Source organism: Nannobrachium achirus (assembly GCF_963921795.1).
Source record: "Nannobrachium achirus genome assembly, chromosome: 14".
Taxonomy (NCBI): domain Eukaryota; kingdom Metazoa; phylum Chordata; class Actinopteri; order Myctophiformes; family Myctophidae; genus Nannobrachium; species Nannobrachium achirus.
The window spans coordinates 49,519,897-49,591,985 of record NC_137821.1 but is presented as its reverse complement, the minus strand read 5'-3'; the positions used below and the strand labels follow the sequence as shown (position 1 = coordinate 49,591,985).

Below are 72,089 nucleotides of genomic sequence, written 5' to 3'. Positions count from 1 at the left end.
CGGCATCATCAAAAACCCCTAGTTTGACCCCTCAAATGCTACTCAAAGCAGATTATTATTTTTTTGTATTTTCCTGTATAGAAAGTCAATGGGACCCCCCCAACCTATTGCATTTTTTGAGTGGCTATACTGGCTAACATGCTTTTTGGGAAAAGTGGGTCCTGAGGAAACCGTGTGCAAAGTCTGGTGCTTGTATCACAAAGTGAACGATTGTCACTAATTTACCAGGCTACCCAGTTTTCAGATACTTTACTTTTACTTTACAGGAGTATTTTCAAATAGCCGATCTACAAGCTCACAAAGCAAATGTACTTTTAATCAAGTCCATTTTTAATTCCAGACTTCTGTATGTCAACATTACAATATTGATACTGTACTTTTGACACCACTGGTGTCAAAAAGCACAATTTGCCCCCACTCCTTCAGCTTCTGGCTAGGGGAAACACTGTAGCAGGTTGCATTTAGCATCAAGGCTGATTGCTGCTGTGTTCATTGTGAAGTCACTATGTAATGGTATACTTTGAAGGTCATAGTGTTACGGACAAGAACAATGATTTATGATTAAAGCCATAGTGCCATTTGGGTTGGGATCTGCTATATGTTGTTTTGTGTGCGCGTGCCCTGTATGTCCTTGTCTTCAGATCTCTGCTGCCGCTATGCATGGAAGATGCCTGTCACCTCCAGCCAATCAGCGTTCGGTCCGTCTGGCCTGCCGGCCCCGCCCCTTGCTATAAATAGCTCCATCAAGACGTCTCTCATGGCCGCTGTCTCTCTGACTCAAACTGAACTACGAGGGTAGTATAGAGACAGCGTGCCCAACGGAGCAGCCTAGCATTTAGCCGCATTCTTTGTTTGTACAGGTTGCTTGGTAGCTGAGTTCTGTAAATAGCCTACTCTTTCTTGTACGGTGAGCAGGGTAAGTTAGAAGGTACACTTATTGGTATAGATCTGTGCATTCAGCCACTCTTAGGGGCAGGTAACCTCACTCCTTGTTTTGTGCTTTGGTTAGGAGAAGCTTTGGGGGTTACGTTTAGGTTAGGGTTCAGTTCTTTGTATCCTTTCTTTTATGTTTCTTTCAATAGGTGCCTGCCCGGCCCTGTCTCACCTTGAACCACAGACAATGTAAAAGCAACCTAATTTGCATACCTTGTAAAGTCCAATACTTATTTGTAATAAAACTACTTTTGGCAGTCACCACCTTGCCTTTGTTGCGTCTACAAACATCCCTAGGCCCTGTGGGCGTAACACATAGATTCAATTATATTTTTTTAATTGCAGATGTACAGTGTGCTACTGAGTGTTGTGGGATTTTTATTGTAGATGCTTGCTTGTTATTTGGGAGGCGTGCTTTAGCCATGTAAGGAAATGTAAGGAAAAAATGCCTTGTTTTGACTTACGTGATTTTGTGATAACACTAAGTAAAACTATTTCATTTTGCCCGCTTATAGCATCGCCCATCTTGTCCATTGTGAAGCCAGCTCCACACATCCTCCTCTTTGCTAGTTTGCTTCTGCTGTCCACGGGCTCCATTGGCAGACATCACACAGAGCAGGTACCAGGACACAACATTTGACTGTGGTTTACTGTCTTTTAATCAATGTTAACCTAAATTGTTCTCATCTCTCAATGTGCACTTCTCCAAAGCCACATGTTCCTCATCAGTGTGCTGGCGGGCTGCAGTGAAAACGGCAGCTTGCGCTCAACCTAACCTCCCAGGTGGTAGAGCCTCAGCCCTAATCCCTACCACATCCCACCTCAGGTAAATCCTAACAATCTTACTGTATTAAACAATGTTAAACACACCAACATTTTAGTAAAACTATTTCATTTTGCCCGCTTATAGCACCGCCCATCTTGTCCATTGTGAAGCCAGCTCCACACATCCTCCTCTTTGCCAGCTCCACACATCCTCCTCTTTGCTTCTGCTGTCCGTAGGCTACATTGGCCATTGGCCGACATCACAAACTCAAGAGTTCACACAGAGCAGGTACCAGGCCACATAACCTACTACTAGGGATGTTAATCAACCCATTATTTACGAATCGACGCGTCGCGGCCGAAAATCGACGCGTCGATCGACTTTTTTCACTTTTTTGTTTTTTTTTGTTTTCGCTAAGCAGCAGCTGAGAGGAGACTCAGGAGAGCACAACACAACGGGGCATTACTTTAAGAAACACAACTTATGCAGCTGCACCCATCAGAACTTGCATCAAAGCCCTAATAATACTTATAATTGCTCTTCCTTGCGTTAGCACAGAGTCTGTTCTCTAGAGACTAGAAGCGGAGTGACAATTTAAAGTCCATGGAACGTAGTGGTAGCGCTCTGGCTGGCTGGCACCCCAGGCTAGTCTATCAATGTGGAGGAGCTTTGGTCTGCCTCGATCTCTCCCTCCCCAACCGCATCCACGGGTGTCGCATTAACGACGATGTATTTTGTGTTGTTTTATTGTCAATCTTGACAAAATCACTGCACACGAGGCGACGCTGCCATTAACAAGCGAGCTTTCGTGTCAAGCATGCATGCACACACACACACACAGGCACGTACACAAAACACATCCAGTCAGCGTGGTGAGGGCGCACTGCTATGACGTGTGCACACGAACAGACCAGCAGTGTTTCTCAACATGTAGTCCGCGGACCTGACTAGCGCCGTATGCATGCGAATCTGCGATGCATGCATGCACAACACAGACGTTCATTCGTCCCCGACACAGAGACACACACACCGGTCCGCTCACATTTGGAAAACATTAACGCTTATAACGTTTTTGAAGCGATTAAAACATTTTTGGGGGAAAAGCTTGAGAAAAAAATCAAAAAATCAAAAAAAAATCGACTCATACGTTTTTGAGTCGCGGTGAGCATGAGTCGATTTTCGAGTCGATTTTCGATTTTTTTTCACATCCCTAACCTCTACACAACATCTGACTGTGGAAAACCAAACCATGTTGTCTGTAGCATAGCTGTGTACATAAAACAATCAATTCCAACAAAGATTGAACTATCCCAACAGATCATCTTAACTTAAACCATGTGATCCTGGGCCCATGTTGGCTGGTATGTACACATTTAGTTGTCAATGTACCACTTGATCATAGGTTTAGATTTGTCTTGCAGTGACGTGATCACAAAATCTGTCAGGATATTATATTGATTGAATTCAGGGGTCTGCGATCGTTATAGGACAATTCCCTTTTTAAGCAAACTGATTTATCAACTTTTCTTTTTTTAATCCCACGATTGTGTAACCCATTTTTTCACCTGGTGCCAATCCTATGTAATCCTGTGCTCTGCTCTCCCTCTGCCACGGCTGTAAAGACAACAAACTGACCTCATGCTTCCTTCTATGCATGAGGAGTCCAAGTTGCTTCTTTTCACTTTTAAGACCCTGCGGATACCCTGAAGTCGTTTCAGAAAGTAAAATTAGGATTTTCTTTTGCCATAACCTCGCTGTTATTTTGTGTGTTCTTTAAGGAGCTGTGCGCCGAAATGCAAGCGATGCAAATGCATCTGATGGCGAAATAGAGCAATACATCAAAAGGTGGTTGCAGCTTGCACCCGACAGAGATGGAGGAAGGTCTGAGAGACACGCTGTTGCAGCGGCTCGGCGCTTGAGAGGAGCTAACCCGAGACAAGCCGTCCCGATCGAGACGGAGGAAGGAGAAGAAATGGAGGGAGAAGATGGGCCTTGAGATAAGCTGAGACGCTAATTAAGTAAGTCGTATTCCAAAAGTATTTGTCTGAAGAGCCCGGTTTGTCAATCTGCGCAAAGGTGGGGGCTGATGGGCTTATGAGAAACAACTATAATAAGACCTTAAACAGTTACGTGCATTAGCGGAAGATGACGATAAAGGAAATCATTAAACGAACTTTTGAAAAGGCTTCTAAGCCAACACCATAGCTTACTAAAAACTAGTGGAACCGTGATCTTGCCACAGTTGAATAATTGTGGTTGTAAACAATAACACAGACAATAAACTGGCTGGCTTTATTGAAAGCAAAATACGCTTTACACCAGATGTAGGATGAACAGAATCAAGATCCCCTTGAAAAAATAAAACATATTTGGGGCTGCATGCTTTGCTGTTTGCTGTACTTATTTTTCTTAAACATCAAGTCAAGCCCTAGTGTGTCGGTCTGTCTTACCATGTCTCTCTGTCTACCTGTGTATCTGTCTCTATTTAACGTGTATCTGTATCTGTCCCCCTCCCCACCTATCCATCTTTTAGGTCTCCATTCCATGGGTTAAAGCTCCTTTATGAGAAGAATACTTGTACTGAACAGAGACGATGTTTCGAGGAATTAACCGACACCATGGGAAGTGTGGAAGGGGTCTTTAACCTCCTCTGTGTAACCCAGTGATTAGCTGTGTACATGATGAAACCTGGAAATGTGTCCTAAAGAAAATATGTGCCAACATATTGATTATATTACAGAAATATATTTAACACCATCTAAAAGGATACAAGGGGTTAAATATGTATGATTAAGCACAATGTGAAAACTACTAGACATCAACCAAGTTATTTTATTCTGAAGCTCAGTACTTTTATTTTGTAACCTGACACTTCCTGTTGAGGGAGCATAGTGCTATGTGCAGCGCGAGGAGCTCATTCGGCTTGAGTTTCTTGCAGGTGGGATTTATGGCTCTTTGAAGTGAGCCGAGCCGGATCTCTGCGATCCGTTCCTTTTCAAAGAGCCGTTCAAAATACTACATGTAAAAAGTACAAACATTCTTTACTACAATGTACAAAATACACAAGTAGAAGTGTAATTAAAATGTACTTGAGTAAAAGCACTAAAGTAATGGTATCGAAATGCACGGAGTATAGTTCACCCCCCAAAATGACTTTTTTTCTATTGATTTACTCGTGCCATGGAGACTTGAGTTCAATAATGTGTTGTAGACTATTTGTAGCATTCCTAAGACAAAAATATGATTATAGTACATTTAGCCCCATATTCAATAGAAAGTACTCAATATGCAGAACGTCACATTTCACAGGTTTTCCAATTAATAACATTTGGAAAAATCATTTGAAAATAGCAGATCTACAAGCTCACAATGTGTCGCAACGTGACAAAATGCAGGCCTATATAGGGTTGAAGTGATTTGTAATTATAATCAAAATCTAGAAAGTAACAAAATAACTAAAAGTAACTAAAATGAGACAGTATTTTGAACGGCTCTTTGAAAAGGAACGGATCACAGAGATCCGGCTCGGCTCACTTCAAAGAGCCATAAATCCCACCTGCAAGAAAATCAAGCCGAATGAGCTCCTCGCATGTGCAGCACCATGACGCTTCCTTTTGAAGCCACACATGAGAGAGAGAGAGCAGCCACAGAGCAGCCACAACCATTACCTGGTTTTAAAGTTGTTAAAAGTGATAAAAGTCCAGCTAAAAGCAGTTCAGCTACTGTTTTAGCCAGAGATAGTTCCTATGGTTCCAGCCAGAGGGTCCAACCATCGAGTTTGATGTGAAAAGAGAGAAACCAGCATGGTGAGGATTGTTCATTGGGCTGATGCTACAAACAATTAGCATGCTAGCTGAGGGTAGAGATGCAATTTATGGCTCTTTGAAGTGAGCCAGAGCCATGGCTCTGGCTCACTTGAAAGAGCCGTTCAAAAGAATGGCTCATTTGGCTCTTTTGGCTCATTGCATATTTATATATTTTTGTTGAAACATGAATCCACAAGGTGGCACGGTCTGGCACCACATTCCTCTGCTGACAGTTGAGATCACAATTTTGTATTTACCCTTTTTATAAAACATGTGTGTGTAAATTAAGCTACCTTGACTAATGTTATTCATGCAATACCTTAAAAAAAAAACAAGCAGGCAACAATTAACTGGCTCCTCCCTAGCCAGGATTTACCAACTGGCTAGGCCTGGCACAATGTGAGCTTGTACATCGGCTATTTTAAAATAGCAAACATTTAAATATTTACAGGGACATAATAATACAGTTATTTGTCATGGAAGTGGACTTCCCAAGCAATATGGAGACGTTTTAATTATAGAAATCGCTTAATAATTGTCTAAACTATGATCAAATCAAATTGTAGTGTCTTAATTTGCCTCCTAGATAGCCGCACATTGCCGCGCCGTACCGCGCATCGCGGCGCCGGCGGCGCCGCACCGCGTCGCTAGCCAATTCAGCCAAATGAACGGCTCCCTACACCGCGAACCGGATCCCATCGTTCACTTCAAAGAGCCGTTCAAAAGATTCGATTCGTTCGCGAACGTCGCATCTCTAGCTGAGGGGGACATGATGAATGAACTGGGTTGATGTTAGATGTACTGTAGGCCTATCTGTGCACAGCAGATACAAGTTGGATGTTTATTGGGAGTAGTGTCTAGTGTACACACTCTTCCTGTGTTGATGAATACTGAAATAAACTTTTGTGTAGAGTAAATTTTTACAGCATGTGACTTTACAGGCAGCCTGCCCTGCACACACTAATGGAGGCTGCCATTGCATTGTACAGGCCACATTGCAACATGTTTGATCCTGGTGTAGCAGTGTTATGCCATTTCTGTAAAGAGATTTATTTTATTTTGGTACAAAGAATTGTTCTGTATTGATCCAGATTATTTGAATGTATTTATTTTATTTGTTTTGATCAATGGAATTGTACAGTAAGCTGATGTTTATTAGTTTAAATAGTAATTCCCTAATTGATGTGAGATGATGATGAGAGATGATTACAAGAAGAAGATATGTTTTATTTAGCTTTGGTTTATAATTCCCTATATGCCATAAAATGACAGTGCATATCTGACTTACTACTGTAGGTCAGGTTTTTTGGAGCCTGTTGAACCTGCTTGGAAGATCCTGAACATTAGATGGCGAGCTAAACCCACAGAGACGAACCAGCAGAACCGGAGAAGAGAACCAATAATTGCATGCAGAAGACTGAAGATAAATTCCACCGACTGTCTCAATTTCCAAACCCATCCAGCTCACTCAACAAAGTGTGGTAGGACAAAACCATCTCCACTGCACATCCACAGTGCAGTGGGACTGAGTCAAGCACACATCACTCTCCTAGTGGTGTGATTGAATTGAACTATTGGGAATTATACTGATTTCACATCAGCATACAAGGAGATTAAAGGGAATTACAGTGATCACTTGAACTTTTAACTTGAATTTAGATATTGGCCAATTAGGATTTTATTTTGTTTTTGAAATACGCGGGTTGTATTTTGTATTTGAAAGTTAAAAAGTATTTGTATGTTTTTTGTAATTTTTCTATTTCATATTTACATTCATTGTTTTAAAAGGAAGTGGTGCATTTCATTATCTTCCAAATAGTAAAACCTTTGCAGTGGTGTTCTTTCTGGTGTAAACAATTGCTGGCTCCCTAGTCGAACCTAGGACTTCTGATGATTAGCCCAAAACAACACTCCCAGCATAACTATAATAGTACGGAGGATTGAGGGTTAAATCGTTCACTTTTTCATAAAAGCGTGAAATTTGGTGCACTTGTACAGTTTGGGGCCCTGAACATTTTCAGATATGGAGCCATCGCAAAAACGCCCCCTGGTGGCCATGGCGGCCATTTTAATTTCCACCATTACCATTGAATGTATTTTGCATCATACCTCCTGAACCGAACAAGATAATACAGAATATGTGATGTCTATACCTATGTTTTGATGGTCAAGGATTCCATTGATATCATGTACAACATCATAACATGTTCAGGTGAATAGTTAATAGTCAATTCAGTGATGTTGTGAGGTAGTCCCGTGGTTTTGTCCAAACATTTTTCACTTTTTCATAGAAGCGTGACATTTGCTACACTTGTACAGTTTGGGGCCCTGAACATTTTCAGATATGGAGCCATCGCAATAATGCCCCCTGGTGGCCATGGCGGCCATTTTAATTTCTGCCATTGCCAATTAATGTATTTTGCAACATAACTCCTGAACTAAGCATGATAATACAAAATATGTGATGTCTACACCTATGTTTTGATGGCCAAGGATTCCGTTGATATCATGTACAACATCATAAACTGTCCAGGTGAATAGTTAATTGCCAATTCAGTGATGTTGTGAGGTAGTCCGATGGTTTTGTCCAATTTATTTTCACTTTTTCATAAAGGTATGACATTTGGTACACTTGTACAGTTTGGTACACTGAACATTGTCAGATATGGAGCCATCGCAAAATCGCCAATTGGTGGCCAGAGGGAGAGCAGAGCCCAGGATTACAGCTTAGGCAATTGGCACTAGGTGAAAAGATGGGTTACAAAAAATTGAAAATATAACTAAATAATGTATTTTGCGTCTAATTTCCTAAAACATACATGATAATACAGAATGTGTGTCTACACCTGTTTTGATGGTCAAGTATTCCATTGATAGTGCGTACAACATCATAAACTGTTCAGGTGAATGGTTATTTATTAGTCAATTCAGTGATATAGTGAGTATTGCAATGAAATAGATGAGATTATGCAGAATAACATTTCAAGCATATTTAATGTCATCCCACATCCTGATTTACTGTTATGATGGTGTCCACAATAAGTATTTATTTTTGGTTGACTCATCTCAGTGTGTTTTTTTGTGAAGATCTGTCATCTGCTGAACCCCTTCATGAAGCAAGTACCTTCTGCCAAACGACACAAAAAATACATGTTACCAATCATATGGTATGTATAGCATAGAATTTGCTGAGCTGGTTTACTATATTGAGAATGTCTGTGCAAATGAAGAAATTAAGTCTGTCTTCAGTTTTAAATAAACTGTACTCCTGCCACCTAGATCAACTGAGCCAGGAACAGCAGGGATGTGCAAAGAATGTTAGAGAGACAGGGGCTGAAATGTCTGAAAGGCCCTTTTGGTGGAAATATCGAAAATAGCCAACATACCGCTCAGCTATTTTCGGTGCTTGATACCACACTGAACTAATCAAGTCAATACTGGAGATGTGGTGTAACAGCATAGATTTCTACACAGAGAGGGAAATTCTTTCAACATAAGATGCTGCATTCAAGTTCAGGAGAATTTGGACAAGATTGAATTCTCTTGAATGCTGCCTTCAGGTATGGCATGGGAAGAGGGCATTTGCATTTCTCCATAACAAGGAACTGTACAGGCAACTGCCGAGGCTCAGCAAGAAGGTAGCAGCTAGGAGGATGAAGCTGGCCGGCCACTGCCACAGACATCGGGAGCTCCCGGCCAGCAGGCTGGTCCTGTGGGAACCAACGCACAGGCATCGATCGCGAGGATGTTCCACGTTAACGTATACGTCCTGAAGAAGGATGCGGGAGCTGAAAGCTCTTCGGAGCTGGCCGGGTGTATGGAGAACCGGAACGATTGGAGACTCCGATGGAAGCTCATCTGAGGACGACCGAGAGAGAGAAAAAACACATTCATGGTGTGGAGAGAGCACTTTTTACAGACAAACAAAAGGGCAGGGGCTCAAGACCCCTTTGATGTCTATGTGTGCCTGAGGAACAGACATCAAGGGTTAACTCCACACATTTAAAGAATAGGGTTAGGGTCAGTACCTGTGTCCTGAAAAATCAACCAGCAGAACATCTCTCCTTGGCAGCCTTTCATGCCAATAAACTGCAACCAAAGTCACCCCTGCCATCTCAGCCCTCCTTCCCCTATTCCCTGATGACTCAAAATCAGTGGCCATGATTCATCATGCAATGAATGTTATCAATCAAGCAGTACCCTCTGTACTGCTTGATTGCAGGACAAGTACAGTACCTGTTGTGACTTTGGACCTATTTAGCCAAACAAATACAGTGGAATTGGCCCCTTTCACATGGAGAAGGAGAAGATCATTTTGTGATTGTCTTAGGAGGACTGCATATTGAGATGGCGGCTCTCAAGATACTGGGGGACTGGCTAGAAGGTAGTGGTTGGATGGAAGCCATTGTCCAAGCGATCATGACGAGTTGCAGAGTCCTTTCTGAAAGCTTCAACCAAAAGAAAGACTTATTGTGGACACTAATAAGTAACATAACAGTAAATTAGGACCCAGCTAGCGGGATGGCATGAAATATGCTTGAAATGTAATTCTGCATAATCTCATCTATTTCATGCAATCCTCACTGAATTGACTATTAACTATTCCAATGAACAGTTTATGATGTTGTACACATTATCAATGGAATCCTTGGCCATCAAAACATAGGTGTAGATAATACCTATTCTGTATTATCATGTTAGGTTCAGGAGTTATGACGCAAAATACATTAATTGGTAATGGTGGAAATTAAAATGGCCACCATGGCCAGTGGGGGGCGTTTTTGCGATGGCTCTATATCTGAAAATGTTCAGGGCCCCAAACTGTACAAGTGTACCAAATTTCACGCTTTTATGAAAAAGTGAATAATGTTTGGACAAAACCATGGGACTACCTCACAACATCACTGAATTGACCATTAACTATTCACCTGAACAGTTTATGATGTTTCACATGATATCAATGAAATCCTTGACCATCAAAACATAGGTGTAGACATCACCTATTCTGTATTATCATGTTTGGTTCAGGAGTTATGTTGCAAAATACATTAATTGGTAATGGTGGAAATTAAAATGGCCGCCATGGCCACCAGGGGGCGTTTTTGCGATGACTCTATATCTGAAAATGTTCAGGGCCCCAAACTGTACAAGTGTACCACATTATACGCTTTTATGAAAAAGTGAATAATGTTTGGACAAAACCACGGGACAACCTCACAACATCACTGAATTGACCATTAACTATTCACCCGAACAGTTTATGACATTTTACATGATATCAATGAAATCCTTGACCATCAAAACATAGGTGTAGACATCACCTATTCAGTATTATCATGTTTGGTTCAGGAGTTATGTTGCAAAATACATTAATTGGTAATGGTGGAAATTAAAATTGCTGCCATGGCCACCAGGGGGCGTTTTTGCGATGGCTCCATATCTGAAAATGTTCAGGGCCCCAAACTGTACAAGTGTACCAAATTTCACGCTCTTTAGAAAAAGTGAACGATTCACCTACAATCTGACCTCAATCCTCCGTACTATAATAGGAGTATATGGTTATGCCAATTGATAATATCATTCCTTATGTTGTAGTAAAGTCATACAGGCTACATCTGCATGCATCATCAGTTTGACTCCTCCTCCTCAAGGGTGAAGTGGGTCTGTTGAATGGAGCAGGTCACTGGCCCAGGCCCTGCCCACCGCTGTTGAATGTACAGTCTCTCAGAAGAAGGATCTCTGCACAGTGGACAGGTGGACTTGTTGCTGGAGGTGAACCATTTATACAGACATGCCAAGTGGAACTACTTCTACACAGGTTGAGTCCAACATTTTTGAGTAAAGACTTGCACTTTTTTTTTTCTTTATAAACGATATGTTTTTGTTATGGACTGCAATTTAGTGGGTTAAAGGGTTAAATACGTTAAAAGCACACTTTTCTTTTTGCACTTTTGTTTTTCTTATAGGCTACAGTATTTGTTACCCAAAAAGTAGTCCAGATATTTTTGTTTTTCATAACCGGAAATCTTGTTCTTGCACAGCGTTTTGTCCTACCCGACCAGGCTCCAAACCGGAGCGAGTGGTTGTGTCGGTAATCTGTTCATTTCTAAAATTGCCTTTGAGGCCTGAATTCTCCTCCAACATCTTACTTGATTATACCACAGCATCAGAAGTAGCAGAAACACAAGCCCGAAATGTGTGGCAAAGTGACAGTTTTGAGGTTTCCGCTCTACACTACAGAACTGATGTCCTCTGTCGTACGGTGGTGTATTATCGCCCATCCAACAGCTTATAGATTGTCTGTTTTGGCATGCAACACTGTGCCGTACGATGGGGCATGAATCCAGCTTCAGGAGTTTGACATTACATGGGTTTACAAATACCTCATACTGTACATTACTTCTTTGAGTCAATAATAATAGTCATTCATATATATTCATACCTGATATAATTGTGTTGCCAGTCTTAACGTCACGTTCATGGAAGGTTGTCTAGTTGAGCCTAGCATTCGTGGGTTTCATAGGATTCTCGTGGGCTTCAGTGGAGCCTCTCATCATGTTGTGTGCATTCTAGGGATCTGCTGGGGATCTGTCTGTGTGATGGGGTCATGTGATTCTAGTGATCTTGTGTCTGTGATCAGTAGAGGTTACTCTGGTGCTGCATCTCAGCAGATCATTGTTAGATGTCATTGCCAGCGGTGTATCGATGGCCCCCGTCTTAAAGGGATATTTCACTTTCAAAAAAACTTTTGGTAATTTTATTGTTTAATCAGGCTTTTATGAACACCATGAACAGTTTTTAATTTGCTTCATCTAATATTTAAATATTTGATGTAAATGTTACCAGGCCCCCCTCCTGCAGGATAGGAGGCCTTCACATACACACCCATTGTAACTTCAAACTACATTTTAACCATGATAGATTAATTAAAAACACCCTTATTTTTGTTTGGTGACTCATCCTACCCTCCTAATACATTAATATTTTATTGTATTACATGCTTTCCATTTTCCAAAAGAATTGTTAAAAATAAATGAAAAACGTTATTGAAAAAACACGGGCTGCTCACTTTTAATGAATCAATCATGGTTAAAATGGAGTTTGAAGTTACAATGGGTGTGTATGTGGAGGCCTCCTGCAGGAGGAGAGGACCATCAGGGTGTTCATAAAAGATGAAACTAGATGAAAAAAATTACTAAAAGTTTTTTTGTAAGTTGGAATATCCCTTTAAAGGACAATTCCTCCCAAAAACACTTCTAGGCTCATTTTCCTACTTATATTGATCCAAAAAAGACTGTCCATGGGGTCTATTAGGCACAAATGCCCCTGTTGTCCAGTTTCCCCAGCAGAACCCAGCAGTTATCATAGCATAGAGTGGAGCCTATAAGCCTATCGCTTTTACACTGTTTGTTGTGTTCAAAAGTGAGTTTCTTTTTCATGAATGTGTTACTAGTTGTCATTACAAACGCATCCATGCCTTGGTTGTCCAACACAAGCCACCACGGTCTCATAAATAATGTTTTGGGGTGAGCATTCGGCACAGGTGCCAATCAAAGTGACTGTACTGGCCAATCACAGGACATCCTTTCCGGGACTTGGCAAAACACATAAGAGAATAAGATCTGTTTAGCAAAGTGTGAGGGCTTGTGTTGGACAACGATGACATGGATGTGTTTATAATGACAACTAGTACCACATTCATGAAAAATAAAAACACTTTTGACCACAACAAATAGTGTAAAAGCAATAGGCTTATAAGCTCCACTCTATGCTATGATAACTGCTGGCTTCTCCTGGAGAAACTAGACAACAGGTGCATTTCTGCCTAAAAGACCCCATGGACCTTAATTGATTTTTGTTTATGACCCTATATAGTACGGAGGATTGGGGGTTAAATCGTTCACTTTTTCATAAAAGCGTGAAATTTGGTACACTTGTACAGTTTGGGGCCCTGAACATTTTCAGATATGGAGCCATCGCAAAAACGCCGCCTGGTGGCCATGGCGGCCATTTTAATTTCCACCATTACCATTGAATGTATTTTGCATCATAACTCCTGAACCGAACAAGATAATACAGAATGATGTCTATACCTATGTTTTGATGGTCAAGGATTCCATTGATATCATGTACAACATCATAACGTGTTCAGGTGAATAGTTAATAGTCAATTCAGTGATGTTGTGAGGTAGTCCCGTGGTTTTGTCCAAACATTTTTCACTTTTTCATAGAAGCGTGAAATTTGCTACACTTGTACAGTTTGGGGCCCTGAACATTTTCAGATATGGAGCCATCGCAATAACGCCCCCTGGTGGCCACGGCGGCCATTTTAATTTCCGCCATTGCCAATTAATGTATTTTGCAACATAACTCCTGAACCAAGCATGATAATACAAAATATGTGATGTCTACACCTATGTTTTAGGTGTAGCCAATTCAGTGATGTTGTGAGGTAATCTGATGGTTTTGTCCAATTTATTTTCACTTTTTCATAAAGGTATGACATTTGGTACACTTGTACAGTTTGGTACACTGAACATTGTCAGATATGGACGGAGCCATCGCAAAATCGCCAATTGGTGGCCAGAGGGAGAGCAGAGCCCAGGATTACAGCTTAGGCAATTGGCACTGGGTGAAAAGATGGGTTACAAAAAATTGAAAATATAAATAAATAATGTATTTTGCGTCTAATTTCCTAAACCATACATGATAATACAGAATCTGTGTCTACACCTATGTTTTGATGGTCAAGTATTCCATTGATAGCGCGTACAACATCATAAACTGTTCAGGTGAATGGTAATTTATTAGTCAATTCAGTGATACAGTGAGTATTGCAATGAAATAGATGAGATTATGCAGAATACAATTTCAAGCATATTTCATGTCATCCCACATCCTGATTTACTGTTATGATGGTGTCCACAATAAGTATTTATTTTTGGTTGACTCATCTCAGTGTTTTTTTGTGAAGATCTGTCATCTGCTGAACCCCTTCATGAAGCAAGTACCTTCCTGCCAAACGGCACAAAAAATACATGTTACCAATCATATGGTATGTATAGCATAGAATTTGCTGAGCATGTCTGTACTATATTGAGAATGTCTGTGCAAATGAAGAAATTAAGTCTGTCTTTAGTTTTAAATAAACTGTACTCTGTCTAGATCATGCCACCTAGATCAACTGAGCCAGGAACAGCAGGGATGTGCAAAGAATGTTAGAGAGGCAGGGGCTGAAATGTCTGAAAAGCCCTTTTGGTGGAAATATCGAAAATAGCCGACACACCGCTCAGCTATTTTCGGTGCTTGATACCACACTGAACTAATCAAGTCAATACTGGAGATGTGGTGTAACGGCATAGATTTCTACACAGAGAGGGAAATTCTTTCAACATAAGATGCTGCATTCAAGTTCAGGAGAGTTTGGACAAGATTGAATTCTCTTGAATGCTGCCTTCAGGTATGGCATGGAAAGAGGGCATTTGCATTTCTCCATAACAAGGACCTGTACAGGCAACTGCCGAGGCTCAGCAAGAAGGTAGCAGCTAGGAGGATGAAGCTGGCCGGCCACTGCCACAGACATCGGGAGCTCCCGGCCAGCAGGCTGGTCCTGTGGGAACCAGCGCGCGGGCATCGATCGCGAGGATGTTCCGCGTTAACGTATGTGGACGTCCTGAAGAAGGATGCGGGAGCTGAAAGCTCTTCGGAGCTGGCCGGGTGTATGGAGAACCGGAACGATTGGAGACTCAGATGGAAGCTCATCTGAGGACGACCGAGGGAGAGAAAAACCGCATTCATGGTGTGTAGAGCGCACTTTTTACAGACAAACAAAAGGGCAGGGCTCAAGACCCCTTTGATGTCTATGTGTGCCTGAGGAACAGACATCAAGGGTTAACTCCACACATTTAAAGAATAGGGTTAGGGTCATTACCTACCTGTGTCCTGAAAAATCAACCAGCAGAACATATCTCCTTGGCAGCCTTTCATGCCAATAAGCTGCAACCAAAGTCCCATCTCAGCTCTCCTTCCCCTATTCCCTGATGACTCAAAATCAGTGGCCATGATTCATCATGCAATGAATGTTATCAATCAAGCAGTAGAGAGGGTACATCCAGGACAAGTACAGTACCTGTTGTGACTTTGGACCTACCGGTATTTAGCCAAACAAATACAGTGGAATTGGCCCCTTTCACATGGAGAAGGAGAAGATCATTTTGTGATTGTCTTAGGAGGACTGCATATTGAGATGGCGGCTCTCAAGATACTGGGGGACTGGCTAGAAGGTAGTGGTTGGATGGAAGCCATTGTCCAAGCAAACATGACGAGTTGCAGAGTCCTTTCTGAAAGCTTCAACCAAAAGAAAGACTTATTGTGGACACTAATAAGTAACATAACAGTAAATTAGGCCCCAGCTAGCGGGATGGCATGAAATATGCTTGAAATTTAATTCTGCATAATCTCATCTATTTCTCGCAATCCTCACTGAATTGACTATTAACTATTCCAATGAACAGTTTATGATGTTGTACACATTATCAATAGAATCCTTGGCCATCAAAACATAGGTGTAGACAATACCTATTCTGTATTATCATGTTAGGTTCAGGAGTTATGACGCAAAATACATTAATTTGGTAATGGTGGAAATTAAAAGGACCACCATGGCCACCAGGGGGTGTTTTTGCGATGGCTCCATATCCTAAAATGTTCAGGGCCCCAAACTCTACAAGTGTACCAAATTTCACGCTTTTATGAAAAAGTGGATAATGTTTGGACAAAACCATGGGACTACCTCACAACATCACTGAATTGACCATTAACTATTCACCCGAACAGTTTATGACATTTTACATGATATCAATGAAATCCTTGACCATCAAAACATAGGTATAGACATCACCTATTCAGTATTATCATGTTTGGTTCAGGAGTTATGTTGCAAAATACATTAATTGGTAATGGTGGAAATTAAAATGGCTGCCATGGCCACCAGGGGGCGTTTTTGCGATGGCTCCATATCTGAAAATGTTCAGGGCCCCAAACTGTACAAGTGTACCAAATTTCACGCTTTTATGAAAAAGTGAACGATTCACCTAAAATCTGACCTCAATCCTCCGTACTAATACTAATTATTTCGGCAAAACCGAAGTATTTGAATTTCATACCACGATTATATTGACCAAAGAATCATCCGTCATCCTGGGGCGGAACATTTGGTCTAGTTAACTCATGTTACCCTCATTAGTGACAGCATAATTTTTTTCCAAAAGCTGTTTATTTGTATTTTACATTTTTTGGAACCACAGACCTTGCAGCAACAGCTGTACAACCAAGTACAACAGCTGTCAGCCAAGTACAACAGCTGTCAGCTATGTTCAAGACCACTGACTTGACTGAATCTTTCAAGAAGAGCTGGGCCCGAAGAGCCCGAAGAACTGGGCAATCAGTGGATACCCAGTGGATATTGTGTTTATTTGTATTTTAAACTTGTATTAGTTGGCTATCATTTATAACCTGTAAGATTTTCCACAGTCTGTCTAAAAGTGTGGTTATTTTATCGCTTATAAGTGAATATTCATCTAATACAATTTTGAAATTCAAGGTTAGCACCGCTCAATAATTTTTTATGACGTATTAAGCGGCCTAAACGCGCTATGACGTATTTTACGCGGCCTAAACGCGTTCTAAATCAGAGTTAACCAATCGGGTGCCTATGTGACTATGACATCATGGACAGATCAACAGAATCGAAGTGTTTCATTGGTCTAGCGGACTCATGTCATCATCATTTGTGACATCATAGTTTTGGTAAAAAAGCGGTCTATAGGAGCGGTTATCTAGCACCGCTCAAAAATGTATGAAATATATATAAACCATAAAACTGTCTCCGCGACTCACAAATGGGTTCCGACCCAGTGTTTGGGAAACAGAGGGAAGCATCCATTTCATAGTAAAGGGGGGGGGATCCGTGTGACGTCACACGGATCAACTCTCAGAACAGCACTGTTTTGAGAACCCGTGGAAAGCTTTTCAACTCTGCCTTCCCAAAAACAGAGAAAGACACAATGGTCAGAAATAGGACTTTGTGAGGATAGAAGGTGCCAGTGGGACCCCAAAAAAAGGTTTTAAAATAGAAAAAGTGAAAATTCATGGTGTAGGTCCTTTAACTTGATGTTCTATGCATGGTATTGGTACAGCAAGACGAACAAGACGTCGCTGTCTGGCATGCGGACAACTGCCGATGTGAACCCTAGTTCTACAGCGTGGTTACAGTAGAGGACAATTTTCTCTTCCTGGTTAGATCTTAGCCTGTGGATCTCCTCAGATGTGACCTAAGACATAAAATAGCATATGAAACTTTGTATAAAATAATGATATGTGAATATTTTATGTATTTACATTGTTGATTTTCCTCGCCACGTGGTGCTGAGAGGGAGTAGGCCATGCCTTCTACACATACTGCTGTCCCACAACATGCCAGCTGCTCTGCTGACTCAGCTGACACAACTTCTATTATTCTCTTCATTTGCCAGAAACAGCTTGAAATCTGGTGCACATACTGTCTGGGCCCCCTTGATGATGCATCTCTCTCCAAAGCCACGTCTGATTATCTCTTGAGCTTTGATCGAGCCAGGCTCGTAATTGTCTGTGGAGAATATGAAGTTGCCTTTTGTCACCATTTCTTTTCCAGCACTTGCATACAGATCTGTCCATAGGTGTGTGGCAGGTTTTTCAGGGTATGGAAGAGGGCATTGGGAGGATAGTCTGGCACATGTGTATCACTCAGCAGGTAATGTACCATGGATGCTTTATTCGTCTTGATGAAGAAACCATCTGGTGTGCCAAGTGAATGAGGGACAGGAGAAAGAAGGTAGCACATCGCTCTTCAAGGTCAGTTGGGATCTCTGTTAGCTGTGATTTTATGAACAGTGTGAAGGCAAGTTGGCTCTGTTCTTGATATTGGGTCATCTGCAAAGTAATGCCAAAATGTTTATTTCTAAAATTACAAGTCGATATACAGTACATTTCTCAAGCTCTATAGATATAAATCATACAAGCTCAATGTCTGATGGATATTACCAGGGTTAAATTCAAGGTAATACTGTGAGTGCTGCAGCATGTTTTTACCTTGATCTCCTCAATTTCATCAGGTGTAGGCTTTCCTAATCAGAGCATGCAGAGTCTAAGCGGTGTCTCTGATTTGATCTCTAGTACCAAGCTTGTATGCTTGCCAATGTATCCTCTAAACACAGGTCAGTTAAGTCAAATAGCCCAGAACATTGATAAAGGCTATTTAAATGCGTTGAAACACAAATAAATCATGGACAAGCCATTCTCGGCTGTCACATGAGCATTAGAATAAATGCATACAATTTTGTATGACTTTGTCTTTTTCCAAACGTTTCCTTAATTTGTCTCCTCTGAAATCACTTTGAACATCATGTACCATTTCTTCAGCATCTTGCTCTTAGCCAGGCTGACTGATGTCTCACATGCTTGTTTGTACATCACGCTAGCCCTGTCGGCCCTTAACATGAGGACCAGTGGGGAATCGAGCCCTCAACGGTTTGCGCTAGGAACGTCAGATTTCAAAAATAAAGTGCTTACCCAAGCCAACTTTGATAACGATTTGACGCCGTGCAACGTTCATTACACGCCGCTGCCGGATTGTTGAATAAAAAGCATTTGTGTCCGAAATTATTTTGCTTAACATAGGACTTCCGCCTCTAGTGGACAGTCGCGTCATCTCCAGTTGATCATTGTAGTGAACAGAGATGATGCGATGACGCGACTGTCATCGCATCTCTTTTCCAGCACTTGCATTTCTTTTCCAGCACTTGCATATAGATCTGTCCATAGGTGTGTGGCAGGTTTTTCAGGGTATGGAAGAGGGCATTTCCATCTAGGATGAACAGGGCATTGGGAGGATAGTCTGGCACATGTGTATCACTCAGCAGGTAATGTACCATGGATGCTTTATTCGTCTTGATGAAGAAACCATCTGGTGTGCCAAGTGAATGAGGGACAGGAGAAAGAAGGTAGCACATCGCTCTTCAAGGTCAGTTGGGATCTCTGTTAGCTGTGATTTTATGAACAGTGTGAAGGCAAGTTGGCTCTGTTCTTGATATTGGGTCATCTGCAAAGTAATGCCAAAATGTTTATTTCTAAAATTACAAGTCGATATACCGTACATTTCTCAAGCTCTATAGACATAAATCATACAAGCTCAATGTCTGATGGATATTACCAGGGTTAAATTCAAGGTAATACTGTGAGTGCTGCAGCATGTTTTTACCTTGATCTCCTCAATTTCATCAGGTGTAGGCTTTCCTAATCAGAGCATGCAGAGTCTAAGCGGTGTCTCTGATTTGATCTCTAGTACCAAGCTTGTATGCTTGCCAATGTATCCTCTAAACACAGGTCAGTTAAGTCAAATAGCCCGGAACATTGATAAAGGCTATTTAAATGCGTTGAAACACAAATAAATCATGGACAAGCCATTCTCGGCTGTCACATGAGCATTAGAACCAGTAAGACTCCCTAATCGGGAGATAAGCGACCGTTGGTCGCTTATCTCTACAAATAGGCCAAAAGTTTGTTTTACCAATTATTACACTCTATGTGAACATTTACATCAACAAATCCCAAGTACAGGGCATCATCTGGGATACAATCCCTTTTATGCCCATATATGGAGATCCCTAACATAATCCCTTTCATGCCCATATATGGAGATCCCTAACATAATCCCTTTCATGCCCATATATGGAGATCCCTAACAGAATCCCTTTTATGCCCATATATGGAGATCCCTAACAGCATCCCTTTTATGCCCATATATGGAGATCACTAACAGCTAACAGAATCCCTTTTATGCCCATATATGGAGATCCCTAACAGAATCCCTTTTATGCCCATATATGGAGATCCCTAACAGAATCCCTTTTATGCCCATATATGGAGATCCCTAACAGAATCCCTTTTATGCCCAGTTGGTTGCTAGGGTAAAAAAAACATGGTTGCTATGGTAAACAGTTGGTTGCTAGGGTAAACAGTTGGTTGCTAGGGTAAAACCATGGTTGCTAAGGTGGTTGCTAACGTACACTAACAGACCAGCAACAACAGACTGTTGCCACAGCAACGTACACAAAGGTTTGTGTACACATGTGGTGTGATGTCATACTGAAGATATATGACATCACACCGTACACAAACAAAGGTGTGACGTGTGACGTGTGACGGACGGACGGACGGACGGACGGACGGACGGACGGCCGGTGGAGGTTTTCATAGTAAACTGCTCCCTGACGGTCGCAATAAATGCATACAATTTTGTATGACTTTGTCTTTTTCCAAACGTTTCCTTAATTTCTCTGAAATCACTTTGAACATCATGTACCATTTTCTTCAGCATCTTGCTCTTAGCCAGGCTGACTGATGTCTCACATGCTTGTTTGTACATCACGCTAGCCCTGAATACATGACTATCATATCTATCATATACATGATAGTCATGCTCGGCCCTTAACATGAGGACCAGTGGGGAATCGAGCCCTCAACGGTTTGCGCTAGGAACGTCAGATTTCAAAATTAAAGTGCTTACCCAAGCCAACTTTGATAACGATTTGACGCCGTGCAACGTTCATTACACGCCGCTGCCGGATTGTTGAATAAAAAGCATTTTTGTCCGAAATTATTTTGCTTAACATAGGACTTCCGCCTCTAGTGGACAGTCGCGCACTTTATTTTTGAAATCTGACGTTCCTAGTGCAAACCGCTGAGGGCTCGATTCCCCACTGGTCCTCATGTTAAGGGCCGAGCATGACTATCATTGCGACCGTCAGGGAGCAGTTTACTATGAAAACCTCCACCGGCCGTCCGTCCGTCCGTCCGTCCGTCCGTCCGTCCGTCCGTCCGTCCGTCACACCTTTGTGACCATCAACAAACGTCACACCTTTGTTGATGTTTAAATCGAAGAGTCTTGGTCAAATACTTCTGTTGGTTTCTGCACTGATCATTTATACAATTCAGCTGTGTTTGCTCGTGTCATCATGATGAGGTCATAAATCAGCCATGCCCAAATATAGATTTTACGGGTTTACATGCTTACTCAGTTATTCGTTATGTGAAAGTCCTATGACGTCTATGATATCTGACATCATAATACATACATTCCCTTTTATGCCCATAAATGGAGATCCCCTCTGTAGAACCAGCCACTGACATCACTGTAATGTCAGGGGAACCAAATCCCTTTTATGCCCATATATGGAGATCCCTGTGATGCCAGGGGAACCAAATCCCTTTTATGCCCATATATGGAGATATGGAGATCCCCGTGTTGCCAGGGTAACCAAATCCATTTTATGCCCATATATGGAGATCCCTGTGATGCCAGGGGAACCAAATCCCTTTTACGCCCATATATGGAGATCCCTTATGTCATCAATATTAAGCCCATATCTGTGAATATCTTTGGGTACCAGATGTCTCCATATATGGTTAAATGGTCCGATATACATCACTGGCCAGAAGACCAAGAAATGGTGCAACCTCGCCCTTTGCTTTTCTCCCTATAGGCATCTTACTGGTAGGTAGTTTAATGAGGAATGCAGTATGGTGGTAGGTAGGTAGTTATGGCCTTTGATGTAAGATTTTCACTTTCTAGGATAACTATATTTGCTATTCCCAGATGATGCCCTTTTTGCGACCGTAAGGTCGCAGTTTAGTTGCGACCGTAAGGTCGCAGTTTAGTATGAAAACCTCCACCGGCCGTCCGTCGGTCACACGTGCGGTCGACCGCACGTCACACGTGCGGTCGACGTGTGATGAGGTCACGATGAGTCATCTATGCCCAAATATAGATTTCTAGGTCAGATGGCCCATAGAGTTTGTGATGTAAAACCTAGCAACCCAATATAAACAAACCTGATGTCAGACCTGAAGTATCCTTTTATACCCATATATGGAGATACAGAGATCTCCATATATGGGCATATTAGAAAGCCCATATATGGGCATATACGGATGACATCAGGGATATCCATATATGGGCATAAAAGGGACAAGGGCTTACAGTTAAGAGATCTCCATATATGGGCATAAAGGGACAAGGACTGTTACAGTAGATATAGAGATGTCCATATATGGGCATAAATGAACAAGGACTGACAAACACTGAGATCTCCATATAACCTATGGGAATATAAGGGACGAGGACTGTCAGCTTGTATTATTATGCGGGATATGGCTGCTGCAGAAAATGCATGACACGCTGCTGCGCCACACTCAGCACCCCTAAAAACCAGTACTTGGGATTTGCATGAGCAACTTATGTCTCCATATATGGAGATATGATGACATCACACAGTCCTCAGCCGATGATGTGGCGTGATGTCATACAATACACAAACGAGCCCTACAGTATAAAGGGGCAATTCTTGCCAGGAAAGAAGCATTTCTTCGACTCAGACCTTATCGCCAGGGTTGGCTTATAGCAGCTGTCGGTAGGACCATATATGGATTCTGTTAGTGTGGATCTCCTAACGGCATCATCTGGGATACAATCCCTTTTATGCCCATATATGGAGATCCCTAACAGAATCCCTTTCATGCCCATATATGGAGATCCCTAACAGAATCCCTTTTATGCCCATATATGGAGATCCCTAACAGCATCCCTTTTATGCCCATATATGGAGATCACTAACAGCTAACAGAATCCCTTTTATGCCCATATATGGAGATCCCTAACAGAATCCCTTTTATGCCATATATGGAGATCCCTAACAGAATCCCTTTTATGCCCATATATGGAGATCCCTAACAGAATCCCTTTTATGCCCATATATGGAGATCCCTAACAGAATCCCTTTTATGCCCATATATGGAGATCCCTAACAGAATCCCTTTTATGCCCATATATTATGGAGAAATCCCTGCTCTGAGTATCTGACATCAGTGTGATGTCACCTGTTTATGCCCATATATGGAGATCCCTGCTCTGCGTATCTGGTTGCTATGGTAAACAGTTGGTTGCTAGGGTAAAAAAACATGGTTGCTATGGTAAACAGTTGGTTGCTAGGGTAAACAGTTGGTTGCTAGGGTAAAACCATGGTTGCTAAGGTGGTTGCTAACGTACACTAACAGACCAGCAACAACAGACTGTTGCCACAGCAACGTACACAAAGGTTTGTGTACACATGTGGTGTGATGTCATACTGATGCGGAGATATGAGCAGGGCAAAGGTGTGACGTGTGACGTGTGACGGACGGACGGACGGACGGCCGGTGGAGGTTTTCATAGTAAACTGCTCCCTGACGGTCGCAATTATTCGCCCCCTCTATTGATGCACCTTATCTTTATTGGTACTGTACTGCTCTTGTCTTTGTTTTTTGTTTTTTTTCCCTCTTATCTATCTTTTCTTACGTCTCTGTAACTTTGTAAATAACTGTATACTGCTGTGCTTCTACTGGACAACTGAATTTCCCCCTTGGGATAATAAAGGTATCTATCTATCTATCTATCTATCTATCTATTCAGGGCTAACATCACGCATGTGAAGGCTTCCAGCTGCACCTGCACTTCAGGCTTCAACTTCCGCTCATCGCCCAGCTGGCTGTAGAATGACTGTTTAGAGAAGTTTGGTCTTTAAAAATCCTGCATTCTATTCATTATACATAAATACCAATATACATATATACACAAACCTGAAAGCCTTTTAAAATTTGGGGTATTTCTGGAGCTTTTTGAGTGGTGCCACCTTGGCCCTTGCCCCTGAAGGAACTACTGTAGTGCAGTCCTCACCACTGAATACATAGTACCCAAGTAGGGTGCTACAGTATGGCTGCCCAAGAGAGGTTGCCAGCTCCACCGCCATTTACCAGGTGGCGGTGCCTGCCTGTGCCAGTGTCAAAGTTGATTACAAGGTTGATGTTGTAAGTAAGTAAGTAAGTAAGTCAATTTTATTTGTATAGCACTTATCACAGAGATACCTCACAAAGTGCTTTACATAGAGCAGGAACAAGCACAATAAAAACATGCAAATAATAGGAAGCAGAAAAAACAAAACAGAAATATACAATGCATCTCAGAGAAACAGAAAACAGTACAGTACATTTCACAGTGGAGAAGTTCAATAACTTTCCCCAAAAGCATGTTGAAACAGTAGTGTTTTTAGCTGGTTCTTAAAAATATCCACAGACTCTGCAGCTCTCAGGCCACGCGGAAGGGCGTTCCAAAGTCTGGGCGCTACAGACTGAAAGGCTCTATCACCTTTGGTGATTAACTTAGTTCGAGGAATGACCAGTAGGCCCTGGTCAGCTGACCTTAGGGCCCTGCTGGGTACATAGGGTTCTAGTAGGTCTGTCACATATTCAAGTGCTTGGCCATGCAGGGTCCTGAAAGTGAGAACCAGGACCTTGAACTGAATCCTAAAATTAACTGGGAGCCAGTGCAACGAAGCCAGAATTGGAGTGATATGACACCTTCTGCTGGACCTAGTTAACAGTCTTGCTGCAGTGTTTTGAATGAATTGAAGGTGATCTATGGATGTTTTATTGAGGCAGGTGAGAACTGAATTACAATAGTCCAGGCGGGAGGACACGAAGGCATGAATAATTATTTCTAGGTCTGAATGGGAGACAATGGACCTAAGTTTCGCTATATTTCTAAGGTGGAAAAAACAGGTGCGTGTTACTGATTTTATGTGTGAGTCGAGGTTCATGGCCTGATCGAAATTTACCCCAAGGTTCCTGATGTTGGTGCTTAAATTATTTTTGAGGGACCCAACAGAGCCAGCCACCCTGGCTGCTACACCTTCAGAGGCCACAATTAGTACCTCAGTTTTTGCCTCGTTTAGCTGGAGGAAATTGCTTGATAGCCATGCCTTAATGGCAGTTAGGCACTCGTTCAAAAGAGTAAAATTAGAGTTAAAATAATCAGGGCATTCAGGATTAAAAGAGCAATATAACTGAATATCATCTGCGTAAAAGTGGTAGGAGATGCCTTTAAAAGAATTTATAATGCGTCCTAATGGGAGCAAATATAGCGCAAATAAAATCGGACCAAGTACCGAGCCCTGCGGGACCCCACATGTAAGGGGGACTGATTTTGACACATGGGGGCCTACTGCTACAGAAAAACATCTACCTGTGAGATATGACTTGAACCAATCAAGGGCACTACCTGTGATACCTACCCATTCCCTTAGCCTGTTTATCAAAATGGAGTAATCCACAGTGTCAAATGCAACACTGAGATCCAGTAGCAGCAAGATGGAGCATTTACCAGAGTCGGCTGACATTAGTAGGTCATTTGAGACTCTTAGAAGAGCTGTCTCAGTGGAGTGCTTTTTGCGGAACCCAGACTGGAATTTATCATATATGTTGTATTCAGTTAAAACAGATTCAAGCTGGTTTGCAACAATCTTTTCTAAAATTTTTGACAAAAAAGTTAGCTTGGAGATGGGCCGGTAACTACTTGGTAGTGACGCATCCAAGCTTGTTTTTTTTAAAAGTGGCTGAACGATTGCCTGTTTAAAATAGGCAGGAACCTGGCCAGAAACTAAAGAAAGATTAATAATAGAGAGCAAGGAAGGACCAATAGTTAAAAGTGGGGTGGAGGAGGAAGTATAATACCTGCCCTAACACTAGCAACCTTATTGACAAAAAATAAAAGTAAATCATGACAATCCTCAGCAGAGAAGGTGTGAGAGACAGGAATTTGTGGACTGACAATGGTATTTATGGTATCAAAAAGAACTTTGGGGTTTTGTTTGCTGGAGGAAATGAGGTTTGTAAAATAGGCTGCTCTCGCCTCTTTAACCACTGTTAAAATCAATTAAAAGTTGTTTAAGATTAAGCCGGTGCACGTCCTCCTTGGTGGTCCTCCATTTGCGCTCAGCGCGCCGCCAATTTCGTCTTAAACAACGAATATCTTCATTTATCCAAGGGGAGGAGTTTAAAGTGCGAACAGTGCGGGATTTAAAAGGAGCAACAGAGTCTAAAATGGTAGTACAGTGCAGGTTAAAATCATTAACTAAAATCTCAATGTCGCCATTTGATGGCACCACACTGCTATCAAAGGCAGCGGAAAAATTTACCGCTGAGAGCTCATTAAGCATGCGCGACCTCTTCACTTGCTTAATGGCCATAGTATTAGACTTAAAAACAATGTTAAAAAATATGCATTTGTGATCACTAAAAGTCATGTCCTCATACACAAAATTATCTAGATCTAGGCCAAGAGTAAAAATCAAACCTCGGTTCGAAGTGAAGCGGTGAATCTTAGTATAGAATTGTCTGGAGAGCCGGTATGACAGCCGGTATAATAGGTTTTAAAAAAATATATAAAAAGTCCTGCTTGCTGGTCTCTTAGTTGTTTGTCAACTGCATCCCTCTATAATTATTTCAGTTTCTGTTATCTTTGTGGCCTACTAAATTTTTCAACTTCTACTAGATTTTCAATGTATTTACTCTTGTCTGCCTTAATGCTCCTTTTTACCATTCTGTTAGCATCTGTATATTCTTATTGTGCCTTTCCTTTTGCTCTTATGCGGCTATTTGTCATTGCTGCAATACAAGACAGATAAAACCTGAAGGCCAAATTATCATGTGAAGCTTGACCAATCCTCAAAGTATCCATTCATCTGACCTGGAGGGACACCACACACATATTCTGGACGTACAGGACAGATAAAGCCTATTCATTCTGAACTGAAATGACCATATATGGACATGGGACACACATTTTGCTTTTTGAAAAAGCCTATTCATTCTGGACTGATATTTTGCACGTACGGGACAGGAAAAACCTGTTCATTCTGGCCTGGAGTGACCATATATGGACATGAGGTGACATACATTGTGTTTTTGAAAAACCCTGTTCATTCTGGACTGAGATCACCATATATGGTAATTAAACGGACATTCTGTTTTTGAAAAAGCCTGTTCATTCTGGACTAAAATGACCATATATGGGCGTGATACACACAAAGCCACTCATTGGAAGCGGTTTTCACCGCTTCAAAAACACTGTAGTCTCTGTGGCGCAATAGGATAGTGCGCTCGGCTGTTAACCGAGAGGATGGTGGTTTGAGCCCGCCCAGGGACGCGACATTGGAGGGTTTTCATTATTACCATACATAGTGGCAGGCCAGAACCATGCACAGACAAACCTGCACTTGTGGAATGTTTGGGAATTATGTCAGTGTAATTAATCTCTCAGTCTCCACTTTCGCCCTACCGAAACCTTCTGCCGCAGAGCTCAATTGTTGCTCATAGAATTTTTGCACACAATACTGGTTTGTTTTTTATTATATCAGGTGCATAGCATCGAGCTACAAAGCTCAAAGGGGCGAGGCATTAATCATTAAACATGTATTGTTTTGCTCTCGAGATGCAAGCAAAATCTCTAGGTCACTAGCGCTGTGGCTTAGTTGGTAAAGCGCCTGTCTAGTAAACAGGAGATCCTGGGTTCAAATCCCAGCAGTGCCTTGTAGCCTCTGCTTTCGGGCTTACATGGAATATCGGGCTTTCAAGCAATATCAGGAATGTAGGCTATTTGGAACCCAAAACGGAGGTGTCTCTTCTAGGCATGTCGAAAGAGATATTCGAAGGTTGTGGGTTCGAGTCCCACCACAGTCGCTAGGCTATGTACCTAGGTTTCTGACTTTTAAAAATATTCTTTAATAAAAACCTAAACATTTTTTTCAGATTGGGCTGGACCTGACTAGAAAGGAAAAAAACTCTGTATAGCATGCAGTCTCTTTGGCGCAATAGGATAACGCGCTTGGCTGTTAACCGAGAGGATGGTGGTTCGAGCCCACCCAGGGACGGGACATCGGAGGGTTTTCATTATTACCATACATAGTGGCAGGCCAGAACCATGCACAGACAAACCTGCACTTGTGGAATGTTTGGGAATTATGTCAGTGTAATTAATCTCTCAGTCTCCACTTTCGCCCTACCGAAACCTTCTGCCGCAGAGCTCAATTGTTGCTCGTAGAATTTTTGCACACAATACTGGATTGTTTTTTATTATATCAGGTGCATAGCATCGAGCTACAAAGCTCAAAGGGGTGAGGCATTAATCATTACACATGTATTGTTTTGCTCTCGAGATGCAAGCAAAATGTCTAGTTCACTGTCGCTGTGGCTTAGTTGGTAAAGCGCCTGTCTCGTAAAGAAGAGATCCTGGGTTCAAATCCCAGCAGTGCCTTGTAGCCTCTGCTTTCGGGCTTACATGGAATATCGGGCTTTCAAGAAATATCAGGAATGTAGGCTATTTGGAACCCAAAACGGAGGTGTCTCTTCTAGGCATGTCGAAAGAGATATTCGAAGGTTGTGGGTTCGAGACCCACCACAGTCGCTAGGCTATGTACCTAGGTTTTTGACTTCTTTAATAAAAACCTAAACATTTTTTTCAGATTGGGCTGGACCTGACTAGACAGGAAAAATCACTGTAGTCTCTGTGGCGCAATAGGATAGTGCGCTCGGCTGTTAACCGAGAGGATGGTGGTTCGAGCCCACCCAGGGACGGGACATCGGAGGGTTTTCATTATTACCATACATAGTGGCAGGCCAGAACCATGCACAGACAAACCTGCACTTGTGGAATGTTTGGGAATTATGTCAGTGTAATTAATCTCTCAGTCTCCACTTTCGCCCTACCGAAACCTTCTGCCGCAGAGCTCAATTGTTGCTCGTAGAATTTTTGCACACAATACTGGATTGTTTTTTATTATATCAGGTGCATAGCATCGAGCTACAAAGCTCAAAGGGGTGAGGCATTAATCATTACACATGTATTGTTTTGCTCTCGAGATGCAAGCAAAATGTCTAGTTCACTGTCGCTGTGGCTTAGTTGGTAAAGCGCCTGTCTCGTAAAGAAGAGATCCTGGGTTCAAATCCCAGCAGTGCCTTGTAGCCTCTGCTTTCGGGCTTACATGGAATATCGGGCTTTCAAGAAATATCAGGAATGTAGGCTATTTGGAACCCAAAACGGAGGTGTCTCTTCTAGGCATGTCGAAATAAATATTCGAAGGTTGTGGGTTCGAGTCCCACCACAGTTGCTAGGCTATGTACCTAGGTTTTTGACTTCTTTAATAAAACCTAAACATTTTTTTCAGATTGGGCTGGACCTGACTAGACAGGAAAAAATCAAACCTCGGTTCGAAGTGAAGCAGTGAATCTTAGTATAGAATTGTCTGGAGAGCCGGTATGACAGCCGGTATAATAGGTTTTTAAAAAATATATAAAAAGTCCTGCTTGCTGGTCTCTTAGTTGTTTGTCAACTGCATCCCTCTATAATTATTTCAGTTTCTGTTATCTTTGTGGCCTACTAAATTTTTCAACTTCTGCTAGATTTTCAATGTATTTACTCTTGTCTGCCTTAATGCTCCTTTTTACCATTCTGTTAGCATCTGTATATTCTTATTGTGCCTTTCCTTTTGCTCTTATGCGGCTATTTGTCATTGCTGCAATACAAGACAGATAAAACCTGAAGGCCAAATTATCATGTGAAGCTTGACCAATCCTCAAAGTATCCATTCATCTGACCGGGAGGGACACCGCACACATATTCTGGACGTACAGGACAGATAAAGCCTATTCATTCTGAACTGAAATGACCATATATGGACATTGGACACACATTTTGCTTTTTGAAAAAGCCTATTCATTCTGGACTGATATTTTGCACGTACGGGACAGGAAAAACCTGTTCATTCTGGCCTGGAGTGACCATATATGGACATGAGGTGACATACATTGTGTTTTTGAAAAACCCTGTTCATTCTGGACTGAGATCACCATATATGGTAATTAAACGGACATTCTGTTTTTGAAAAAGCCTGTTCATTCTGGACTAAAATGACCATATATGGGCGTGATACACACAAAGCCACTCATTGGAAGCGGTTTTCACCGCTTCAAAAACAAGGTCAAGTGTATTTCCCTTGTCATGTGTGGGGCCTGACACATGTTGGACTAAATTAAAAGATTCAGTGATGCTCATGAAATTGGTGGCAAAATTATCATGAATGTTATTTATGTGTAAATTAAAATCACCCAATAAAATCAAACGTTCTAGTTTTATGATGGAGGTTAAAAGGTCGCTAAAATCTGTCAAAAAAGAACTATTAAAACCAGGGGGTCGATAAATTAAAATACAATAAAATGGGTCAGTATGCCCAACTTTGGTAATTAAAAGTTCAAAAGAGCTGTAGGTACTGCTGGGACACACAATCCTGGATGAAAAACTGTTTTTGTGCACCAATGCTATGCCACCTCCAGCTCGACTCATGGTGGCATTAGACTGGGAGGGTCTGGGGGCACAAGTAAAAGAATAATTTGGTGGACACAGTTCATTCAGAGACACATATTCCTCAGTCCTCTGCCATGTTTCTGAAAGACAGAAAATATCCAAGTCTTTGGCTGTGATAAGATCATTTAAAATGAATGACTTGTTGGCTATAGAGCGGGCATTTAATAATGCAATTTTGATGGGCTTAAGTTCTAATGTACAGCCTGGTTGTGACTGCTTAAGGGGTATAATGTTTAGGTGGTCAGCACCTCTGCTATCTGACTGTAAATTTGGTAATGATGGTCTATGCGTGATGAGAACTGGGATGGTGGTGTGAAAAGAGCTAGTGGTATGTGTACTAAATTGTTGTAACTGGCGTCAGTTTCGGGGGAGGTAACTGGAGATATGGTTGGCCAACAATTTAATGCCATCATTGTTGGGGTGCAAATTATCACGGTATAGTGAAGGGTTTTTCCAGAACAGATCGAAATTGCTTGAGTAACCATAGCCACAGGCTAAACAGAAATTCCCAGCAGTCTCTTCTATGGCTAGTCTCCTCTAGCCATGGTTTTTATCCACTTTGGAGTTGGTCTGTCTTCGGCAAAAATAGCCAATCTACAAGCTTCTGCGACGCGCTGTGAGCGGAATCGTCTCTTTTCGGCCAATGTTACTTCCCCCCCAGAACGCAGTTAGGGATGGAAGCAAAGCGGACAACAGAATCTCCAAGTAACACATATTCGGGACCTGGTGACGGGGTGGTTGAATTGTCCATGGAAATAGACGCTGCCGACCTTGTGTGGAGCGACACGTTCATATTATCGTTAACGACCGAGGCCGCGGGAGGGGGCAGAGACGCCCGGCCGGGAGCCGTGGCCACCTCACCTTGCGCCGGACAGCTCACCACGGGAGATACATCTGGGTTTTGTATGCTATGCGAAAGTCTGCGTCGTTTCCCCCCCTGAGCGTCAGCCTTTGGGGTCGACGTGAGGGAATGGATGGATGAGCCAGAGGAGTCCGGGCCAGACCGTTTCCCCGGGCGGAACAGGGGCTCACGCTGGGGATCCTTGGAAGAGCCAGGCGCGGAAACTGCTTTATCCTGGAGCGGTGCGAAAAAGTTTGAGCACGGGAAAGCCTCGGCCAGGTCACCACCACTCGGCCCGGCGATCGCCGCTCCGGGCATCGGAGTGATTACCCCGGCGCCCAAAGAGATCTCGCCGGCTCCCATGGTGGCTATGCGGCATTGGAGGAGAGACTGTAGCTTGCGGAGATCAGCTAGCAGGCTGTTGATGGACCGAAGTTCAGCCTGGATGGAGTATATTTCACCCGTAGAAGGAGCACAGGACATCGGTTTCTTGGTGGAAACAGCCATGATGACGGGGTGAGTACTTTAAGTGCAGTCCACTGCACCGTGTGGATATAAAAGCCAAGATAAAAAACAAAACAAGAAACGTAGCTTCTAGGCTGAGGGGGAGCCACAGCTAAGTTGTTACCCCCTGGGCTGGCTTGTTGACAGTCGGCTAGCAGGCAGCAAACAGTCCGACAATTTTAGTCAAAATAAAGTAATCCATAGTGCCGATCGCTGGGATATCATGAGTGATAGAAAGGTACAGGTCACCAGACTAGACTCGAGCAGTGTCTGATAAAACTTTTCAGTAAAAAGTAGTGGAAAAAGTCCTTTGGTGACAGAGCGTTACTCACAGCGCCTCACTCTTTTGAATACCCTTTTCAGCCAAAGGATAGATCAGCAAACAGTTTTCAGTTGATACATATACAGTAGTGACACACATTGACACAAAAGTAGGCTACTAGCCTGGGACAACTAGTCTTCAACATCTTGATCAAAGGAGTGTTCCGTAATAAGGGGGTTTAAAAGGTGCCTTGTCAAGCTCAGTAACAGCAACTGCTGGATAAATAAGACCTCTCACAGAGTCATCAACCGTCCAGAGAAATAACTTGTTCGGACCTTGGTAGCAAGTTACAAGATATTCCAACAGGTTAATGAAGAAAGAGACCAACTTAAAATTTGCAGACGCACAATTTCTTCTCCATTGCAAAATCGTCTGAACAACTGACACTCATTCTTTGGATCAGTGAATCTTCACTGACATTCCCAGCAGTCTCTTCTCCTCTAGCCATGGTTTTTATCCACTTTGGAGTTGGTCTGTCTTCGGCAAAAATAGCCAATCTACAAGCTTCTGCGACGCGCTGTGAGCGGAATCGTCTCTTTTCGGCCAATGTTACTTCCCCCCCAGAACGTGGATGCTGGGGTTCAAATGGTTTTAAAACAGTAAGTAGCGATCCCCCCCCCCCCCTCATAATAACTTCACGTAGACCTTCATGTGGTTCCTGATGCTCTTGACGATCTGCTCCTTGTCCTTCATCCTGTTGTAATAGTCCACGAACAGGCCGTCGGGGTTGACCAGGTAGATGAGGATGGTGTGGTCCACGATGTAGTCTCCGTCCTCGTCCTTGGGCCCCGGGCTGGCGTACACGCGGTAGTCCTGTCCCGCGCTCTTCACCTCCTCGCTGGTGCCCGTCAGCCCTATCAGGCGCGGGTGGAAGTCCTTGACGTACCTGTCAAGAGCTGCCATGTCATCCCGCTCCGGGTCCACGGTTATAAAAAGCGGCTGCACCGGAGGCAGGGACGTGTCCTTGTCCAGCGTGGACACCACGGCGCTCATCTTGTCCAGCTCGTCCGGGCAGATGTCGGGTGGGTGAAGCCGAAGTACAGCAGCACCCAGCCGCCCAGGAAGTCCGCCTTGGTCCGCCGCTGCCCCCTGTGGTCCAGGAGGCTGAAGTTGCCCTGTCCCACCGCGACCTGTTTGAGCTGCTCGACGCGCTGCCTCTCCCGCTGGCTCTGCTTCTCGGCGTGGACGTACCACCACGTGCCCAGGATGCCCCCGGAGAACAGCAGCGTCACCACCAGACGCGTGCCCAGCTTGACCTTTGCTGCCCTGTTGGAGGGATTGGGACCCTGAGAGAGAAAGGCCCTCTGCATCAGGGGAGAATGACGATGTCCTGTGCTAGAGCCGGTCCATGCGGTCCTGAACTCCTGCTGAGGCCGTGGCAGCGTCCTCTCACCTGGGACTGTGAGGACAGACATGTCCTCTGGGTGTGGAGACCAACACAGTGGTGGTGGAGGAATCTCAGCTGCGAGAAACACCTCAGAAGCCTAGCTCGCTCCACTTTGGACATCAGCGACCACAAAGCTTCCTAGTCTGGACATCCTTTTCTTTATTTCTTATTCTGCTTTTCCTCAGTGTTGACGCCTGGTCGACCTTTACCGGCAAACTTTCATAACGTGTGTGTGTTGTCAGCATGATGCAAGAGAATTAAGAATATAGTCGATGCAATATTGATTGCAATGGATTCCTAAAACTAAATGGAGATGTGCATCATATGCGCATACAATAATAAATAATTATACCGTGAGTTCGGAAATCTCACAGTGTCAATACCGTGGCTACACTGTGGTAATACTGCAATACGGTATACCGCTGCATGCCTACCCCTATTAGGGCATGTCTGACCTGGAAGTCCATGTATGGGCTTCTCATCATGACATCATTGGGATGACGGGCCAATGATGTCACAATTGGCATTTATAAGCCAGTGCGCTCCCAGTGAGAGAGTAGATTTCCCCTGCAATCATCACCAGTATTGCTCTAATTTGAAGACTCTTCGATACTGACCTCAAAATGTTGAAGGATGAATAAATGATTCACTGAAAACCCGATCATGGTTGTCCATTGTTGTGATCCAAATCCTGCCGCCTACACTGGGTTTAGTTAACATGTTTTTGCACTTAATTGTGTGTCGTATGCACCCCAGCACCAATCTCAGCATCATACACCTGTGATATGTGAGGATACAACTTCAGTGCCCTTTGCAAAATTGGCTCTGCCCAGTGCGATGCAAAGCCTATGAAAAAGACGGCCATCGCCACCCACCAAGTGATACTGTGAGCGGGAATCTCTCATAACATTGTGGAACGCCAGTTGCACATAGGTGTCGAGTCGTCTATGGAGTATTTGTGAGACGAGGATTATTGAAGGGTTGACATTGAAGCACGCGGTGGCGGCCAAGACAGCTCGTACTGAAACCAATTGTGAATTCAAAAGGTCCATCCAGCTGAGGCAGCTCTGTGTTTGCCTGGAGCAATAAGGATTTTTCGGCGGTCATGTTCCACTGGATCATCATGCTCATCAAGAACCCAAGAGTCACTGCCCATTATTACCTACCCAGTCGTGCGGATATATCCAACAATAATGATTCCTGTGCGGGTTTACTGAGTCTAGGACGCACACTGGCACTGCATGACCTTTGCGAACTTTGTCTTCGTATGCCAAATAACGTGTAATGATACTGAGGGTAGAGTCATCCTGACATGGTCCAGACATAAGTGGGAAGTGTCTGCTCCTGACTGCTTGTGGCACTAGGCTTTGTCTCCTGCACCATGACGCCGCCAGCACTGTTAACTATATTTGAGCCATGGACATTTATCGTGAATAGGGATAGCCAACAGTTAACCGTTACCGTTTAATCATTAAGAACTTGGTTAACACTAACGGTTAATGGTAAAAAAAGAAAGAAAGAAAAAAATATATATTTTGAGTCAACCCACGTGTCACATCAAAAGTCACAAATTTCTGTGTAACATCATCCGTGAAAGTGCAACTATACGCGACACGTTGACAGAGAGACAAGTTTGTTTGTCAGGAAACAAACAGCGAAAAATGCTCCGATTGGATTTCCCAAAACGAACCTTTTCTATTTACTAAAAATATTAATATTTTGGACACAGCTGTTTTCTTCCATAGGAGATGTTTCCTTCTATTGGACAAGCACTTAAAATTCATCCATTAATGTGAAAGCCTGACATAACATTTTCCAATGTGTTCACCACCACTAAAGTACTAGGAGAAAGAAAAAATAAACTACAGTACTCCTGTTGAATATTTATTACAAAAACAGGATTATTTTCCAGATAATTACAAGTCCATCAACCCGAAACAAAAAGGAAGTTGAGACTGAACAGGAGAGACAGGAGGAATAAGTAGTTGAGAGACAAGTGTGTGTCAGTGGTGTGTCTGTCAGTCTGTCTGCATAAGTTCATAAAAAAAAACATAAAAAAAAGGAAAAACAGTATGAAAGAAATAAGAAGCGTCCCCCCTTCGGGCGGCCGAGCGTCTAGTCGGGGACCGGCAAAATCTGTTTGCCTGTGTCCATTTATGCCCATATATGAAGATATCTGTATCTGTCTGTCTGCGTCCATTTTATGCCCATATATGGAGATCTCTATATGTGTCTGTCGGGCTGCCGAGTGTCTAGTCAGGGACCGGCCTACTCGGGAGCGATGTAAATAGGGAATGAATACCCCACCCTTTAATGCAAACCCCATTATACCTGTTGTCATACAGGACCCGTTTTGACCATCTCAGATCTGTTTGCCTGTGTCCATTTATGCCCATATATGAAGATCTCTACAGATCCGGAAAACTCTGATGTCAGACATCAGCTCTGCATACGGGCATCCATTTTATGCCCATATATGGAGATCTCTGTGAATACCCTACCCTTTAATGCAAACCCCATTATACCTGCTGTCATAAGACACGTTTTGACCATATGTTTCCCTGTGTCCATTTATGCCCATATATGGAGATATTTGTATCTGTCTGTCCGTGTCCATTTCATGCCCATATATGGAGATCTCTGTATCTGTCTGTCTGTTTCCATTTCATGCCCATATATGGAGATCTCTGTATCTGTCTGTATGTGTCCTTTTATGCCCATATATGAATATTTCTGTCGCTTTCGATAAGCAGAATATGCAGATGTCAGCAGCTAGATCTGTGACATCAGAACACGTCATACTGATGACATTCAATACGTAACCATGGAATTTTTTGTTGATTCATGTGGCGTACGTGATGTCAGAGTCTTTTAAGAAGTGATGTCACAATGAGTCAGCGCTTGCGCTGGTTTCCTCAGGAAAAAACAGAAAATTACACTTACAGGTCCCAAAACTCAATTTATTGAGGTTGTCCCACTCGTTGTGGAAGGTCAACACTTCATCAATGGCCTTCGCCATGGCAGTCTCCAGCTCCAACCCAAAATCATGACTCGCAGTGGCCCAGTATCTGCAAAATGAGGGTCAACTGCCTGCTGTGGTACGGACGGTGGCACATAAAAGTATGGAGAGAGGGAGAGGGCTGCACGGCATCCTTCAAAGTGATATAAGAACTGTAAACTATGGAGAATGCTTTGTATTTCGTCGAAACCTTGTAAAAGGCCAAGAATTTGCAGAGCTCCTTGTCATTATTTAGCCGACTCACGAGTTTCTCTGATAGGTAGTCAGTGTTGGGTGCACTTCTCAAGCCCAAGGACATATAGGCGAAGCAGGAAGCTGAGCTGTATCACCTGATTACTCTCAACAATTTGCTCCTTGACACATTCTCTTACCACATTGTAAGCTGCACGGTGTGCTGCAGTACCGTCATGTGCCTTCCTTCTCCATCTCGTGGGTGTGGTTGAAGTATTCAAGGTTGAAATTGTTTCAACATGTCTCATGGTATTGAGCCTTTTTGTCAAAAAGAACTTCCCCCCTGATTTTTTCGAAGGTCTCTACACTTCCATGCTGGCTCTTTGTTTTTCCATGTTTGGAATTTAGCAGTACTCTGGGTTTTTCTATGCACTTTTATTTCATACAAAAATGCATTCTTTTGGAATGAGAGGGGAAGCTTCTGCTTTTGTAGTTGACTTCCGAGGAGAATGTTTCCTAGATGTAGAGGGCTGGTCTGAAGTACAACTTGAGCTTTTCATTGATTCAATTTCGAAGTGAAGTTCAGGTAGCAGGTCCTGTGGTACCCACATTGTCTCTAGGTTGACACCATCTAATGTGTCTAGTAGTAGATCACAAACAGCCTTCATGCGTAACGGCGAATCAACTGGCTCAGCTGGTCTTCTGTCATGTATATTACTAGAGGTTCGCGGGCCTTCGGCCCGCTCACATCTAGTAAAAAAAAAAAAAAAAGTTAATAAAAAAAAAAAAAAAAGGTAAAAAAAAAAGAAAAAAAAATGGGGGGGAACTATTGTGGCGGAACTATTGTGGCGGAACTATTGTGCCGCAGCGCACGTTTCCGGTCGGACATATTTGACCGCCGGACGCACTTCCGGTTAGGAACTCTGTGTGCCACGTGATCAGTCCTAGCCAATTGGAGTGCTGCATTTGGTCTGTTGGTGACAAACAAATACCGCTGGCTGCAGTTCTAAAATGTAATATAAGATGTAATACAGAGTCATTATCACCATAAGGTACATTTGGGACATCCCCATTTCCTAAAAAAATCTGAGATTTTCCATTTAACTTTATACTCATTGTATTTTATTAAGTAGATGTTATGGCTTTTAGAAATGAATGTTGGTCAAGCTCCGACACCTTTTATAAATTAACTGCAAGCAGACAATATACGTGCATACAGTAAAATATGTCAACCCTGTCATGGACAAACTCAAAGTAGACTAAATACTTTGTAATTGCATACTAAGTGATTGTAAAATGTACATTTTCAGAAAGCTATTGTGTCCCTTTCTCTAAAATATATAACATTATTTATATAATAATGAAATTATGGTAGATTATTTGTAAGATCGGCACTTTATTTTCTAAATATAATCTAGTAACAAAGAACAATCTGTTAACATTTGCAATCAATACTATTTGGCCTTCATTTGTTTATAAAGAATCACACAAAAGGCTTAGCTAACCTGTGAAAACTATTTATTTTCATAAAATAGGAACATGACAGGGCTGACAGTGACATGGTGGAACGTGGGCATGACAGGGTGGACATCTTTTGAAATGTCAATGAATTATTCCACACACTGAAAGACAAACAAACATTCAACGGTAGAAAAAGAACAGCAAATGTTTTAAGAGCACACAGAAAAATAATGGTTCTTAAATGGTTCTTTAAAAGGCTATATGGTTCTTTGAAGAACCATCACCTACTAAAGAACCATTTTATTTAACAAATGGTTCTTCAGATTCCTCATATGGTTCTTTGGCATTTAAAAGGTTCTAGGCCTATGGGAGGATGGTTCTTTGGGATTTAAAAGGTTCTAGGCCTATGTGGAGGTTACAGTATGTGTTTTGCAACTGTAAATTATAACCTACATAAAACAATTTCAATTTTCAATGTGTGGAAAGATTTATAAAAAAACAATAGGACCTTTTAGCCAGCCGGCAGGCTTATCTCTGATGTCACTGACTCAGCCATAACCAAGCAACTACACCCAAATATGAAGTGTATCTAACCATGTGTTGTCATGGCATCAGGTGCAAACAAATCCGTCTGCTCCATATATGGGTACAAAAGGTGGCATGCCCATGGAGATATACTGATGGCATCAGGGATATAAAAGGGATAAGGACTGACAGATACATAGATCTCCATATATGGGCATATCAGTTGGCTTGGTGGCGCAACAATAGTGTGAGTGGAGGCCTGTGGCCATTTTGCTGTCATAAAGACTTCTGAAAATATGCATATACATTATTATAAACCTGGAACCAAGACATCCAGTCCTGGTGAATCATTACCATAAAACATCTTATTCTGTCAAAACATATTTGAAAAACACCAAAAATGGGAATTTATTAAATACCCTAACCCTAACCCTATTAAATATTTTATATAATATAATTTCTGGTGAATCATGACCAAGCTAGGTGACTGCTTTAAACCTGTTGTCCCTTTGAGCATGGCATTACAATTACATGTAGACCTATAGCTAGAATTGTTATTGCTCTCTCTCTCTCTCTCTCTCTCTCTCTCTCTCTCTCTCTCTGGCACGCACACACACACACACACACACACACACACACGCACACACGCCCGGCATTATGTCGGCCCCGCCCACTTTTTCCTGACTGCTGCGTCACATCTCCTCCTCTCCTGAAAATGGAAGTTAGCGAAGTTTGTCATCTCCATTCTTCAACATTTCCTTCATTCTGGAAGTAAGGTAAGGTTTTTTCGACTTTCAACATGTTTTAGTTGACGTTAGAATGTTCCACTGCCATGCAGAACGAGCAGTAGTTACATTTGTTTGTTGTGACAGCCAGGGCAGAGGGAGACTGGAGACACACACCATTACTGTTGATTAGCTGTTAGCTGCAGCTGCTAATTCAATTGACTGTTAGCTGAAAGCTAAGAAGGCATGTAGTTGAACTTTTGATGTAAACTAGCATAAAAGTCAAGTTTAGTTGTTGAAGGCATTTTTAGTGGTGTGTGTCCTGTGTTATTTAAATGACAGGTCAATGTGTTTAAAAAGAGGGGGAAATTGACTCTGTATTTCCTTACAGAACGTGTGAAGGGATTTGCTGGCAGCGAATGAAGACAAGATGGGCAAAGTAAGTAATCATGTGGAAACTGTGTGTGTGTGTGTGTGTGTGTGTGTGTGTGTGTGTGTGTGTGTGTGTGTGTGTGTGTGTGTGTGTGTGTGTCACATCCACAACACAAGATAATGGCACAAAATAATTAAATGTCAGTAGGCCTACTATGTAAAATTCTGTTTTTAGATTATATGTCAATGGTGAAATCGATGTTTGACAAGTATTGGACTAATGTTAAATATAAACATTTTGCTGTCCCTACTGTACATTAAAGGAGAACTTCACCACTTTTCAACCTAACTTCATTTAATTGGTCCTCACTAATGTTCATGATAAAATAACAAAAATCATAGAACTCCGTCTGTCTACCAGTGACATCCTCGATAGGGAATCAAAACAAATAGAAACTAGGCTTTCTATTCTTGAATGTCTATTCTTGAAAAGTTGCAATGTTATAATGGAAGGCATTGTTCTCACTATAATAAAAATCGAAATATTTAAAAAAAGAATCTTCCAAACAATGATGTCATTGGTAGATGGATTTCTGAACTGCCCACAGCCCTCCTATGAGACAGAGTAGAAACAAAATTGTGAACATTAATGACGATGGGTTGAAAAGTGGTCATCATCAAAAGTCGTAAGGTTTATGCAGTATAAGATGACTTAAAAGGTTTGCAGTATATGCAATTCCAAAGTCAATTTAATTTACATTTTAAAAGAATACTGAAATGAACACAGCATTTCTTTTTTATTTTTATCATTTCAAGAGTAGCTGCCGCTGCCAGGAAGGGTTCAGAGGTCAGCACTGTAAGCTGGGTAGCAGTGACCGTGTGGAACCAGAAAGGCAGTCGTCCCTGCTGAGCACGAGAGCTGGGAGGATATCAGAGAGAAAATCCTCGACTACAACGTTCTGCATACAAAAGGTATTGGCATAAAAGTACCATTTTCAGAATCATATAAAGTATTTGTATCATGGCATTGGATGTTGGATAAGGGACACAGACCCCCATTGAAATCAGATTGGAGCAATCTGTTTCCTCAATTGTAATTCTAAATGTAAATAGGATAATAGATGCACTAATTGTGCATGCATGCACACATGAATCACATACAAGGTTCATTTTAGTATTGATGTCAACTCAGATATGTTAACTCAAGCCTAGAAAGACCGCTTTGTGGCCCCAGAAAGAGAAAGTGAACATTTAGAACAGTAAGACTAGGAGGTGCTGTTATTCCTAGCGTCTATCATCCACACAAACTTACTGCTAACCATTTTCCATTTTGTATGAAAAGGATAGAATTAACTATCTTAAATGTGACTAACTGAACCTCCCCCTTCTTCAGAACGCGTACGACATCAGAGCAGAAGCGTCCCCTGTGCTCCAGCCTGTCCCAGTCGTCCACTCAAGTCCTCCCATGGCTCCTAGGAGGATGTGCACCCGGCTGGCTTCTCCTGCAGCAGCTCGGGCGCCCCGTACCTCATTCCCCACCACCATCACCACACGGCAAACAGCAGCTGCACTAGTAGTGACGCTGCTTACGACGCCAACGGAACCGGCCACGGCACGAGCGGGGACGTGAACGACGCCGGCTACGCAGATGTCGCCCAGGCAGGACGGCAGTCCCACGTCGACTTCAAGAGCTACACTGCTTCAGCAGTGTTGGGATTGGAAGTCTCATCAAAGATGATACACAACCAACAGTCAGTGACTTCAAGAACTTCCACTGAACTTGCAGGCTCATTTTAAGAACTTGCTGTTGATGAGAAGCTCTGGAAGAGTAAACGCATTCTTTTGAACTCTGTCAAATATGCGGCTGGAGCCTGTATGAGGTGGACTTGCTTTGGATTCTTCTTTTTTACTTGCACGGCACTTAAGAGTTTTAAATATATTTAAATGTTTTAAAACTGTTATACTGATGTTGAATTTTGATTAAATGATGATTTGATTAAATTCAATGAGTTATAACTAATTGTGTTCATCTTTTCCAACAAATCTGATATATTTTAAAGTGTAATGAAACATTTATTACCCTAAGAAACACTTTTTTAGCTGAAAGAATTTTTTTTAGCTGAAGAACCATTTTTTAGCTGAAGAACCATTATAAATTTTCCATTTTCCAAAAGGTTCTTCAGAGAACCTTTTTTTGACATGGTTCTTTGAGGAACCAGAAACGGTTCCTCAAAGAACCATTTTTTGATGGTTCTTTGAAGCACCTTTAATGGTTCTTTATCGAACCATTCGAATAAATGGTTCTTTAAAGAACCTTGGTGAAAAAGGTTCTTTGTGGAACCAAAAATGGTTCTTCTATGGAATCACTCTGAAGAACCATTTTTGGTTCCAGTTGGAACCTTTTTTTTCTGTGTGAGCAGAACAGTAATAAAGAAGAAAAGCAAACAGACTGGTAAACTTGGACACTTCTCCAAACCGTCTCCTTTTCTGCAGAGATTTTATGGCTCAAGGCTGCAATAAATCTCGACCTGAACAGTGAAATAAAAATGGCTCCTGGTCCCATCCCGCTCCCGCTACAAATGACATCCCGCTCCTGTTTTATTTGTATTTTTATTTTTTTTATATAATACAGTATATTATATATAGATAAGAGATCTCTCCTATCCGTTTTAACAGGTAGACTCAGTCAAACTAAAGTAACACAGTCCCTGGAATCCACTTTGAGAACCACAGGCCTAGCCTACAGCACCTTACTTGAAATAACCCAAACATGTAATCAATGTTGCAATTTTATTAAGATTAGTTTTTCTTTTACACATTACAGTATGTTCAACTTTGTTTTGGTGAGCCAACAGTCTTTTGACTCAAACAACCTACACACATACAATACAGCAGTGCTTCCGGACTTGTGGAGAGTAGACAATAAAGGCTGAGCTGACAAAAGCTGTGCAGTCCACAGACACAGACAAACAACAACGGACTCCAGACAAACAGCATTGTATGCAAGGTCCACTAGTGCATATAAAGGTATTGCCTTCAAAACCTATTTACATACATACTGGAGAGTTGAGGGGGAAAAAAGGTGCATGTAGTGTCCTCTTAAGGTTATGCAAACAAAACATTTTCAAAAAACCCTTATACAGTACCTGGGTGTTTGGTGTAAACATTAATACAAAAGTGCATACAGTTTAAAAGTGACCTTTCACGGTGGTAAAGGGAAAAGGTTTTACTATGCAGTGGTGTAAAAAGCACTGGTGGTTTACTTATGCAAGGTAGACACTGTTAAAGTCTGCAATTCAATATTCACTTGAGTAAAACTACTAAAGTATTGGAATCAAAATGTACTTTAAATACTCAATAATTCATGGGTTGCATTTGTAGTCCTAAACCGGACATATGGAGGACCAACACAGGTGTTCAATTTGTCTGATTGGCATAGATGTTCTACTTTAATCAAAACACCTTTGTTGGTCCTCAAAATGGCTGGTGTAGGACTACAAATGCAACCCATGATAGACAGTCCCATTTCACAAGTTTTCAAATGAAAAATAGAAATCTAAAAATGATCTACAAGCTTGTAGATCGTCCATTTTCAAAAGGCTGAAATGGGTGATGTATGTTTTGTAATAATCCAAATCTACAAAGTAATTAGTACCTAAAGCTGATGTTATATGCCAAGCCTGGTCCCTTTAAGGGGGTGGATCTTGGGAGTAAAACGTGATGACGTGGTGTTGTTGTTCCAGTGCGGAAGTGGATTGGCGGGTGTGAGAGAATAATAATAGTGAAGGAAGTTAACAAAGAGAGAAATAACTGTGGTAAAGTGTTATATGCTGTATGTTCCTGCTTGACTTGAAGTAATAAAGCCTCCGTTCTCCACCAAGAAGTTGCATGGACTATTTTATGAAAGTTACCACGTTAAACAAGCCACGTTGTTTCAGACGCTTCCAACTACGGTTTAGAGCAAAAAACGAAAAGCTAACACTGGGGGCTCGTCCGGGATTTGAAACAGGGACCTCTCGCATTGCACATTTTAAAGGGTCCTCAGGTTTCTTTAAGGTTCCATTGGATTTCTCCTTGGGGAATCTCCATTGGGGGAACTGGAACGGGGACCGCTTACAAGAAAAACCTCAGTTGTCCGTCTATTGAGCAAAATGCCGCCATTTCTTTGTAGTTGCATTTGTTCGCCAAACCATTTGTCATAAAACTCAGAACTTCTGTATCCGCCCAGGAGCTTTCCAAGCTCAAAGTTTATCCTAAAAAATGTTATAAAGAACCTCTTGGGTTCCTTCATATATGAAACAATCCCCTTCTCTTTGTTCACAATCTCGTCCTCGTAATGCCAAAACGCCTTCTGTACCAGGTTTTCATGGTAGCCGGATTTATGCATTTCTTGGTGAGATCTCTCAGAGTTTTATGGAAGTTCTTTTGAATTTCCATCCCTTCGGGGTCTCTCCAGTTTCTGGAGAGGTCTGGATTGGAGGTCTTCCTGTGGTCACTCATGTACAGTACTGTAGCATCAACTGGTGGCCCCATAACTCCAGCTCACCACTCTCTTCCTCGCTCTCCTCCTCCCCAAAACAATCTGCAAAGAAGTTGTGCCCCTCTGTGGTCCTCCCCGCCTCTGGTGGTGCACCGTCTGGAAAACAAAAGACAGATGGTTATAGAACAATGTCATTTGCAGTGTGCGAGAGACAGACATTTTGTAATGTTGAGAATGTTTCTTAACATAAGCGCTAGCACTATTCACCCTCTTCCTCCTCCTCACAGACTCTCACTCTCTCTTCTGCCCCAGTCTTTTCGATGAGTGTTGCCAGGGTGTTGATGACCTCCTCAATGTCCTCATACTCCTGAGCGTGGACATTTTTCTTCACAAAACTCTTTGGACTTTGTATTTCACCTCCACCGCCTGGGCTAACTTTGGGAGGGAGGAGTGAGATCACATAATGATAAATGCAATGATATCATAATGACATATTATGCAAGATCATTATTATGGGGCATAGAGGTTTTCAGGCAGATAGGCATTGTGCAGTTTAAGAAGAGATTTGCTTAAAAACAAAGTTGAGGTATAAGCTTTCAGTGCAGCTCAAAAGACACCCAAAACCGGTGAACCAGATGCTTCACCGGTTTTGGGTTAATGCTTCCCCGGTTTTGGATTAAGCCCCGTTATTGGATAGGACCAAGCTCCTGTTAATATCTGCTACTTGAATTAGCACCAACTAAACAATTAATATCAGCACTGTAGTATAAACCTCTATCACAATCACACTGTCCCCCTCCTGGATCTCCAACCCCACCAGCACAGTTGCCTTTGTTGGGGGGACGAGGTGAAGAGTAGGCGTCTACTCACTGGAGAGGTGCTTGGTAGCTTCATCGAAAGGTGCCAGGAGCTGGATGATGTCCTCTAGAAGTGTACAGTCGATGTTGTTCAGGAAATGCAGCAGTTTTCATCGAAGGAGGATTTTGTGTGGCTTACCAGACCTCAGTGCTTTGCTTATGGATTGGAGCATTAAAAGTCTGGTGTACCACCTCGTATCCACTGCTTGCTTCAGTGTCTCATCCAGCTCCTTCTGTAATCTGAAATACAAAGAGACAGTGCACAGTGTGTGTGTGTGTGTGTGTGTGTGTGTGTGTGTGTGTGTGTGTGTGTGTGTGTGTGTGTGTGTGTGTGTGTGTGTGTGTGTGTGTGTGTAATGGGTTGTTCTCATCTAACCGGTCAATGACATTTTTGAGGACCAGGTTGAGATTATGTCCGGCACAGGGGAGTCGGACACCACGTTAGAATCATTATCCGTCACAAGAATGCCAAATTCCTGTTGGATCAAACGGGGAAAAAAATAAAAGACAAAACACAAAAGCTTAGTTAATATCCCAGACATAGGATAACAACGATTAACAATCATTTAATTCCACTTTCAAGACACTTATAAAATAAAAAATAGCACTATATTAGCACGATTTATACCAGGTTTGCAGTTACACATAAATTAACACAGGATAACCCTTAAGTGCTGTTCGGGTCATTTTGACCCGTTTTACATTTTCATTTGGAAAAAAAAGGTATAAGTAAAAAATATTTCCACCTGAAACTCACTGGCCTTAAAGATTCTTCTGAGATGAACATGTAAAAAATATATTTTTGCACTACACCCATGCTACACCCCCCTCATATTTTTTGAACCTTAAGTGCTGTTCGGGTCATTTTGACCCGGAGGCACAGAAATACACAGTATTATGCCAAAACACAGACACATAGTCACCCCCACTTCTAACACCCCCCTTCCGAAGCCCCATTCCGAACCCTCCCTGCCTTCCTATAAGCATGAGCAATATTGCCCAGTATTAAATGAAGTAGTTTCTTTTACATGGATTTCAGCTAAATCAGTAAAAACGCCTAGCTCTTTCAGTGTTTAATGTGATATAGCAAAGCAGAAATGCAAACATTTACCAAATATATCATATGAATTGTTTGGTATTGAGTCAAAGTCAATGTATCATCATGATTTGTTAAGTTAAAATGTATATTAGTGTTGTTTTTTTTAAACCAAATATCCACCGGGTCAAAATGACCCGAACAGAACGAAGGTGTAGTGAATCTGAACAGAACTTAAGGGATAATAACAAGACAGATACCTGAAGGAAAAACATAAAATGAAATGACCAGCCTCTGGTGATTGAGGGGGGGGGGGGGGGGGGGGGTTGTTCGAAAAACATAACATTAAATGACCAGCCTCTGGTGATTGAGTGGGGGGGTTTGTTCGAAAAACATAAAATAAAAAGACCAGCCTCTGGTGACTTGGGGCAAAACTAAATTAAAATAAAATTAACAGTTTAATTGCTTCATGAGCCTTGCCCGTCTTATGCGCAAAGGACTTAGAAGTCCGGACAGTTAGCTGTCTCTCCCCACAGATATCAACATACCGCTGGAAGGCCTCCCTATCTGACGGTCCTGCCAGGGGTACGCAAGCTTCCTCCTCCTCTGACCACCTCCTATAGCATCCTGCCGGCGTCATGAATGCTCTATCTCTGATGAGGGGATACTCATCCTCCTCGTCATGCTGTTCGTCTGTTTCAGCTGGAGGTAACGGTATTGTGCTCTCCAAAACCTCCACCTCCACGGACTCAAGGTCTTCTTCTTTCTTCTTTTTGTCCTTTCCCTCTGGCAGGTCCCCCAGCCTCCAGGGGATTTCCGGTCCCAGCCGGTAGAGTGGGAATTTTCCATTGTGGCTTTGGATTGTGCATATTGTGAAATTCCCCAGAATGCCCATGTCCTGGAGCATTTTTTGGTTGAACAGCTGGCTCTTCATGAGTTGAGCCACCTTTGGGTAGGGGAGGAACAACCCATGCTGCTTCATACCAATACGGCTGACCAGGGTCAAGGTCTTCTTGAGTCTCTCCCGGACACCTTGCTTTTTGTTTTTGAACCACTTCTTAGGGATCCTTCTTAGCACCTCCTTCAGCCACGCCATCCCTCTTTGCTCGAACAAGGACAGCTTCTCATCCTTGATGAGGTTCAACCTTTTGATGTTTGCCACTATCCGGGTGAATGTTTTATAGCGATTAAAGCATATTAAAGTCTCAGGATTATCGGGCCCGGCAGAGAGGAACATAGGGATTTTCTCGGGAGAGGCGGTTAAATGAGTTAATGTTAATTGGGATTACGTATAGAACAGAATCACATGTATTTGCCACGAACACACATGCACCAGGAGTTCTGGACCTAAAATCATTTTACGTAGACATTTAGATGGGATAAAGAAATCCTACAATGAAAGAAGAAGTGGGAAGGCAAGATTAGTCAGATTAACTCATCGTTAACAGTTGTTGGATCTTGGCACACGGGAAGTCTCTGCTGCCTGCTTGATGTCAGCCCCATAGTAACCTTTAAAAGAGAGGATTGACACAGCTGGTGTGAGATTTTTATTTTATTTTTCTACCTCCCAAATGAGGCACACAAACACACATACAGTATGTACAATTTAAATCATAAATTATGAACATAAGAATAAGAAAGGTCTTTAACCAATTTAGACCTGGAACGCATCTGAGTTTTTGATTGATTGAATCATTTATTTGGCAATCTTTTGAAAAACAAGACAAGGTACATGCAACATATTTCCATGCCGAGCAGCCCCGGCCGGTTTCACATCCAGTGCCAAAAAGGAACATTCCAAATAAGACCTTTTACGGCTTTGTTTACATTGGAAGTCCATAATACACAATTCATTACAAATAAGTAACAATAACACATTTCAAGCAATAATGAACAACATAGGTACAATATGCCAACAAAATTCAATGCAAATAAAAGTATAATCAGTGGGGGAAAGGTGTTTACCTTCACCTCTGGCCTCCTGATAGGTGGATTTTCAGAGCAGCCTTGAAGGAGCCCAGCGAGCTACTTGTCTTAAGGGAAATAGTCAGGGAATTCCACACTTGTGTGGCAGTATTGTAAAAGGAGAATTTACCCATATTAGTGCTGTGAGTTTGTATTAAAAGATCATTATTTGCGCTCCCTCTGGTGTTGTAGCTGTGGGTGTCGCTAACTTTTTGGAGGTGTTTGATCAGATATGCTGGTACTGTGGGAGTTGAGGGCCGATTTGCATTGACTATTTTGAATGTCAGACCCATTTTTAGTTGTTTAACCCTGTTGTCCATTTAGCCACCCTAGGCTAGCAAAGTGAGCGGGAGAAACGTGGGTCAAGGGCCCCAGCTTAAGGAGTAGTCGAATCAGTTTGTTTTGGGAAGTTTGCAGTTTTGTCTTTAATGGTTTTTTGGTGTTGGAGTACCAGGAGGTGCAGGCGTAGTCATAGAGGGACTGAATGAGGGTCCAGCAAGAGTCCTGAGGGCACTCTCATTGATAAACGCGGACATTCTGCCCAAGAATCTCGTTCTTTGATTTACTTTTTTTATTACCATTGATGCCATGCTATCCCCGGACAGGTATTTATCCAGAATACAGCCTAAGTAGGTAATCTCTTCTTTGCTACAGATTATTGTATCATCGACTTTGATCTTGAAATCATTTATATTTATCTCTCTTAGCGAATGTCTGGTCCCAAAAAGTATGGATTCTGTTTTACCAAGATGGAGTGACAGTTTATTGTCGTTAAGCCACGTACGGATCTTGGTGACCTCTGAACTGAGAGCTTCCTCCACCTGCAATTTGTCCTCTCCGGAGATCAGGAGTGCTGAGTCGTCAGCGAATAGGAACAGTTTGCAGTTACAGGCAGCATTCATATCGTTAATGTAGAGGAGGAATAATAGTGGCCCTAGTATGCTTCCTTGAGGAACGCCACAGCTCACTGTTAGGGATGAGGACAGGGTACCATTGATGTCTACCACTTGTTCTCTTCCTTCAAGGTAGGATTTCATCCAATTTATTGCTGTGCTATCAAATCCGATCGCCCTTAGTTTACTCAATAGTATAGAATGGTTGACAGTGTCGAATGCTTTTTGGAGGTCCAGCATGACCATTCCACAATATTTACCAGAATCTACTTCTCGTTTAATGTAGTCCGTTAGATATAATAGACAAGTGTCGTGGAGTGGGATGTCCTAAATCCTGATTGGAATTCGAACAGGAGTTTTTGTTCAGCGAGGTAGTTATTTATTTGCTCCTGAATTAGTCTCTCCATTACCTTTGAGATTCCACCAAGAATGGAGACGGGGCGGAAGTTGCCGGGTTCTAATTTGCTTCCTTTTTTGTGTAGTGGGATTACTCTTGCCATTTTAAAATCTTGTGGGACGTGACATTGACTGATCGATGAATTTGTAATATGTGCTATTATGGGAGCAATAGAGAAAGCTGCGTCTCTGATGAATCTGGTGGGTATATTGTCAAGGCCGGTTGCTTTATTTGGTTGGAGTGCTATGAGTTTTTTTAGCACTTCATCTGTTCCTACGGGTTTGAATGTGAAGGAGTCTTTTTTTATTCTTAGGTTCGCATAGTGAGCATGTATATGGTCCGATCCATAAACACCTGAGTGAGGGGGGAGTTGGCTGACCAATTTGGAGGCAACGGTGGTGAAAAAATTATTAAAGGAGTTTGCCACCACTAGCTTATCAGTCTCTAGTGTGCCGTTTGAAATAATACAGATGTTTGTATTTTTAGTTTGGAGTTTATTATTGCATCCTAACTTTTTTAGAGCTTCCCACAGTTTATGTGGGTGATTTTTATTTGCCTCTATGTTTTCGTTTAAATAATTCTTTTTGGCCTTTTTGATCATATTGTTTACTATGTTGCGTTGTTTTCTGCTTTTTTCAAGTATTTCCAAGTTGTTTGTTTTCCTATAGTCTGAGTACATTTTATTTCTGAGTTTTATAGCATTTAATATTTCGCTTTTCATCCATGGCTCAGTGCGAGCTCTGACCCTAACTTCTTTTAAAGGCGTTAGGCTGTCGAGTACTGACAAAAATTATAATTTGAAACATGTCCAAGTCTCTTCAGCGGATGTACAATTTAATACTTCTGTCCAGTCCATATTTTCAAGAGCTGATGTTAAGGCTTCGGGTGAGTAGTGTTTCATGGATCTGCTGTTCACTGTTGTATGGCCATGAACTGCAGCTCTACGGGGGATTTTACGGGTGCAAAAAATGATATTATGGTCGCTCAAGTTGCATTCAATGACTCCACTCTTTTGAATTCTTGAACTGTCTGATGTCACTATTAGGTCTATGATGGTTCTGGAAGATGGGCTGATCCTTTTGAATTGTTTAATTAATTGGGTGAAATTGTGCAGGTTGCAAAAGTTATTGAAAGTTTGGAATATGGGCTCGTCTTTCCGAAGGACATTTGTGTTGAAGTCGCCTGTCAAAATTATTTCTGCACTTCCCAAACCTGTCACATGATTCTCTATTCGGTCATAAAATGAGGTATGGTCTTGGTCTGGGGGTCTGTATATTGCACCAATAATCAACGGTTTTGCTCGTGGATAGATTATTTTCACCCAAACTGATTCTGTATCAATACCTAGTTCAGGTAGCTCTGTGAATGTAATGTCAGATCTGACATAGATACAGACCCCGCCCCCCCACCGGTTTCTGTCCTTCCTGATTACGGTGTATCCTTTAATCTCTATCTCGATATCTGTGCATGAGTCATCTATTTTAGTTTCAGAAAAAGAAAGTATTCCAACCTTACCATTTCCAAACATTGAAATTAATTCTGTCATCTTGTTTTTACATTTTAAGCTGTTGATGTTTAAATGAATTATATGAAGTCCTCTTGTAGAAAATATTGTGTCCATGTCTGTAGTGGAATAGAATTTCATGTCTTTATCTGCCTCTGGGGTGATTATGGGGGGAGGGTGAGGAGGAGGAGGTGACTGAAATGAAGGACTATTTATGCTGAGAACTGGGGTGGTAGTGGTGGTGTAAATGGGACTAGAGCATGTGTTAATAATTGTTTTATTTGTATTGGAGCCGCCAAGTTCAGGCTGTAGGGGGATTACATTACGATTGCCCGTTGTGAGCCTGGGTTTCCTAAATGTTCTATGTAGTGTAGTCCTAACTGGAATGTTAGCAGTGAGTGAATTTGTAATACTGTAGGGGGCGCTAGCGGTGAATGTTGAATGTGGCTGGGCCTGGGCCATGAACAAGGGCAGTTGTTGACCGGAAGTGACGGATGAGTTGATTGCCGATGCCAAACCATGCTTTTGTATTATCGGGGGATTGATTAGTCAATGTTTTGGTAGCGTCTGCTGTAATAATGAGCGAGATAAATTACTTGAGAGCATTTGGCCTCCTATACTACTTGGATGGAGGCCGTCGGCCGCGTAGCAGGATGGCCGTTCCCAAAACAGGTGGAAATTGTTTACATAAAATATATTATGGGAAAGACAGGCAGCATGGAGCCAATGGTGTAAAGCCAGCAGCCTACTGGAGCGAGCATCGCCACGGCCTCGACACAGCGTGGGAAGTGGGCCGGAGACACACACAGACAATTTGCTGGAGCTGAGGAGATTTAAGATACTTGTGAAATGGATTTTTGAGAGTTCCGAGTGGCGGTCATTTGTCCCTACGTGGAGGACAATGTTTGTGACGGAGGTCGGGAGTGAACCCAGGACATCGGGGATTTTATCCAGGAGTGCACCAGTGGTTATTCCGGGGAAACAGCGTGTTATTGTTTGGGACAGATGGATGTGTTTTACAAATGAGTCTCCGATGAGGATCGTGGTCGGAGAGTGGAAGGGGGATGTGGGGGGGCTTTTTGGAGAGGAGCCGCTGACCAAAGCTGGGGGGGCAGACGCTTGAGATGCGGGAGGGGTGGGCTCACGCGACGGCTGATTTCCTGGCCATTTCCAGGTATTGGCCAGAGTTGGGGGGGTCGGCTTCTTAAACAGCTGATGGCCATTTGGACCCTCGGACCTGCGTTTTATGGCCTTTTTTAACAAAGACCGACGGGTCATCTTCAGGCTAGCGGTGGACGCGCTAATCTGAACTGATGGAGGTGATGACGGGACTAATGGGGGAAACTCATTCATGTCCAGGATTGAAAACGGATTGCTAGTGGGTAGTGGGGGTGGGTTCATAGGCGGTGAGCGGGAGGGGGGCCTCCCGTGTTTACCACGGGAGGCCGTGATCCAGGGGCCAGTACCCGGAGTGGAGCTGGCTGACGGAGTGATCCTCCTCCTGGCACCCTGCTGGTACCCGTGGGCAGGGGGAACAGCTGGGCGCCTTTCATCTGCCGCCGCTAGGATTGTGGAATCCAGCTCTCCCACCTCGTTTGACTAAGGGGGGGGGGCGGAATCCCGCGGCGGGGACAGTGTCGTCCAGCTCTCCCACCTCGATGGACGGGGGGCGGGAGGGGGGGAATCCCGCGGCGGGGACAGTGTCGTCCAGCTCCCTCACCTCGGTGGGCTGGGGGCGGGAGGGAGCAAATCCCGCGGCGGGGACAGTGTCGTCCAGTTCTCCCCCCTCTGTGGACTGGGGGCGGGAGGGAGCAAATCCCGCGGCGGGGACAGTGTCGTCCAGTTCTCCCCCCTCTGTGGACTGGGGGCGGGAGGGAGCAAATCCCGCGGCGGGGACAGTGTCGTCCAGCTCCCTCACCTCGGTGGGCTGGGGGCGGGAGGGAGCAAATCCCGCGGCGGGGACAGTGTCGTCCAGTTCTCCCCCCTCTGTGGACTGGGGGCGGGGGTTGATGGACGCAACAAGTTCGGTGGCTGGTGGTGCAGGATCGTGGATGAAGGAGTATAAAGAATCTAGGAGCAGTTCGCTATCTTGCAGGGGCGTGCTGGCCATTGGGAAAAGCGGGACAACTCCCGAACGGCCGGTTCATTCCCGGCCGGTCCAGGCTGGCCATTAGGAAAAAGAATTAAATAAAATGTCGGCCTTTGTTCCATTTTGGGGGCTGGGCGGCCAACAAAGTAAATTGTCACTGTCGGGCAGAAACCTTGTATCAAATTTTCAAATTTGTACATTTTTTCGCAAAGCAAAGCCCTGCTTCATCATGCAAGTCCGTCAAACAAAAGTAGTGAAAACAGCCGATCTACAAACACACAACGCCTCGCACCGCGAGGCGTTGTGTGCTTGTAGATCGGCTGTTTTCACTAGTTTAAATCGTTTTTAAAATGATAAATACAAAACAAACGGTTTTGGACATACAAGGTTTCCACCCGACAATGACCACTGGCTTGTCACTCGTCATGATCTGAAATGGCAAATCTTTGAGTAGCAGCGAGATCTCTCTCTTTAGTGCGCAATGAGGGCCTTTTCCCGGGCTGAATCAGGGGCCCAGCACGTCCCTGCTATCTTGGATCTGGTGGAGTGTTGATATCCTTCCCTCCAGCTCGGATATACGCTGACTGAGGTGGATACAGCCGTCGCAGCCGGAGGGTGAGTTTGGTGTTGGCATGATGGTGGTGGTGGATGCTGTCTATGGGAGTGATGATGAAGGGGATAGTGGAGAGGCCTATAGCCGTCGTCGTCCACTTGCGAACAGGCAGTGGCCACCGGGTAGTTCTGCCCAGGAGGTAAAGCGAGGCATCACACACACGGTTGATCGTGAAGCCAGGAATGGCTACAGAGGCCAGAGCCTGCCACACGAATGTGTCCACCACTGCTACTGCTACCCGTGTTGTCTTCCCTGGGTTGTCACCATGAGCCTAATGTCTTACCACAGCGGCTTTCTTCCCTTTGTCCAAAGCATCAGCTGAAACATAGGCAGTGGCCACAGCATAGCTGGCCCATACTGCACTCACTGGTACCAGGGCACGGAACGCCTCCCCCACCTCATTGGCATATACTAAAAAGCGAACCCATGTGTCGCGATAAATGTCTACAGCTTGGCTCGGTTTCTCTTCAGTGAGTCACTTTAGATTTGTTAAATCGACCAATCATATTCTCCCAGTATACGTCTTGGCGGCGCCAGTCCGACCAATAACGTACTCCTGGGATGAATACGATTTTTAGTTCCTGGAGGCCAGCCACCAACAACTCTGTTGGATCACGCCTGCTGGCCCCCAGGATCTCCAATGCACGACTGAAGCTATTTCCATCCCGGTGGTGGAAATGTTTTCTGTGGGCTACAAGTTCCTTGAGGGTGTTGTTCTCGTTCTCGTACCATCTTCAGAACTTGATCAAGGTGGGCCCAGATGGTCACAGGGTTGTGTCTTCTGGAGGGTGATATGGAACAGAAGGTATTTGATGTTTGTTCACCAGCGGTGTAGAGCACTCCAATGTGCAAACTGGCCTGCTGGTGTGAGCCTCCAAAATGCACAGATTGTATTTTTTTGCTGTACTTGCATGAGTAATTTTCACATGCACGACGAGGGACTTGTGCTTCAGGCTCGTGATCTCCCTGTAGGCATCAAACTGCCATTTAATGTTGAAGCGATGGTGCCTAAAAAGAAGGAGCCTCTCCTGGAAATCTGTGTTTTTTCACTGTGATTGATGATTCCTTCTCATCCGTCGTGATCTGCTCTGTCATCCACGGAGATAAACCAATGTTCTCTCCCAAGGGGTTTTCAGCATGCATCGGGTGACAAGTTAGGAGACATTCACTGCACTCACCTTAAAGGGATATTACACTTTCAAAAAACTTTTGGTCATTGTATGGTCTAATCAGGCTTGTATGAACACCCTGAACAGTTTTTAATTTGCTTCATTCAGTATTTAGATATTTGATGTAAATGTTACCAGCTCCAACACGCCCAGGCCCTCTCCACATACACACCCATTGTAACTTCAAACTCCATTTTAACCATGATAGATTCATTAAAAACACCCATTATTTTTTTCTGGTGACTCATAATACCCTCCTAATACGTGAGCAGACCGTGTTTTTTCAATAACCTTTTTCTTTTATTTTTAATAATTCTTTGGGAAAATGGAAAACATTAAATACAATAATATTTTATTGAAAATAAATGAAAAAAGTTATTGAAAAAACATGGGCTGCTCACGTATTAGGAGGGTATTGTGAGTCACCAGAAAAAATAATGTGTGTTTTTAATGAATCTATCATGGTTAAAATGGAGTTTGAAGTTACAATGAGTGTGTATGTGGAGAGGGCCTGGGCGTGTTGGAGCTGGTAACATTTACATCAAATATCTAAATACTGAATGAAGCAAATTAAAAACTGTTCAGGGTGTTCATACAAGCCTGATTAGACCATACAATGACCAAAAGTTTTTTGAAAGTGTAATATCCCTTTAAGCACAGGCCTTGGATTTTGGGTCGCACATTTGCTTCAGACATTTCCTCAATGTTTCTTGAGGACAGCAACCCATGGCTCTGCAAGGCATTAGCCATGAATTGTAAGTCCTCATGTCTTTTGCAGAGACATGTGTCACGGTCAGAGGAAGAGGGCGTTACCACCCAAAAAAGAGGTGTATGACACATTGCCAATGTGCTCATAGAGAAATCTTCTATGCAAAGTCTTCATTGTGTCTGTAAGCAACCTATTCTGAAGCTTTTTCTTCAGCCGTGTGACAGTTTGTTTGCGTCCAGTAGTCATCCGGCTAACGTCATCACAAAGAAAAAATGACATACTGTACCTCGCCACGGCTGATCTCACCACGGCTGATCTCACCACGGCTCATGCACCATGGTAGGTAAGATCAATAGGATGTTTTTCTATCTTCCTAGAGTAGCCAAACGCCTCATGCGCAAGTTTTCGTAACTTGTACTTTCTCAGTATCCACTGACAACTTTCGTGCCAGCAGCACTAAAACATTTAAAGTGATCGTCAGATACACTTGCAGTGTGTAAAATACAAGTGGGTGGGGGTTCAGACAGGTCAGTTAATAATGTCTGGGACTTATATAGTACTTTTCTGAGTACTCAAAGACACTTTACACTTGATGCCTATGGGGGCTAGGGGGAGGGAAACTTAAGAGCAACAACTTTATTAAGAAAAATACTTAAGAAAAGAGAGTACAATAAGAGATAAAAAAATAGAACAATAAAAACAACAGTTTAAAAAGGTCAACTGGGGAAGGCGATTTTGAACAGGTGGGTTTTCAAGGCGGTTTTGAAGGTAGGAGGGAGGGGGCATTTCTGATGGGTTTGGGGAGTTCATTCCAGAGGGTGGGGCTGGCTAACAGAGAAGGCCCTATCACCCCAGGTTTTTTTTCTTGGTCTTGGGGACCTCAGTTGTCTGGTCACTTTTCCTCTTTCCTCTGAGTTCAGACATGTCACTCACCTGGTCACTTCTCCTTTTCCACTTTTTGTCCTGGCTTATAATTCCAGTTATGAGAAAACTTACATGAGATCTTGCTGTGTCGTTTCAAGAGGTGATTATCGGGGCGTGTTTTTTTTTTTTGTTTTTTTTTCCTAGTTGGACCCATATGCAAGTAAGACAAAGTCTTGATATTAATGTCAAGTTTATTCATCAACAAATTGCAGGAGTTCTAAACCAGCAGCCATGAACTGACTTGGACACTCAGGTTACAAAGACGATGATACACCAAAGAAATCAAGGAACAGGCATGTATAAATTCACTGGGAACTAACAAAGACAAGACCAATGCTACAAAATAAGCTTCAAGAACACATTAAATAACAACACACACAATGCAGATCCTGACAGGTGATGATGCATGTACTGTACAGGTAGCAGTTACCAGTAAACAATGAGCATTACTAATTAGCGCAAATCAGTAAATACTTGTGATTTACTGTATAGATAATGTGTTATATATTGTATGAAAAGGTTGGTTTATTTGGCTTTATATGTTCAGGATTGTGGAAATTCATGTTTTCTCAATCTTTCTTAAATCTTAATTAGACACCATTAGGGTTCTAAAAAAACAACTGTTGTTCAGAAATAGAGAGAAATACAGATGTGATTTGGACATTTTCTGCTAGTTTTGTGCAGTTTTTGCCCTGAAATAGAGTCAAGATGTGCTTTAACCCTTAAGTTCTGTTCAGATTCACTACACCTTCGTTCTGTTCGGGTCATTTTGACCCGGTGGATATTTGGTTTAAAAAAAACAACACTAATATAAATTTTAACTTAACAAATCATCATGATACATTGACTTTGACTCAATACCAAACAATTCATATGATATATTTGGTAAATGTTTGCATTTCTGCTTTGCTATATCACATTAAACACTGAAAGAGCTAGGCGTTTTTACTGATTTAGCTGAAATCCATGTAAAAAAAACTACTTCATTTAATACTGGGCAATATTGCTCATGCTTATAGGAAGGGGGGGAGGGTTCGGAATGGGGCTTCGGAAGGGGGGTGTTAAAAGTGGGGGTGACTGTGTGTCTGTGTTTTGGCATAATACTGTGTATTTCTGTGCTTCCGGGTCAAAATGTCCCGAACAGCACTTAAGGTTCAAAAAATATGAGGGGGGTGTAGCATGGGTGTAGTGCAAAAACATTTTTTTTACATGTTCATCTCAGAAGAATCTTTAAGGCCAGTGAGTTTTTTTCCAAATGAAAATGTAAAACGGGTCAAAATGACCCGAACAGCACTTAAGGGTTAATCTTAAACATACCCACTTTAATTAATTCCTTGGGTGCAAATCATGTAGAGATTTTTTTTTCCTATTTTTCTTTTCTATTCTTTTGTCTCTGTATGTTGTTTGATTCAAGAGTTATGGTATTTTCGATTATCTCCATCTTATGGTCCGTTTTGGGGACAAGTGCAAGAAAGGGTTAAATTGAACACCATGGTACATTAGTTGACCAAGGATAATCTCAACTAGACACCATTGGGGTCTTAAAAACTATGGTGTAAAAAGAAGACACCTAAAAAAATACAATCTACGTTGATGATGATGGTTGTATGGTTTGGATTGGGGATAGGTGCAAGCAATCGTTAAAAATGAACCCCATGGGACATTAGTTGACCACGGCAACAAGAATAAATCATAACTAGACGCCATAAGGGTATTAAACATCCCAGTTTGACAACTCTGCTTTACAGTGAACCTATACTGGTCACAGGAGTAAGGCTTCTCTCTCCAATGTGAATTTTCTTGTGTTGGTTGAGGCTAGACTTTTGAGCGAATCTTTGCTCACACTGATCACAGCTGAATGCCCTCACTCTTGAATGTTTTATCTTGTGTTGTCCGAGGTGAGACGATGTACGGAACCTTTTCCCACACTGGTCACAGCAGTAAGGTTTCTCTCCAGTGTGAATTCTATGGTGTTCTTTGAGCTCAGTAACTGTAGTGAAGTTTTTACCACACTGGTCACAGAAGAAAGGCTTCTCTCCAGTGTGATAATATCTTTGGTGTCTTTTGAGATTTTCCTTTAAAGAGAACCTCTTCCCACACTGGTCACAGCTGTAAGGTTTCTCTCCAGTGTGAATTCTCTGGTGTAATTTGAGTTGTGACAATAGTCTGAACTTTCCAACACATTGGTCACAGGGATAAGGCTTTTCTCCAGTGTGAATCATCTGGTGCACTTTGAGACCAGGCAAAGCAGTGAACTGTTTCCCACACTGAACACAGCAGTAAGGTTTCTCTCCAGAGTGAATTCGCTGGTGTAATTTGAGAGAAGACATTACACAAAACCTTTTCCCACACTGGTCACAGGAGTAAGGCTTCTCTCCAGTGTGAGTTCTCTGTCTTATGAGATGCTGCATATCAATAAAACATTTGCCACAGCTTTTCTCCCCTCTGTGGATTTTCTTGTGTGTTACAAGGTGACCCATTAGTCTGAAGCTTTTCCCACATTGGTCACAGCAGTAAGGCTTCTCTCCAGTGTGCATTCCCTGGTGCTTTTTTAAAGTACACATTCGAGGAAACCTTTCCCCACATTGGTCACAGCAGTAAGGTTTTTCCCCGGTGTGAATTCGCTGGTGTTCTTTGAGATGATACAGTTTAGTGAAGTTTTTTCCACATTGGTCACAGCAAAAAGGTCTTTCTCCGCTGTGAATTCGCTGGGGTACTTTGAGATGATACAGTTCAGTGAAGCTTTTCCCACATTCATCACAACAGTAAGGCCTCTTTCCAGAGTGAATTTTCTGGTGTCTTTTAAGAAAAGTCATATTACTGAACCGTTTCAAACACTGATCACAGCAGTACGGCTTCTCTCCTGTGTGAATCTTCTTGCGTTGTACGAGGCAAGTGCAGGTTGGTCCACATTGGTCACAGCAGCACCGTCTTGCTTTAATTGACGGCAGGGCAGGACAGGTATCTAAGATAGAAATCACAGACCAGATAGAAACAAACGTGATGCATTCATCAGCCTTTCAGAGCCTACACTCTGCATCCTTTACAAATCTGCTTATTATAGTAATGTGTAGCCTATTATTACCTACTTTTGTAAATCGCTTTGGATTAAAAGCGTCTGTTAAATGTCTAAACTGTAAACTGTATTGTTTTATTCACGAGAGAGGGAAAAGGGACAACAGAATAAAACAGAGAGTGCATTAAACTTACCAAGGTCCTGGTGGTCTCCATGAGCATTCTGTTTAATAAAGATATCCCAGGCAGTGTCTGGTGATTTAATTTTCATCCGCAGACTGGACTCCATAGACTTGTCTGAAATAAAGGAATTCAATCCCATTAAAGGACAACTCCAGACTAAATAACATCGAGGCTGTGTTTCTTACTTGTATTGGTCCCAAATGACTGTCTATGAGGTCTATTAGGCAGAAATCTTGTCCAGTTTCCATCATAGCAGCCCTCATAGTACCTTAACCCTAACCTCAGTAAAACTACGCCTAAACCTAACCTTAAGCCTAACTCTTTTTGGTTTGTTTGTTTGTTGGTTGGTTGGTTGGTTTTTCATTGTTTTTGATGTAAAGCTTCTTACAGCGTCCAAAGCATGTAAGAAGCGCTATATAATTCAATGTGAAACTGTCTAAACCCAACCCTGTTTAATAGTGGTCACAGTTATCTGAAAGCCGTCACATCTTGTCAGTAACGTCAGAGGGTAACACCTTAACGTCTCAAATGTCTATAGCTGACCTATGACATCACATTGTTGTCACATCACATGGTGACATCACATTCTGTCCTATCCCTTATATGCCCATATACGGTATGGCGATCCCTTGCCTAGGATAGACTCCTTATGGTTCAGCTCACAGCGTTTTTCAGCACTGTAATAATAGAACACCATAGTACCTCCATCCATCACCTTTTACAGGGGGAGTTAAGTCAGCACGGAATTATAGGCCAAATCAATGCCAATATGAATGAATGGCCAGAGTGTCAAAGAAAAACCTAATCTATTATATTTGGAAATATTATAGATTTTTTCCAAGTGCAAAAGGTGGAACATTAACCCATTTAGCCTTGATATCAATTCTAAAATTAAATAAATAAAACGGCTTTTAATACCTAACGCAAGGTTTCTGAAAAAACGATTTGCTATATGTATAGCAAATGATATATAACTAATGTGACACAGTGGTGAAAGGTACTGTATAACCACGTAGCCTGTACGTGGCAATGGGTCTAAATTAGTTAAAACGATATGTATTATTAACAATGTGCTCTCTATTCAAACAACAGCTCTAGGTCTATGTGTGCTTGGTGTCATGTTCAGTTTAGTCTAATATCACAATCCAAAGATTATCCATCATCATTCCACCATTTTTGCCACTCAACCAGAGCTTAGATCGGCGGTTTCCAACTACATTTGAATAGTGTTACCAGTCCATCTCTTTCTGCTGTGTTTATACTCTTCAAATAGCAGCAGCATGTTTGCTAGAGGAGGAGGCAGTACCTTTTATTAAGCATTCTGTAAGATATTTCCCACATCTCGTGCTGTGGCCTCAGCAGAGAGAAATACATCCTATTTGTCTCATCTGCACCCCAAGGGAGATTAATATTCAACCCAAACACATCTGTCTATGTCCCCTGGATGACGGGATGATGTTAGTATCGAGCCCTGATCACACTTGTTTAGAGTGAACTAAATGGTTACGGTGAACAATGAACATATAAAACAGTAGCCTACATAATGTAGCCTACCTATTAAAACTAGACCAGGTCAACCTGGTTGTGCCAGACCCCCTGTCTGTCATCATCATTTATGACATCATGCCTTTTGTAGGCATGTCATCATCATGTCATCATCATATATACCCTTTATATAGAAAACCCGGACAGACCGACATTTGCTTATGTAGGCCTACCCATTTCATGGGTCTGGCAAATATTGACGGTGAACAATAAACATAGTAAAACGTAGCTCTGGTACAGAGCGTTAGCGAGGTCTCACTGACGCTCTGACAGGCGGGTGACTCAAAGACTAGACCAGGATTTCTCTACCCCTATAGAGGGCTCAACTTCAGTCAAAATAAACTAAACTACTTCACTACTACTCACCTAACCAAAGGGAGTTTTGCGTTGTTGAAAGTCTATTCTCCGCAGTCTATTCTCTGGACCAGAGCTAAGTAAAACAGTACTGTAGGCCTACATACCTACTAAACTAAATGTTTACAGTAACATAATGAAACAGTACATACCTATTAGATTAGATGTTTACAATGAACATAATAAAACAGTACATACCTATTCTGTGTAACTTGACCACTGGTTTCAACATGGTGGTTTGCATCACTGCTTCACACTTACGGAAAACTTTAGTACGGGTGTTGTTATAACCCTGGCCCCAATTATGAATAGCTCTGGATATAAGAACAAAGAGAGAAAAACAAACCTCAGATCTATTAATCTGTCATTACAATCATGCATTACAGCCTTGTTAATGTTGACTGAAAAAGCAGCAGCTTACATTTTGGGTCCTCTTCCCCACAGAGAAAAAAGAAAAATGTGTGTGTGTGTGTGTGTGTGTGTGTGTGTGTGTGTGTGTGTGTGTGTGTGTGTGTTTGTGTGTGTGTGTGTGTGTGTGTGTGTGTGTGTGTGTGTGTGTGTGTGTGTGTGTGTGTGTGTGTGTGTGTGTGTGTGTGTGTGTGAGTGTGCGCGCACGCATGCACGCATGAGTGGTTTCTCTTATCTAGGTAAAAAATGTGCTCCTTCTCTTCCTGCGCCTGCACTGTGTGTGTGTGTGTGTGTGTGTGTGAGTGTGTGTGTGTGTGTGTGTGTGTGTGTGTGTGTGTGTGTGTGTGTGTGTGTGTGTGTGTGTGTGTGTGTGTGTGTGCGTGCGCGCGTGCGTTCTTATCTGTGTAAAATAATGCTGTCTCTCAGGTTTTATGCCAAGGTTGTAACCTTGGCTGGCTGCGCTCACTAGTGGGAAAAGTACTCCAGATATATATATGTTTTTATATATCAATAACACAGTGTGGAATGTTCAATATCAATATTATGTTCAATATCACCACGGGTAAATAAATAGCTATTTCAACCTTTTTTTGATTGCTTCGTCGTCGGAACTACCTGTTTTATGCATGTTTAAGGCCCTATTTAGTCCCCACAGGACTGCAACTTTATTTATTTAATGATTTGACGTCATGGATGGTTAACCACGGTTAACTCCCCCGACCCATTGACTGAGAACTAGTGAATTAAAGAAATTATACTCTCAGTGTTAGCATTCATCATGACCCTAGAGAATCACTTATCAAATCAAATCAAACTTTATTTATATATCATAAACAACAGTGTCGACCATGGTACTGTACAAGACAAAAGAAAAATAGTGCAACAAGAAGCAAATACAATCAAATAAACAAACAAACAAGCAGTGATCAGGTCAATAGTTGGGTCAAAAATGGCAGTTCCGTGACCGTGGAGAGCAAAGGTCTGTTTCTCAATGGATTTGTCATCTAGGAGGGTTATTAAACAAATTTGGCCGGGGTGTCTTTTTTAAAATGGCTGGGAAAATGTTTGACAGCTAGGGTACTTTTCAGTCTCATTCACTTACACTCTAAAGGAAAAAATGACTCCCAAAAAACTGCTTTAAGTGGGATGTGAGGGGTCAAACTAGGGGTTTTTAATTATTCTGGATCCATTGCAAGCATTTGTTTGGCATGAAAAACATTCCTTGGGCAAGAAATGGCCCCACAATACGATGGTTTAGTGACAAGTCATCAATTTTCACAGTCTTTTGGGGTCCGTTTTTAGCCCAAGGAATGTTTTTCATGCTAAACAAATGCTTGTAATGGATTCGGAATAATTAAGAACCCCTAGTTTGACATTTTCCCAGCCAATTTAAAAAAGACACCCCGGACAAATTTGTTTAATAACCCTCCTAGACGACAAATCCATTGAGAAACGGACCTTTGCTCTCAACGGTCACGGAACTGCCATTTTTGACCCAACTACAAAGCTTAGCTCGGCTGTGGTTGAAAAAAAAGTAAAGACAAAAAAAAAGAGTCTTAAGGAGGGACTTAAAGGGCAGACGTGATATGAACGGGAAGGTCGTTCTAGAGTCTAGCGGCAGCCACGGCAAAGCATGATGGACCCTGGACCCTGGTTGTCAGTCGGGCGGTAGCCGTAGGGGTCAGTAATGGAGAGTAATTATTTGATTGACCTGTGAGGCAAGCTCAGAAGTCAGACCCATTGTTTATCGTTTATTAAGGATTCATCATCCATTGTCTACACCATTGGGTCTGGACTCACGTTTACTGAAAGACCAATTTTTATGGGTCACAAGTAAAGCATTTTTTTCTTTTTTAGTTTACACAAAAATAATAATAATTGCTTAATTATTATTATTATTACCCATATATTTTTTTAAATAGCCTAAAATAAAATCCAACTTTAACAAGTAGCGGTTTCGCGCCACGTTGTGTGCTTGTAGATCTTTTTTTTATTATTATTTATTATTATTTATTTTTTACATGTTTCTTTCTCTTTTGGGTCTTGAGCTAAAAGGTTTGGGAACCACTGATCTCCACCATAATGGAAATTATTCTTACAGTGGTCCAAGGAAAACACATCACACTACAAATCATAAAATGCAGTACAGCATGATCAATGTTAAGTGAACAAAAACCTAAAATTAGAGAACAAAGTGTACATTAACAGTATAATAAGAATTAACTAACAAAACAGGTTTGTCCTCTGCAGATTTTAAATGTGTTAACTTTTGATTTACCATGCTTGATGCTTGATGTGATTTTATATAGTCTATATAGTTTATAGTCTATACTCTATGCCAAATATATATATATATATATATATATATATATATATATATATATATAAATGAAATAAAACATGAGCAAAGAACACACAATCCCAGTTCCTTGAAAAAAAAAACGTGATTAATAGAAAAAATACAATGAATGTTGTCTCCTGATTCCAAACTTTTATCTTCAAATGCTTCAAAAGCTTGTGGTGAGGCAGACAGTAGGGGGCCACAGATGCCTTAGCATGCCTTGGCATCTGCTTGTTATATTGTGATTACAATGAATGTTCCTTGTGCAAATCCCCACACTACGGAATAAGACAAAGCTGCTATTGTTTGGGCTGCGTCAGAGTTTGATTTAGACTAAAGCTGAAACCAACTGTACAGCTAGGGCTTTCCAACTGAACTGTATGAATCCGCATGTGCATCTTCAGATGACCTTTTTGATGAAAGCCGTTGCCACAAACCTTACAGCTAAATGTTTTTTTCCTCTATATGAATCGTCATGTGCTTCTTCAGAGTATTACTGTGTCTAAATCTACTGCCACAATGTGTACAGCTAAATGGCTTTTCCCCCGTATGAATCATCATGTGCCTCTTCAGATGACCCTCTTGTCTAAAACTATTGCCACAAAGTATACAGCTAAAGGGCTTTTCCCCTGTATGAATCCTCATGTGCTGCTTCAGATTACCCGTTTGACTAAAGCTGTTGCCACAAAGTGTACAGCTAAAGGGCCTTTCCCTTGTATGAATCTTCATGTGTTTATTTAGAATACCCTTTTGACTAAAGCTGCTGCCACAATCTGTACAGCGAAATGGCTTTTCCTCCGTATGAATCATCATGTGCCTCTTCAGATGACCCTCTTGTCTAAAACTATTGCCACAAAGTGTACAGCTAAAGGGCTTTTCCCCTGTATGAATCCTCATATGCTCCATCAGAGAATGTTTTAGACTAAAGTGGTTGCCACAAACAGTACAGCCAAAGGGTTTTTCCCCAGTATGAGTCTTCATGTGGTTCTTCAGAGTCTTACTGTGACTAAAGCTGCTGCCACAATCTGTACAGCTAAATGGCTTTTCCCCTGTGTGAATCCTCATGTGCGTCTTCAGACTACCCATGTGGCTGAAGCTGTTGCCACAAACTGTACAGCTAAATGGCTTTTCCTCCGTATGAATCATCATGTGCCTCTTCAGAGGAAACTCTTGTCTAAAACTATTGCCACAAAGTGTACAGCTAAAAGGCTTTTCCCCTGAATGAATCCTCATATGCTGTCTCAGATTACTAGTATAACTAAAGGTTTTGCCACAAACTGTACAGCTAAATGGCTTTTCCCCTGTATGAATCTTCATGTGCTCCATCAGAGAATATTTTAGACTAAAGTGGTTGCCACAAACAGTGCAGCCAAAGGGTTTTTCCCCAGTATGAGTCTTCATGTGGTTCTTCAGAGTCTTACTTTGACTAAAGCTGCTGCCACAATCTGTACAGCTAAATGGCTTTTCCCCTGTATGAATCCTCATGTGCTTCTTTAAAAGACCCTTTTGACTAAAGCTGTTGCCACAAAGTGTACAGGTATGAGTCTTTAATGATGGAATTTGTTGTGGTGATTTCACGCCATGGAACAGCTTGTTGCTCATTGACACGCGTTGCCCTTCCACAGGTTGTGTTTTGTGTGATTGCAGTGTGTTTAAAACTGACTGGGTTTCCCTGGTCTCCTCCCACTCATCACTGTCTTCAGTATCAGAATCAGAAGAGAGGAGCTGAGCCTCACTAGTTGGTTTTGATGTAGAACAGTCATCTGTACCAGCTGATGTTTGTTTGTGTGCAGATGAGGTGCTGGCTGGAGGGTCTGTTTCTGTGTTTTCAACATCTTCACTTTTCACTGTTAGTAATGTCAACATTGTCCCATCAGCCTCTAATGGGACATCATCTTGTGTTTGGAATAGCTCCCCCTGTTCCTCTTTAATCTGTGGATGTGTTTGGAATAGCTCCTCCTGTTCCACTTTAATCTGTGGATGTTCTGGTTCCTTCTGGGTCAGTCTGGGGCCCCTCACCTTCTGTTCAGATGTAGACTCCTCTTTACACACAGGGACACAGTCTAGTTGGAAGAAAATAATGTGATGGTTAAGTCATGACACTCAGAGCTAGAACCAATGTATTCCTACAATGTTAACATTTGTATTTGACCACACATTTCATCACAGAAGGAAACATGGCAAGCCCACACAACCTCTTCATTGCCCATCATATCTGGGTCAGTCCGTATGCCTGCTGAGCACATCCAAATGAATTAATGAATCCAAAGAACGGTAGAGCTTAATACCCTAAGTACCCCATAGGAGTGATGTGCCTAGTTGGGAGTTGGTGGGGTCAGCTGTTGTCCAAAAAAAATGAAATCCTTCAAATACTTTGTCCCTTTCATGCCCATATATGGAGACCCCTGTTGTCATAAATATGACATCATCATACAGATTTTCAAGTACTACAATACTAAGACTAATTGTGACCATAGGTCTGCAGTTTACAATGAAAACCGGAACAACCTGTCTGTCAGTCAGTCCATGGTAATGTCTTTCCCCCCATATTAACACAGTTAGAACGTTGAAGAGGGTTTTCATTCCAACAGATAGCTGTGTTAAAAGGATCCAGGGCTAATATGACAAATATGCCTTAATATATTATAATTGTCCTCTATAACTATAATGTAAAATTAAAAACACCTTAAATATTTTATTTCTTCTAGAAATAGCACATTTTTCACTCAATAGGGGAAAAGCCTGTCTCAAGTTGATGATGTCATACATGTCATGTGTGATCTATGCGTACACGTGATCTATCCTTATGGAATTTATGGCATGCATGTGCAAAAGGAAAAACACAAACACATTTGAAATATTGATTTGATGCTCGTATTAACCATAGGAACCATTGGAAGTATTATTTTTTTTCCTTTTTCTTTTTTTTTATTCTTATTTTGCACATGCCATAAATTCCATAGGGATAGATCACACATGACATTTATGACATCATCAACTTGCGACAGGCATCTCCCCTATTGAGTGAAAAATTACCTATTTCTAGATGAAATAAAATAATTAAGGTGTTTTTTATTTTTATTTTACATTGTAGTTATAGAGGACAATTATAATGTATTAAGGCATATTTGTCATATTAGCCAGGGATCCCTTTAAGGTCATTAAATGGCTACAATTATATGGCAAAGTTGTCTTCTTTTGGAAGAGATTAACCATGGTTTTGGGATTTGCACAGGGTTTCGATTGGTCTACGGAATGCATTGTCGTCTAGTTTCACGCTCTGAGCACTGCCCATAAGTACAAGCGTGCATTTGCTTTTTGTAAACACTACATTCTTCTTCAAAAAGGCTATCAGCAACAACAACAAGTTATTGATACCTATATGTATTGTTAATTATTGTAGCAGCTTGGCAGAGCGTCACTAAGACCTTGTTGACTCTCTGGACCAGAGATAAGTAAAACAGAAGGCCTACTAAACTAAATGTTTACAGTAACATATAATCAAAACATGTTTCTCTGATAGTGGAATCAAAGAAGGGGACCTGCACACTGTAGAACGTGCAAAGAAGTAGAAACATAGCTTTATTTTGACGTTTCGGTCATTTCAACCTTCATCAGAATGACACTTATAGTCTGTTTCAAGTTCTACAGTGTGCGGGGGTCCCCTTCTTTGATTCCACTATCAGAGAAACCTTTTTGATATACCGGTATGCATTTTTGTCCTACGCACCTGGTAACCAGTCTTTGGGGTGTACAGTAACATAATAAAACATTACATACGTGAACATAATAAAACAGTACATACCTATTCTGTGTAACTTGATCACTGGTTTCAACATGGTGGTCTGCATCACTGCTTCACACTCTGACGGAAAACTTTAGTACGGGTGTTGTTATAACCCTGGACCCAAATGTTTTATGAATAGCTCTGGATATAAGAACAAAAAGAGAAAAGACAAGCCTCGGATCTATTAATCTGTCATTACAATCATGCATTACAGCCTCATTAATGTTGATTGAAAAAGCAGCAGCTTACATTTTGGGTCCTCTTCCCCCGCAGAGATAAAAGAAAAATGTGCTCCTTCTCTCCCTGCGCCTGCTCTCCCTGTATGTGTGTGTGTGTGTGTGTGTGTGTGTGTGTGTGTGTGTGTGTGTGTGTGTGTGTGTGTGTGTGTGCGTGCGTGCGTGCGTGCGTGCGTGCGTGCGTGCGTGCGTGCGTGCGTGCGTGCGTGCGTGCGTGCGTGCGTGCGTGCGTGCGTGCGCGCGCATGTGTGTGAACTCTGTCTCTCAGGTTTTCTGCCAAGACTGTAACCTTGGTTGGCTGAGCTCAGTGGTGGGAAAATAACTCCTGATTTCTTTATATCAATAATACAGTGTGCTCTAGTCTGTTACAGGCACAATTCCGGAAATCAAAATTCCGGCCTACTTGAGTAAAAATACAAAAGTATCAAAATACATTTAAACTACCAACAGTAAAAGTCACCAGTAAGACGCCCTAAGGGAGAAAAGCGTCCTCGCTCTAAAGGGTGAGGTATTACTGTAATTCCGTTCCATAATGTTCAAAATCCACACGGATTTGATTTCTTCATCGGAACTACCAGTGGTATGCATGTTTAAAGGACTAGTTCACCCCCCAAATGTTTTTTTTTTCTTATATTGATTACTCATGCCATGGAGAGTTGAGTTCAATCATATATATATATTTTCTTTTTTTTCTTTTTTTGTATGACAAAAATTTGGTTGTAGTAAATGTACCCCCAATCTGAGTTCCCAGAAGTTATTTTTCTCGCCACTAGGTACCCCCATTGATTCCAGATGGGGACCCAAATGCATTCAGGTCCCCATCCAGAATCAATGGGGGTAAATGTATTGTAATGAAATTATTGTATTGTACATAACTCAAGTCTCCATGTCATGAGTAATCAAATAACACAATTACATTTTGGGGGTGAACTAGTCCTTTAAGGCCCTATTTGAACTGCCCACAGGACTGCAACATTATTATTTATTGATAATAAAGTTCATAGATGGTTAACTGCCCCGACTCATTGACTGAGAACCAGTGAATTAAAGAAGTGATACTCTCTGTGTTAGCATTCATCATGATCTATTAGAGAATCACTGATCAAATCAAATCAAATCAAACTTTATTTACCGATATATAGTATCATATCATTTAACCATGGTGCTGCACAAGACAAAAGAAAAACAGTGCAACAAGAAGCAATACAAACAAATACAATCAAATAAACAAACAAACAAGCAGTGATCCGGTCAAAGCTTAGCTTGGCTGTGGTTAAGACAAATTGAAAAAGGAGGGACTTAAAGGACAACTTTGTTTTTTTACAACAAGTGTTCATATTTTAGATAGTCATTAGAGAAAAGAAAAGATGACTGTTAAAATGTTTTCATTTACTTCTTTCTATTGTTTCAGTGACTTTAACTATTTTTGATTTGCTTTCAAGTGGCTGAATATGTCCTTTTAGACACAATAAGCCCATTCCCAAGATTCACAGCAATCTTTCATGTGCAGATGTGACTTATGGGGGCTGTTTTAAATAGTAACAATGAAATTGCCGGCTTATTGTGTCTAAAAAGACATTTAGCCACTTGTACGCATGCACCCACTGAAATCAAAATACTAAAATCGCTAAAACAATAGAAAGCTGTAAATGAATACTCATCTTTTCTTTTCTCTAATTACAATCTAAAATATGAACCCTTCTTGTAAAAAAAAAAGTCCTTTAAAGGCCTCGATGGAATGGCAGACCTGATATGAACAGGAAGGTCGACCAATTTTTATGCTACTCCCAGCCTTGGCAAGCAGGAAGTTATTTTAAGATAGCATTGGACAAAAGCTTTTTGGGAGGGGCATATTCTAAGCTAGCATTGGACAAAAGCTTATTGGGAGGGGCATAGTGAAGGGCTAATTATATGAATTCCAAAATATTTTCAAAAGTTTTTCGTTTTTAGTATATTCACATGAAGTGGAAGAAAATGAATGAAGCTGAGTTCAGCAGCCACTCTGCATGGTTGCAGGATAAGTTGGTGACGTTCTAAAGGGGTGCAAAATACCCCAGAGGATGCAGATGTAACCAAAAGGATCCTATTCCTGACACAGTGTTTTGTCTAATGCTGGTGTCCTTCCTATCAGCATTCTTCCTCTGCAACAAGGTCATGGTGTTCACTCACTCTGTCTCTGAGAGATTCCATTCAGGCTTTACTCATTACATTACAATGTGAACTTGTGATGAACCAATTTAGAATACAATCATAAAACTACAATGTGAATAATAATAACAATAATAATGACAACCGATACATTGTTGCTGTCAGGCAATAATCTCTTATCTCCACATTTTAACTTTTCATAAATGAATGCCCTACTTGATCCTACTCCAGTGTAAGCATCAGAATAACAGATCTGCACGCTCGACACAAGGCACCCTATTTTTGTATTACATACAGTCCAAATGAAGTGAATTGCATTTATTTTTTAAACAGTGTTGTTTATACTGACCTACATGAATTAATAAGCGAATATTTGGCAAAAGCTTATTTTTTATGGACAGAAAAGGTCCATTGAACTCAATGGTTAGGGTTAGTAAGACAGGACATGTTAACGTGCATGAGACTAACACTAAATATAGTAGAACATTGACTAGGAAATACCTAATAATAATAATAATGTGTAAAGTGTTGTCTAATAAAGGAGACGTTTTGCCTGTTTGCACAGAAAACCCAGAGGACCAAGGGGGAGCACTATTATTATTAGAGCATACAGTAGGTGCAGCTATAAAGAATACACTTTAAGATTTTGATACATTCTTAACCAGAAAAAGAAAAAGAAAAAACAGTTTCAGGAACTCGGTACAAATGTATGTAGGACGTTCTCACATTTATTACCATTTATTGGATGGTGAAGAGAATACTGTAGCACGCAGCACCGTGAAGTCGAAATCCTTTGATCATTTGATGGACTGGACATAGTTTAACATTTTACCGGAATTGAAACTCAAACGATCAGATAATACCTTAGACCAGGGGTCTTCAACGTTTTCAGGCCAGACCGCTTAACTTAGAGCAGGGACGTGCTGGCCATTGGGAAAAGCGGGCCAACTCCCGAACGGTCGGTTCATTCCCAGCCGGTCCAGGCCGGCCATTTGGAAAAAATAAAATGTCGTCCTTCGTTCCATTTTGGGGGCTAGGCGGCCAACAAAGTAAATCGTCACTGTCGGGCAGAAACCTTGTATCTCCAAGTTTCACATTTTTTCGCGAAGCAAAGCCCTGCTTCATCATACAAGGTCATCGCACAAAAGTAGTGAAAACAGCAGATCTACAAGCACACAACTGCGTGCATGTAGATCGGCTGTTTTCACTAGTTTAATTAATTTTTTAAATGATAAATACAAAACAAACAGATTTGGACATACAAGGTTTCCACCCGG

The 72,089-nt window shown here is 42.0% G+C and overlaps 2 protein-coding genes across 2 annotated transcripts; one reads left to right on the top strand and one right to left on the bottom strand.

The window, feature by feature from the left end:
• Nucleotides 1–33,123: 33,123 nt before the first annotated feature.
• On the bottom strand, nucleotides 33,124–36,905 carry LOC308298107 (protein SCO2 homolog, mitochondrial-like; the record flags this gene model as incomplete). Its single annotated transcript, XM_080741664.1, is given in 3 exon segments — nucleotides 33,124–33,518; nucleotides 33,521–33,898; nucleotides 36,830–36,905. Coding segments are annotated over 3 exon segments (849 nt in total).
• Nucleotides 36,906–39,783: 2,878 nt separating this feature from the next.
• On the top strand, nucleotides 39,784–41,801 carry LOC308298317 (uncharacterized protein). The gene is made up of 4 exons (XM_080741892.1): nucleotides 39,784–39,838; nucleotides 40,179–40,226; nucleotides 40,976–41,131; nucleotides 41,553–41,801. Exons 2-4 carry the CDS (start codon nucleotides 40,218–40,220, stop codon nucleotides 41,787–41,789), a joined length of 402 nt encoding a protein of 133 aa, XP_080598018.1. The 5' UTR covers nucleotides 39,784–39,838; nucleotides 40,179–40,217; the 3' UTR covers nucleotides 41,790–41,801.
• The last annotated feature ends 30,288 nt before the right edge of the window (nucleotides 41,802–72,089 follow it).

Coding starts and splice junctions, on each gene's coding strand:
- LOC308298317 (XM_080741892.1), top strand. Junction 41,132..41,552: donor CAACGTTCTGCATACAAAAG/GTATTGGCATAA, acceptor CCCCTTCTTCAG/AACGCGTACGACATCAGAGC.